Source organism: Battus philenor, unplaced genomic scaffold, assembly GCF_028537555.1.
Source record: "Battus philenor isolate CCGP_79_NKW_IND1 unplaced genomic scaffold, ilBatPhil1.0.hap1 SCAF_6, whole genome shotgun sequence".
Lineage (NCBI taxonomy): Eukaryota > Metazoa > Arthropoda > Insecta > Lepidoptera > Papilionidae > Battus > Battus philenor.
Window position 1 is genome coordinate 12,512,556 of NW_027181726.1, and position 72,089 is coordinate 12,584,644.

Genomic DNA, 72,089 nt, shown 5'->3' on the forward strand with positions numbered 1-72,089 from the left:
AGATAACAAAGTCTATTTATAACTAACAAGATCCTTAAATATTCTTTGTAAAGGTCAAATAAATAATTGACAAGTAACTAACATTAATTCACGATAAAAAATAGCGTAACGTCAGTTATTTCTTAAGCAGAGCTACACGTCTCCTTGAAAAAAGCTTTTACGTTGATTGCCCAAACAATAAATGTTCATAAAGCTGGAATGGAACAGCGTAGTTGCTTCGTTACTATAACGAAACCTACATACAAATCTCTACTTAACGTAAACAAAATTCTAATTTAGTTTTTTTTTTTAACTTCTACTAAATCATATATTAAAAAGTGCAACCGTTATGTTTTTGGCCAGCTCCTCTCAGCAGATCAGCCTTCCGAGCCGGTGGTAGTTTACTACTTAATGAACTACTTAAAAAAATTAACATAAACCAAAGTGCATTTCAATGCGTACGAATAAAGATATTTTGAATTTAAATTTGCAGTCTCTTCGTTTAAATTTGTAAAGTCATTGTACAATGCAGCCCTTACTGGGCTGCAAGCCCATATATGAACGTTATCATGTGCATTTGTCGTTGTGTTGTTAATTCATTCGTTTAATTTTTCTACATCTTTTATGAAATCATTATTATAAAAATGTTATTCTACTCTGAGCTGTGAATAAAGACTTTTAACGCTAAATTGGCATCACAGACTCCAGGTTGGAAAGAATAGGTTTATGCGCTATGGTAAGTACGCATGCTAAGACCTGCACATCGACCTGGACCATGTTCCAGGACATCGTCCCCAATAACCAAGCGTTTTCGTAGGAAACGAATCTGGATCATATATCACAGTGGACTCCAACCCTTGATCATCCCAGACAGAACCGTTGCTGGAGTTTCTTAAGGCACTTCTTCTCCCTGCGCTAACACTTTTCGAAGCGTAGCACACTACTGAGTGTGGTTAACCACGCAATAGCAACTAACCCAGGTCCATGTTCGGCCGTCTCTGACGCCCGTATGTCGGAATGCTAAGCGAGTGTTATCTAGTGTCAACTAAGGCGGGGTCTCCTCGCGGGATATCTTTAACAGGATCACTACACGTAACGTCCGACAAAGCGATCTAAGAGCTTGACGGCACTCGTGCTTCGCTACTTTAAAAGAGGTCTTAGGTTAGGCGCCCTCTGCGCCATAAACCCGCGTAATCTGCAAACACCATTTTGGCAGCAGTGTTCCGATCCAAAAAAAAGACTCAAGAAACTCATGTATCATAATCATATTCAGTCATATTTAAATCATGCTTTCTTAATTTATTTTGCTTTAGGATACATAATATTTAAATGGATAGATAAATATTAAGTCGATATATGTCTTGTTGTATAACGAACCGTCATAAATATTAGTTTCAGATGAAAGGTTAATCAAGTAAATGAATATTAGTATACGAATTTATATTCTAATATCTATGTGGTTTTCAATCTAAACTAAAGACGCAAATTATTTGATTTAATCTTCTCAATGTCATTAAACTTCTAAAAGCGTAAAGCAAAGGATAATGTATATAAATGAGTAACTAAGTAGAACACATACTACAAGCTTAAAGAACGAGCATCGTGTGTAACAATTATAAACGCAAACATAGTGCTGCGTTGACGTGAAACTTTTTTTTTAAATCAGAAATTGCGAAGTCGAGAACCTTATAAAAATAAACAACAAACGTATAGGTAACGTTTATTATACCAATGGGCCATAAACATGGATAACTGTAGACAATAGATTAGTAAATGAATTAACAGAAAATGTTATCTCAGTTCACCTGTCTAGTTTCTCAAGCTTAAATTGAATATATCAACAATCAACAAGATAGCAATTTATGGAATTGTACCTGTAGTTACAGAAGTTTTTACAATAGACACAATCTAGATCTGTCTATTGCGATGGTCGATAGTTTCAATACGTGACGTTTCCGATACAAGGACAAGCGTACTACTCACAGGCCGAGTGCGGAACGGCTCTTCTTTTCCGCACAAATATTATAAAAACAAGTTCTCGGACTTCTGTTTTTCTTATCCTAGGGCAATTGTTATGCAAAGATCTTGTAGAATACAAGCTACACAATTTCTTCTACAGCTTAATAATAATGGCGTTCTTGAAACCTAAATATAACAAATACTGATTTTTTTAACCAGAAAGATATAACTTTTTACTAGGTCTATCATTAATAAAAATCATTTATTTTTATCATCGTTTCAGCCCTAGGACGTCCACTATTTCACGTAAACCCTTCCCACAGGTTTCTAATAGAACCGGATGGTAGCAGCACAGCGTCTTTAGACGAATGCACTTTGAGGCACGACTACCACTGCATGTGCGGAAGTGGCTAAATATTGGTCCTTATCTTACTTAGGATGGACTTCTGCAAGGTAACGCCTGATTCAATTAAATATTTAATATTACTAATTAACTTTGTAGGGACATCCTTTACTGTGTTGCCGGTCGGTAGCTTTAACTTCAAAACCTTAAAACCCTAGCGACCACTATAATGCTCTATCTGGCCTGCCCAAAGCTATTACAACTGGTCAATTCGCAGGGCTATGTCCGTTTCTCTCATTCAGTTAAGTATCTCTTTATTCCCTTGTATAATTTCGTAAAAAAATCCAACCAAAATAAATTTCATGAATACACAGAGTTAAAGACAAAATTTGGCCCAATTTAAACGTTATTTTCATTGGATAGACGAAATTTGTAGCGTTGCAGATTTACTCCTGCCAAAATACACTGAACCGAGAACTGCTGATAAATGCTGATAACTACGTAACAGACTGGCCAAAACGAAATATCAACAAAGAGCGCAATCAAGACTCAATTCAAACGACTCTGATGGCAAATAAACTTTATGGTAGCGAATCTCATCTCTTTGTTCGACTTTGGGCGCATTTGCTTAAACTGTATTTGTTGTTACTTGCTGCATCATTCTGGACAAATCTGAATATTAGTTTAATAAACAAGACATGTAATACAATCACATTAATTCGCAATTTAGAAAAAATTTGTAAAAAAATAAATTTTGACGTTATTTCTTTTCTGCCTAATTTTTTTTTTCCATTGCTATAGTTTTATACACAAATTTGGCTATTATAAACATAATTTATAGACAAGGAGTCGGCGCATAATAAATTATTTCTCAGGTTATCTCAGTTACAGACTTCTGTCTATATCATCCGGTGGTGTATCATCGTGCTCTATTCACAAAAGATGTTCTTTTGTAAATAGAGCACTCTACTACAACCTTCCTTTAGTCGTTGTTAACATACTCAGCAGTTACCTTCTTCCTAGATTTTTCTTCGAAATAGTCTTTTAATATATCGAAAGCAATGTTGAGCACAGGTAACCTAAAACCGGATTTTACGAAATTATACCCCAAAAGGTTGAAAGCTACAGCTTTTATGCGGGGTACGGTATTTTAAAGGCAGAAAGGTATTAATTTATATGTGTGTGTGTATGTTCGATTCTCTTAAGACATTGTTGCGCTATTATTTATATATTTATAATTTTTATACTTCGTACAATGGCGAACTTAATGCTTTAAATGAATTTTCTTCAAATCATCCTGTGGTGATGCAGATATAACAAGAAAGGTTCTCCGAAACTGTGTAGCATTGGAAATTTGTTTTAATCCTTAAAATTATGTAAGTGGCGTCGACTAAACTGACATCACATTTAACTTTTTCTCTGACATATAATTTTCACGATAGCAATATAGCGAACATTGAGTCTAACGAAATTTCATAACCATGTTAAACGCTCAACTCGGCCATACTGTATTGAATAACGCTGCCAACAATTTCTGCTGCTGATGCAAGAGGTATGTTAAACATTCTTGGGCTTTCAAATGCTATTTCATCCGACTGATAATTGTTAACAAATATCAAGCATACTCCTGCTTAAAGTTGGAAACTTCACTGCATTACTACATTCATTCAATATCGGAAATATTCGAATGGTAAGCATTGGAATTCAATCTATTATATTTCAATATATATATTTATATACATTGAAATATATATTTATAATTAATTGACTCTCGGTTATCTTATATAAATAATAAATAAAATAAAAAATAAAAATGTCAATTTTTATAATTTTAATGTTTCGGGAGGAAGAATAAGTTAGGCAGTGAAGTAATGATGATGGTGATATTATATTACAGATAAATAGAGTCAAATAACACTGCTTTTACATGTATAAAGAGTGTTATTTATCAATAAATATTTATAAAAGCTTTTTCTTAAAATAGTGTCACTGTATAAAACTGTTCATTAGCAGATGCCACAGTATATTGATACCTAATCATTTAAAGAGTAAATATCCTAATAAAGAATGCCTTAAACAAAAGTGTATATCTAACCATATAATTATATTGCCCGAATAGAACAGGTCATTGATATATCAGCAGACAGCAGGGCTTTAGGGAATTTTGTTACTTTGGGGCGACTCCGAAATCTGTTTGTATCTAGTACATACGAAAATGTGAAATAAATAATGCAGTGATTAACCCATAGATGAATTTGCAATATTTATTCCTTCATATTAATATGTTGCTTCAGACAATTGTAGAGGTTTATGGTATTCGCGAGTGTTTGTTACATTTTAAGTCGCATCTCTCCTTATTTATGCATCAATTATAATAAATATTATGAACAAATACAACGACTAAGTCGACCAAATTAGTAGGAATAAATTCATTGCGAATTTGTATGCGGTAGAGATATGAGGGAGAGCTATAACAGCGAAGCCTAGTAGTATGCTGAAGGATTTAAGCTTATCTAAAGCGAACATCAGCTCATTTCTGAAAAGAGCTTACAAAGCAGCATTATGGTAATTTAAAATTTGGTTAAGTAGCGAGAGGAATCAGAATTTATGGTATATACACCAAATATTCTTACATTTCATTTAAAAAGAGCAACTGTTGATTTTATAAGAGATGAGCATTCAGACCCGGTGGTAGTTTATTACCTATATTGTTAGCAATATAGATAATAAACTAAAATAATTGATGTTTAAAAAGTGTGTGTAAATATCAATTTAAATAAAGATTGATATCAAATCAGAAAGTTCGGTACGACATACTTAAAGCTAGTGACGGAACGCAAAATCATGCGGAAGATCTTGGGACCAGCGAGAAATCAAGACGGATCTTGGAGGCTCCGAAAGAATGCCGAAATTGAGTCTTTTGTAGCACAGCCAAATATCATTGGTGAATATAAAGCTCAACGAATCCGCTGGCTTGGTCACTTGGAGCGAATGGGATCGGATCGGAGCGTGAAGGTAGCGTACCTAGAAAAACCGAGGGGTCGAAGACCAGTGGGTAGACCCAGGTATCGCTGGATCGATCACGTTGAGGTAGACTTGCGCGAATTGAATGTCAACCAATGGCAGACGATAGCGCAAGATAGAGGAAAGTGGAAGTCTCTCGCTGCGGAGGCCAAGACCCACTTTGGGTCACTGAGCCAGCGGAGTAAGTAAGTAAGTATTAAATCAGAAATGAGGGAATGTTCAGAAGAACCAAGATCACCCGACGTAGCTCAAAGAATTGCTAGTCAGAAATGGCAGTGGGCAAGACACATTGCTCGTGCAACCGATGTCCGTTAGAGCCGAAAGGTTCTCGGGTAGCTACCAAGAGCCGGTAAATGCGACGTGAGTCGCGGGAAGTCGCTAAACGCGGGCAACGCGGGACCTGGCATCGTTGCGACCTTTCGGGGAGATCTATGGCTTGCAGTGTGCGTCCATCAACTGAAAAGAACAAGAGGAAAAAGAAATTTCAATTTGAATACTATAATTATTTTCAAATAACTTACTTGAGAATCGACATTGATTCTGTGTGAAGTGCAAAGTGTTAGATGTTAATAGTAATTTATAGTGAGTATATTATTTTACAACAAATGTAAAAGGTACTTGAAACTTGTCATCAAAATCCAAGTCCCAATCTCCAAAATACGATAAATCTAAAATCTACGTATTTGCTGTATAACTCCTATGATCCTGGTAACATTTCTCGTCGAAAGGGGACTGTGTCATCAAGTGAGAATATATATCTATATATTCTCTTCTTATATTTTTAAAAACAATTGTTAATTTTACTCACATTTTCTGAAATCTTGTTTTTTTTTTAACATGGTTTCTCACAATTAAACACTGATAATTACGTACAATACAATGACTTTAGTTACTTGTTTCTTTCTCAGGACTACTTACAAGACATTTCCGCCTTTTATAATAAAATTTAGGTAGAATTTGTAAACAAACGTTAAACAATGTACGATCAATGTACATGCAACTATTTAAGTATGTCGCCAATAATTTCGTGCTATGTAACCTTGACTGAAACGTGACTAGAAAGCAAATTGGAGTAATGGACATTATTGTTAAAACAATTTGTATACATAAACTCAACGTATAATTTAACTAGTACCAGACCGAGACATCGTCTTTGTTAAATATGCTATTGAATAAAAAACTTGTGTTTTTTCGTCATTAAAAAAGTAATTTTTTTTAAGTCAACTTCAAAAAGAGTTGATTTAATTTTAGTACTTTTTTTCATCTATGTCACAAAATTTCTAGAATTACAGAACAATTAATATCGCAAAGTTACTGCTGTACAAGTAGAAAATTACTTGAAAATGAATATTAAATTATTTTAGCACATTATAGTAACAAAAGTATAGAATAAGAAAAAAAAACTAGATTTACGACTTTTCAGAAGTGAACTTGTCATGGAATATAAAATAATTTTAAAATCAAACATTTCCAGTGAAAGTAATTATTCCTAGATTATTTAAAATAACTATTTTAAGCGTATTGTAAAGTTTACACATACGTCCCATCGTCGAGTGGTGTCTAGAATTGGTTCGCCGTGCAGGCAAGGTAAGAATCGCTTTGCTATTCAGGCGGCTATTAGAACGAGATACTATTACTGTTACCCTTAACTAATATTTGCATAAAATCATAGTCGTCGTCTACTATTTAGAGCAGTATTTTCCTTCATGTTTCATACCCCACCTCTTAGCCTTACTGTAATTGTTATGTAAAATATATGTTTTTTTATCATTAAGTGAAAGGGTTAAACTCGTGTGGAGTCCAATTTTGCCCCCTTTAACAATCGAATTGCCCCCGAGTGTGGCATGGGCCTCGTTGAGAAACACTGGTTAAGAACATTTATTTTGAAATGGACAAATATATTCGTAGCTATGCAGACAGTGGCAGAGATTATTCACGTACCTCAAATAATATAGAAACTGTTTCTGAATTCTCATCAATCTTTTAATATGAGCTGCATATGATGGATTCCGGAGAGCATAGATATATTCCAGATCGTATAAAGCAGCTACAAAGACGACCGAGTTCTCGTGATCCCTAAGCAATAACGTTTGTCGATATACAAAATGTAGATACATACATTTGATGTTTTCCATATAACGTCATCAATAACTTCGTGAAAACTTTAAGTCGATAATAAAACCAAAGAGATTATAATACTAAAGATTCTATTTAAGGAAATTTCGCAGAAATGCTATGCGTAGGACGTAAGAAAAAATCGTAACGTATAAATATCACGGAGTGTACAGAATACACCTACGTCAAATCAAATAATACGCAAAGTGTGAAGTATATATAAGATTATATTCCAAGAATAGAATCCGTGACCTACGATTGTAAGTCTCAGTTCTATACCGCTAAGCAAAGATACCACTGCTCATTTACAATAATCAGCCAAATACAAAGAGATATTACTCGTTTTGCGACTCTCGTATTCAAAACTTTTTACTACTTCTCTCCAAAACTTTTGATACAATTTTGCACAATAGCTCCGCCAACAAGTATTTCAAAAGCTTTAAATATTATGAGAAAGTATACCGGCGAAGGAGGGAAGACGATAATAAATAATTCCTCGATTTACAACCTTTAAGTAAATGTCTTCTACTTTATCAAAGTATTCCTACTTTATAAAAGTGCAGTACTTTATTATAGTAATATTATAGTAATTATATCAGTGTTCGTTATATTTTTTATTTACAACGCAACAAAAACATCGTTCTTAAGATAATAAACAGGTTGATTGATTATAGGAGTCAAAGCTATAAAGGAGGTGAATATATAGTTTATTACAATAGATAGTTTATTACAATAGATAATATAATGTATATTACGTGACTGAAAACACACCCGGTCCAAAAATAAATCATTTCAGAAGTAATAAATAACGTAATTACAATATAGAAAAAAAAGCGTTTGCCAAATGCAGATTAATACTTGACTAATTACTGTTGGACTCACGCTGAGATATATTCAACATGTAATATATCTTAGAAAAAGAACGGCGATATGTCTAAGTTAATGTATAAGTTTTCTTAGTAAATATATTGTGATAATTCCTGCGATTGTTAGTTTTTCTTCACAACATCAAATCATGACCGAATAACAATTATATTATAATTTTATCACATATAATTACATTGCACAAATGTAAAAAAATAAAAATATAAAATTATTCAAAAATTCAGAAACTCGTGGAACTTGGCAGGTCCGACAGGGCTTAATTAGACTAGACTATTCAATTACGTGAAAATTAGTGTTTAACCGATGTACGCATTTGTACAGTTTTAAATATGACATTTAAAAAATTAATAAGTTGACGTTTTTAAAAATGCTTAATTGCAACAAAAACATACAACTATGCCCATACGTACTATATTACTTGAATTCACATGTTTCAAGGAGACTGATTACATTAGATGTGTTCACAACATCTTACTAATGAGAAAGTCAAAAGACATCGCTTAACAGGAGCCGAAGTCTACGGCTTGAGATGTAACGTGTTATAAAGAAATATTACAAAACAATTTTATATCAAATTTTGACAAAGCAGCATCAATATACCTACTAAAAATATTTATACGCATTGATTGCTAGTGTACATATGTCTCACAGTCACATTTAAGACTGAAATATCTTTAATCAAACCTAACTTAAAAAATATTAAGGATTGCGTCATAACGATAAAAATTGTTTATTTTCGATTGAAATACCCAAAAAGGGTTTTTATAACATTTATGTCCTGAATTCGATTAAATAAAACTTTAAACAAAATTGGGTGTTCAGTTTCAAACAAATCTTTTCTCAAAGGATAAAGAACATTGTTTAACCCTGAAGGGCCTGTCTGAATCAGTAAACTTTTACATCGACATTTATAAACATTTCTCTATTTCTTTTGAATATTATTGAAACATTTTTATTTCCATATTTTGTACTAAATAAAAGTATTATTTATATATATTTATTTAAATTTTTTCGGATAATTTACAGCTAGGTTAAATATTTATAATGAAATATAAATATGAGAACGTAAACAAAAGAACACAAAAGTTTAGGGTCTGTATTACTATTTATATACTGTATATATTTATACATCGTTATTGTTATGTACATATTTGAAAGTAATTTAATAGCGCTGATTTGCTGATCATAAAAAAACTAAAATGTCGATTGAATAAATAAATATAAAACTCTGTTAAATTTCAATCAAGCCTTATATTGCTAACATTATAAATATTTAATTGTTATCAAAAAACTTTTATGGTGCCTCTTAAAAAAAAATTGCTATGATAACATAATTTTCCGTGTGCGAACATACACATTAATACAAATGAAGATTAAAGTCTGTTCTTTCTCTAAATGTTTAAATATACCATAGTCATCATCAAAAACAAAGGCTTCTTTCATAGATTTCCAAAAGGACCCTCTGAAGGTGGCCTTTCGCTTCCGACATCCCTTACAAGGTAGTGTGTCTTTCTTATGGGAGGATTTCCTTCGCTGCACTTGCAACTGCACTTAATTAAAAATTAAAAAAAATAATGTTAATGAAAATAGAGAAATAAAAATTAATCAAAAGTACTATAGATAAAGTAACGAAATTGTGTACATTGATTTCGAATTGTATCTTATCTAGGAGATAACGCGCTCAATACATCTAATATCGGTTATTGCGTCCAAAAACATATATGTAGCATTTAGTTTACACATAGATTTATCACGATCAATATGTTTTATATATAATTATTATTAATTTCCTTTAAAATACGCCAAAAGTATTTTAATAAACAATGGCGAAAATCTCCAGTTTTGAAGAGAGTGTTGTTATAGTGACGGGCGGTGCTACAGGCATAGGAGCTGGATTGGTTCGCGACATACTATCTCAAAATGCTAGAGTAAGTATTTACCTTAATGTAGGTAAATATATGTAAATACGTTTGTTATTTATATATTTATTACTTTACTCTACATTTTATGAACATAACAAAAACAAATTTCAAGCACAGTAGGCGATCTTATCGCATTCCGCAACTTCTTTTTGGATAGATTAAATAATAATTTTATTTTTATACGAAAAAATATATAACATACAAAGTACAAAGATTTTTATGTATTAATGTAAAATAACTTGGGAGTATATAACATAATTAATTAAAAATACAATAGACAAATATTTCATCAGCGTCATCATTTTAGCCATAAGACGACTGCTAGACATAAGCCTGCCTTATAGATTTTTAATGGGATGGGTTGAAAAGGGCTTTTAGCATCAAAAGAGCAGACAAATATTTAATTGAAATTCAATTTGTAATAACGTAAAAAATTAGATATCATAACACATAAAACATAAAAAAGTATATTGGTAGTAAACGAAAAAGTCAAATAAAATTATATTGTTGACAAACAATGCAGCTTTATAAAACTTTTAAAAGTTCAAAAAGCTCTTCGTATCAACACAGGAAATTCATTCAACAGACGAGCAACATGAATTTTATTATATTATTCTTGATCAATATATAAGTACACCATAGCAAATTAGAAAGCCGAGTTCACATTAACCAGATGAAGAAAATTCTTTAGAAATTACCAAAGAGCTGTTTGAGAAATTTTAAAATTGCTAAGTGACATCTTTCTGTTACAGCATGTTACATTCCTGGATGTGGCAGAAAGAGAAGGCGAAGTTCTCGAAACTGAACTAATGAATAAATTTGGTACACTCAAAGTGATGTTTATAAAATGTGATGTTGCTGATGAAAAACAAATCGGTGCAGCATTTAAAAAAGTAGTCAATAAGTTTCATAGACTAGATATAGTGATAAACAGTGCAGCGATTCTTAGTACTGATGAGACATTATTCAAAAGAATGGTCGAAGTTAATTTTGTAAGTTCCGAATACGTATTTAATTTCTATGCATCGATATAAAATATTGTAACTACTATTTCTCTCTTTTTTATATTATTTTTTATCTTTTATGATATTAACTTGTTTTACATACCTTTATTAATTTGGCTCTGCACCGCTTGACGGTGGTAGAGAATTTTTTACAAAGTTGTATAAAAAAACACTAATTCAATTTGTAACCAAGGCCAATTTTATGTAATAAAATTGTATCAAAAAACGTACCCAATTTTAGCATTAAATAGCAAAAAAGTGTTATGTAACGAGAACATTTTCTATTAATCAATGTTGGTCCGTTTTATCAAAAAAAAAATAAAGGTTTTAAAGATAATAAATAACGTAATGATGGAGATAGGTTACAGTACAGTATAGTTACAGTACTTATAATAACTTCTGCAAAGTTTAGGCTGACAGAAAAAAAAAACTTAAAATAACATTTTTGTGAGTTATCAATTTGTACGGGTTAGTTGTAAATGTGTCTAAAATCTTTAAAGCTTTTTGTTGACGTATGATCTATATTATATGTATTTATTGTAGTTGTATAATAGACAATCTTAATATTAATTATGCATAATACCTGATGTTCAAGTATTAAGTCATGTTTTCAGATAGCGGTAATTTGCAGTACCCTAAATGCGCTGGATATAATGGCGGCGGATAAAGGAGGTGCAGGTGGAACCATAATTAATATCTCATCATTGTTGGCTCTGAAACCTAGTCCACATCTACCGGTATACTCTGCAACTAAATCAGCTGTACTACAGTTTACAAACAGTATTGCAGTGAGTTTTTTATAGATTTTAAATCCTTTGTTTTGTTGCGTTCCTTTGTATATCCAATTTTGCTCTGTGCTCCAAGACCTCTTCAGAGTTTCGCAATGCATGAGCTTTAAATTCACATGGATAAGACGAAACTAAAACTATGCCATTATTCTCTTCGGTATTAAATAAAAAATAAGGTGTCAATGGAAGATGAATTCAACTATCTGATGTAAGCCAGCGCATTGGCAAGTTAGTGGCAATAGGTATGTCACATAGCACGGAAAACGGGCAGCTACCGGGTCCCGCAGATTCCGAAAGCGAAGGCCACTGGCAATGAGGACCTTGGTAAGGTCGTCAGAAGATGCTGGATGCCGGCCGCATCCTGCAGTTCCTATTGGACATTTAGGAGAATCTAGCAGTAGACTTCTTACAGCTTAAATAATGACAATTTATAAGAGCAGCCTTGTATATTTGAAACGACTAAACAAAAAATTAAACATTTCTTAGGCTTTCCAGATGCATGAAAGTTGTGCTTAATTTCCAAAATAAATTTTAATAACAATGACAGACATAATTTAATACTAGGAGCAATAATGCCTTCCTAGTCGTCGTCGTTTCAGCCCATAAAAACTCAATGCATAATCGCGACGTTTTAAGGCCATTTCGAAACCAAATCTTTGAGGAATCTATCAAACAAACCGCCGCTTAAAAATACTTGAAATTATTACAGTAATAACCGAAAAAAGTAAAAGCTGATTTTTTTTTTCAGACTAACAAATGTTATTCAAAATCGCAAGTTCGGATCTTGACTGTTTGCCTTGGGCCTACTGATACTGCAATTCTACACAAACACAATTCAAATTCATTCGATAAAAGTTGCGATGATTGTTTGACGTCACGTGTTTCAGATAGACAAAGGTAATCTGCACTTATATGAATACATAGAGTTTAAGCGCCCTCAGCGTCCTCCCAATCTGCCGAAACTGTTCAATATTCAATTAAAATACAATTCTTCTTCCGTAGTTTGTCGTCTGAGCCCATAGACGCCCTCTGCAATGCCCTATGCATCTCATATATATTTATGGAGAGATATACAATAATCGCCACATTTGGCAGACAGATTTGCGATCGCAGTGTGGTATTATGGTACGCATAGGTCGCTGCTGCCCATCTTCTGGAAACTAATTTGAGAACAGTAGCAATCCTATATAACTATCGCACAAAGTGTGAACTATATAAAATTGTATCCCGGGAGTCGAATCCGCGACTTGTAATCTAGTACAATACGTAGATTGGCTATGCAAAAATATTTTGTAATTATAAAAAAAAAAAATCTTACATTTCAATTTATGTCCTGCCATTGTTATATAAATATTTACAGTATTTGCTTAATTTTATGCTAATCGATATTAAAAAATTTTGTGATATTAAAATGGAGTGGCGTGATAAAGAGAATTGATAAAAATAATAGCACAGTTTAAAGCACGAAACCAAATGTAATATTTGAGTGCTTGTGTACCAAGCAATCGATTCATACAATCTCTGTCTGTGACAACAAATCTAACCTTTCGAAAAGTATTCTTAAAAAAATGGCGACCAAAGCAGATAAGGACAAAGTTCTGTTATATTTTATGTGTATTTAATCAGGAGGTCATAAGAATGAGACTTTTAAGGTCTTGGACTTGTAATGATGTATCTGATATTTCCGAAACTCCAAAAAAAATCAGTTTATGAAACTCTTCTTTTAAATATACCTTAGACAGTTTATTTTATTTAAGGTTTCATGGTGAACTTTGACATTATTATGCTTTAACGCTGCACTGCTGTTAATAAAATAAAATAAAAATAATCTGATTATATTTCCTTTATATTGCTTATTGGATCAATTAACTTACTTCGTAGTTTGTATGGTAAACGAAATGGTATATTTTATCTTTTTCAACAATTTTTTTATTTTTCTTTTCTTAATCATGCTTTAAAAATTTTGAAAAAAAATTCCCTCATATGTTTTAAGCTTATCCAACTAGTTACTCGTGTGACGATCAATTTTTACTGATGAGGATACTTGTTGATTCTACTTTAAAATTTTTAATTCTTATTTTAAACAAAAGCTTAAGGCTTGAAGTTTAAGTATAAGAGATAACTTTTCCAAAAGAGTTTCCAAGTTAATATATTATAATTTCCAGGGTGGAGTCAGCTGTTAAAGGTATAATTGATGTAATAAAGAAAGCAGGTAATAGCACGACGTGGATAATAGCTAGTAATAACCCTCCTTTCGACATAACCGAGCGTATTAGAGAAGGTTTATATATTTCGTGTTATGAAAACGAAGTTTCGTAGTGTATTAAAATTTATTACGCTTATAAAATAACTTCTGTTTTATTGACGTCAAACTGTACCATATTATCTTAAGACTTTTGAAATATATATTTTTATGGCCTAAAACTAATTAAATGACACGACACGACACTCATATTCCTGAGAAACCAGGCCACATAACCCTCAGGTAGGATGGCCGCAAGCGGTCCTTTTGGAAGTCTGTGGGGGAGACCAATGCCCAGTATTAGAGCTCTTGCACCCGAAATGACGATCGTAATGATTGTGAATTCTTAAGAAGTTCTGACATGCGTCCCGATAGAATGCCGGTTTTGCACATAGCTCACTCTCAGCTGGGATCGAAAGGATTATCTCCTATTCTAGGCAATTAAATATTGTAACGATGGCGATGTCAGCCTAAGCTCCCAAGTGCCGTGGTTTGCTACTATGAAATGTTCTAAGGTAAGCATCTGCATTGCTCTGCTAGATAGCATCTTAAACCCTAAAGTAGTGAAAAGCTTTACATTCTCAAAACAGATTATCAGTACCAAAACCATTTAATTAATCTACTCCTTAACCCTAGAAAGATAACCTACGTCGCAGAGGCGCCTGCGAAATAAACATATTTCTATATCTTTTTATTAGGCGCGCTTATTAACTTGTCCTTCTCAGTCAACTCAGTCTTCGGTCTACCCTGTCGCGGGACGGTTGTGTCTATGCTATAAGTATCATTGTTCAGCGGCTATGACAAGTTGATACGCTCGCGAGGCGTATGGTTATTTAGTTATATTATGGTTTTATGGTTATTTTTTATTTTTCCTTTTAGTTTTATATTATGGTTTTATGGTTATTTTTTATTTTTCCTCTCCTCTCCTCCTCTCGCGACCTCTCGCGAAATCACTTCTTCAGGCACCGTACAATCTGACCCTTGTTGGCACTATAAGATCTAATAAACGTGAGATCCCTGAAGAGTTGAAAAACACCCGATCTCGATCAATAGACACATCAATGTTCTGTTTCGATGAATGTTTGATACTAGTGTCATACAAGCCAAAGCCCTCGAAGATGGTTTATCTGTTATCATCGTGTGATGAAGAAGGTGTCATCAACCCAACAACCGGCAAGCCTGAAATAATAATGTATTACAATCAGACAAGGGCAGCATTGACACATTTGATTAAATGTGCTCAACATCGTCCTGTTCGAGAAAAACGAATAGATGGCCAATGACCATGTTTTATGGCATACTAAATATAGCATTTATCAATTCAAATGTCATTTACTGTCACAATGTTCTAACAAAACGTGATAAGCCTTTGAATCGAAGAGAATTCATGAAAAAACTCAGTACTCAACTGACTGCACCGTGGATGACGCAAAGACTGAAAGCGCCCACTTTGCCAAGACATGTGCGAAGCAACATTGAAAGTATTCTTCCATAATCTGCTGTACAGGCTTCCACAGATGATAAAGAAGAACCCTCAGCCAAAAAAAAGGCGTCATTGTAGTCTTTGCAGGTCTAAAAAGAAAAGAATGTCAAAGATGACCTGTGCTAAATGCAAAAAGACAGTTTGTGGTGAACACAAAAAAGACGTTTGTCATGACTGTCTCTAAAGAATTTTTTAATAATATTATAATTTTTTTACACTGATTACATTATAGTCTACTAGTTTGTAAGGATAAAACATTATTTTTTGTGATATTTTACGGGATTTGCTCCCATAAACCGAAGACTTGATTTTTGTTAATTTTTCATAGAGGTCTAGTGATTTAAGTTTAAAATTACTTAAAATATAAAAAAATATAATACAAATGCATTTTCTTTTTTACAACAAGGCCAGACCTTTAAAATTACTAGATTAACTTAAATAAATATCCATTGTTAGTATAAAATTGATGCCTTAGAAAAGCATTCGCCTCTGAAGCGTATGGTTATCTTTTACGTACGTTGTCATATGGTTATCTTTCTAGGGTTAAATGTGAGATTTTGTTTAAATATAAATATGTTAAAATGTAACTGAATAAAAATAAGAAGTCAGAAGCGTATTTTTTAAAATTATTATTACGTTTTCCAGAAAATTCCTCGGAATCAAGACATCGGTGAAATTTAATATATCTGAATTTAATTATAGTCATAATTTTATAATTATAACAAGAAACGAATGAAAAAGGCTGCTCAACAATACGTTATTGTATTAATATACAATGGCACAATTCAATCTGTTGAAGAAATTACAGCCTTTTTATTACGCTGATAAAACAAAGGAACATTTTAAATATTTTGTTATTCACGTATGAATTAAAAACGTGCAATGGTAATAATTTCATAAAATCTTATTTATGCTTTTAATAATATGATATACTAATAATAAAACTTGCCTTGGCTCGAGTTAGTCAGTGATTTACATCAAAAGATCACGTTAGAGATGTTTCCCCGTAACGGCCATTTCGTTCACATTCTCTGGCGTCTTAAGCTTCTTCTTCTAAAGGTTTATACGCAATAAGCGGGTGGTGCTGAGAAGTACCTGTCCATGCATCGACGGCGAGGAAAAGAAAAGCCAGCAACATTACAGGGGCAATGGACTCTTTTACCCGAGTCCGTTAACCAGGAGCCCAAAGAGCAAGCATAAACCTTTCTTATCGTTCTTTGACAAAATTGCTCTTTATATCCACTACCAACTATAATTCTACCGTGAAGGATGTTTATCACATTCAGTCTTACCGTCGCCGCTTACGTGTATGTTTAGCCAAGAACAGAAGGAAAGGCTGCGCTTCTCTCTTACCTCTTTTTACAACTAGAACTACGTTTCCACAAAAGAAGACGCCTACAACTTTGCTCCGCTCCACATCTGCACACCTTCAAAACAGAACACATATCCAATTCAAGCCGCTACGAGCTGTCCTGTAGTTTAATTCCTTAGCTTTACCGTGGGTAATCAGACCATGGGTATTAAACAAGTCCCGCCACTACAAAGCGGTAACCATTTAGTATGAAGGAAGAATAATAGTGTACCCTACCTTAGTGTAACACATTTTACTATTCTATCCAAAGAAAAGACGGATGCTCTCAACTCTTCTCCTAAGATACAAGGTTACCGAACTCATGCAGAGCTACCATGAGTAATCAGGCCAAGGCTACTGCACCTCTTTGCCAAGACAAAGCAAACACTAACCAGTTCATAGTGATTTTTAAAACATCCACGTCATAATAAAACACAAGTTTTGTGGAAATTAATACACATTCTTATGCATATCAGGCATGTATTTTTACATCTCATTATTGTTATGGTACATCTCATTATAGTTATAACACACGCGTTTTGAGTTTAGTGTGAATCGAGGATTCTAAAAATTTCGCTTCAAAGATTAGAAAAGCGGGCAAAGTTATATTATTTTATTATTAAAGAAGTAATGCCATGTATTTATAACCATCTAAATGCCAATTTATTGGTTTATATACTCGTATTATTTATAGAGACATTCCATTCCTGAATCAAAGGGGTAATTTTTTTTTAAAATATGGTTTCCATAATTTTCCTTTAAGTGAACATCAAAATGATCTATTTATTATTTACAATGGGGCACTGTTTCTTATGTAAGCAAGAACCAAAAAACAAGAGAAATAAACTTACGAACTATACATGGTGCGTTGAAATGGCAGATGACTTAAATTTTTATCAAAAAGTAATGAAGGTTGAAATAATTAGTGGAAAAATGGTTTAAATTTCAAAGTTTTTAATTCACTTTAAAGCGATTTTCTACGGCGAGCGCCTTATTTAAGAATCCCTTGCTGGCATGCCACGATTTGCTGTAGAGTTCACATCGCACGTGTAATATTAAACAATCATTAATAAATTTACTACAAGCCTATTATTTATAGGTTATATCATTAATGACATAACGCGACGTGGCATTCCGTTGCGCATCGCAGGATGTCTTCGTAGGCCGCTGGAATGTTGTATCTAAGCGACTAATGTACACTGACCGGTAGCAAAATCCTCTGATATTATGCCCTAGTATACGCAAACCTTGAAAACAGTGCAGATCTTCACGTTTAGACATAAAAATATGAGCATAATATATTAAATGATATACATGGTTATTGATTATAGCTGTAAAAAATATATAATATGATGAACCTCTATGTATAAGCAAATACGTCAGATAATAACTTCTTGCGGTACAGTCTGCAGCGACAGATAGTAAACAATAATCAATATTAATAATATTCTATATAGTAATCCGAGTTGTTAAAACACTTTTTAATATATTATCTTTATTTGTTATTGAATCTAATTCATTTATTTTTGTAAACAACATACATTATTAGAGCTATACATTCCTCTTAAAGGTTTTATACCCAAAACCAAATATCTTGTATCGGCTTTAATACTTTGTAAAATAGCTTGTTGATTTATAAAAGTTTCGTGTAGATAACATCTCAAAGAGAAAAAGGAAGACGTAAAGTTCTCATCGTATGCGCAATGTAATGAATCTTCAAAACTGCTAACTAGAGTCACCTCCGAAGCTATTTTAAGCCATCAGCAGTGAGATATAATTCGCATTCCAAATCCACCTATCCCAATCTACTTCAGATATATATTATATATCTATACCCGAGTTTACTATAATAATCTAGGCTGGACACTGTGAACACATATCCTCGCGAACTAAAACGTAAAAATTAGGAAAGAAGAAAGGAGAATAAAGAATTGTGATATGTAAAACCATAGAAAAAAAATAAGAAATACAAAATTCGGGAGGTTTATTTGTAATTTGAGTACAGAGTACAGACAAACAAACGAAATAAACAAAAATTGTAATATTAAGTATTCGGGAGATAAAGCGAGAGGAGAGAGCCACTAATTTGAAAGGTAAATAAACTTGGAAAGGAATGCAATAGAATGTGGTTGATAATAGGGAAATGAATGGAAGATATTGAGATTGGTTGAAGAAGAGTGTGAAAAAAATAGTATTAGGATAAAACAATGTGCCTGTCCAGAAATGATTAGGGAGTACAAGAGGCCCCATTACCAAGGCTACACAGAAAAGCTCACTTCTTGCCCTACCAACGTATGCAGGAAGACTACTTTAACTAATTCTAAAGTAATCTTCAAAACTGTGTTTTTATGGAAATTTATTGTAACCAAATGAGATATTAGTGATAACGGTAAAGCTGATATCACTCTTTAAAAAAAATAAAACACTACGCAAGTTACTATTCCAACGTTTATTTAAAACCATAATAAAACTTACAATCCAAATAAATTTTTTATATTTTAGCACTTATAACCGATGGCTATTAAAACAAATCTTCGGACATTATATCGTACGCTTTCTTAATTCTCTCCGTTATGTTGCGTGCAGGTTTATTATTATGAATTAACCAGGTGTCTCCACTGTCGGCAACTTCAAATACCTCAGCCAAACCACGCGCTGCGTTATCGACGCTGTAAAGTTAATATTTTTGTAACAATCTCTACATTTGTTTTAAAATGCCAACAACTAGTCATTGGGTACAGCGCAAAACACAATGTTTACCTGTTTGTGAGATACGTAAACGAGCGTTGCATACTAGTTACTACTTCGTAAACATCACTTAACATATGTCTTAAATTCAGCAGTATTAAATATGTAAACGATATAAAGCTTATTTAAGGAACAAGTCTAAAGGTACCTCCAACTGTGATATATAAATTTTCAACATCCTTTTCGTCCTTCACTACTAAGTGCACTACTGGAAAGCACTCGAAACGTAGGGAACATAAAAAAAAAACTATTAAACGATATTACTTCAGCAAATACGAAGGACCTATGGGTCATAAATATCTAACCAGACTGGTAAAACAAGAAAATCATGTAACACCGTCCGTTAAAAACTATTATGCTAAGAATTCAAATTAATTTAACTTCGTTAATATTTAACCAGAATTAGCTTCCTAATAAATATAAACAAATATCTATACAGTACGCCCATTGTACTTTTAAATGCTATAATAACTAAGTTTTATTTTTGATATTTCGTGTACAATAAAGAGAACACAAAACACAAAATTAAACACGATGGCTTAAGAAATCGTAGTCTTAACGTACCTTTGCAAAGGTAATGATTTTAAAGTATTATTCATTTCTTCCTCGGCCTCTTTGTCAAAACTTTTCATTTCATAAAACATAGCAGTATCTGTACAACCGAAGCATATTGTAATTACTCGAACACCTGTGCGAGAGTAGTAATTCTGCTTCTGAAATAATGCATTTACACTAAAATCATTTTATCATTTCGTCATCATCAATTAAATTTTAGAACGTCCACTTCTGGATATAGGCTTTTCCCCCAGATCTCTAATAACACCAGTAACCCTAACAAAGACGCTATCTATCCACATTATATGTGGACGCCTTAGCTGCGTATACTTATAATCAAAAAGATATTATTGCAAACCTTATAGATAAAATCACAAAATGGCGTCTACAGTTCAATACTAGATTTTCCAGGGTTAATACTAAAAAAATCACATCATGTTTCATTGTTTACTAAACAAAAATAAAAAAACTAAATTGTCAAGGATATATTTACATGCATTTTTGACTGCTCGACTGCAGATGCGTTCTCATAATTTTTTGATTTATTATTTCAGTTTACTGTAACGTTTGGTCTTTTTAGCATGTTCAATCTTTGGTCGCTCAATCAACTATGAAGGGAATAGCTCGTAATTATAATATAAAATAATAATAATAGAAAACAGATACCCATGGGTATAGTTCTGTAGACTACAGAATAGCAAGCGCAATGTTGATTATTCTCCCACAATCTAGATAGATGATCTATTTGAAATCAAAGAGTAACCTTAACTAGTTCGAAAGCAATGTACTTTTGATTTGAAATAGTATGTTATATATATATAATTATATCAAATATGACACCTAATTAAAAATTAGTTTTTGTCTGACTTGAGATATTTTTTATACAGATAAATAAACATGGTTTAATGCCATTTGCGTCAAAGCAGCCACTGCTGGAATTGACTTACCCCAATGCAATTGCTAAATTGTAAAACAGCACTTTTAGTACCGAAGTACACAAAAAAGATCGGAGCCAATTGACATAACGCTGCGATTGACGAAACATTTATTATTGTTCCGCCTTTACCACCTCGATCCTTTCTCATGTACTCCATACCCTTAATGGTGCTCGTAACTACAGCTTTCTGAAATAGCATCAAATTTCCTACAATCATATTATTATGTGACATTAGAAACTATTTAAGTACTTACTTAAATTTTTTATTACATTTTTATCATAACAGATAATACTTTTATATGGTATTAATGCAAGCATATGCACTACATTTGTTTACCCAGACAAAATGCCAAAGGTTGTCACTCTAATCACAGCTATCGTTAAAGTGGAACACACAAACATAATACAACAATTGAAATACTGCAGAAGCAGGCACTGCGGTGATAACATTATTAAAATAAATTTTATAATTACATTAAACAAACAAAAAAATAAAAACATAGCTTGAAAAATGTAACGTCTTACTAATTCTTTTCAAGATATGATAAAAAAATGAACAAAAGACATTAAATTACTTACATAATTAATGTTAATTAAATTTTTATAGTTGTCACTCTGTTCTGGAAGTCCAGCGTTATTTATTATAACATCTATGTATCCATTAGCATTAATAACACTGTCGAAGGCACCAAACAATTGATCATCGTCTCCCACATCGCACTCTATAAACTTAGCTTTATTGTTCCCGAAACATTCCGCTAATTCATTTTCAAGTTTCATTCCACCATTTTTGTCGATATCCAAAAATGCTATATGCTGTAATAAAAATAGATAAAAACCTTTAATAGATTATTTACATTAACATACATTGATAATTTTTACATTATTTTATTTAATGTTATTTACCTTAGCTCCCCTTTGAAGAAATTCCTTTATAATAGCTGTTCCTATTCCATTCGCGCCGCCAGTCAGAAACACTACCTTATTATTCACTTCAATCATTTTTGCAGCTTTACGAAAAATACACTATCAAATCGGATATACTGATTATTATAAATTCGATACACGAGTGTCCACATCGACTGTAACATGCAAACTAACATGTAAGGAGTACAACATATACTATTGTTATCTTTTTCATGTTCCTCAACGAGATTTTAACTTAATATGTAATTTATATTTTACTTCCAATTAATTTTATTATTATCATTATTGTGATCAATATTTAAAAAATTATAGAACGATTTTTTAAATGTTCTGGTTTTGTTTAACCATAAAAAATTGAAGGTCAACGATATTACTATCAAAGCAGCCAATTTGTATTATCAGTTGTATAAAAAATGCAAATTGTTATGTCGAATTAGGAACAACGCTGGCTTATTGGAGTCGTTTTCTACTTTAAATTGATTATAGTTGTAATAAAATTGCAAAAAAACGGTATGATATTTATAGAAAATAAAATGTGCACTTAGTAAAATAAACTGTTGCAAACTAGCATTTACCGAGACCAGCAAGTTTTCAAATACGATGAGTAGATAGATGATTTATTCATTTAAAAAAAACTGATATTTTTTCGCATAGGTTTTGTTAACTTTAACTATTTTACCTCTATTTAATTTATGTAAAGTTATATCGTTATTAATTATTAATTTATATAACTAATACGATTATTTCCGTATTTTAACTTAAGTTTCAGCAGAAACACACTCCTAATTTTCTGCTTTGTGATTCTTTCTTGTGATTGACTGTAAGAGATCTCTCTCAGCGATAAGACTGCCTTATGTTACACAAAAGATATGTAATTGTGCATTTTAATGTTAAGTCGGAGTCCATTGTATTTGTGTTATAAAAATATAATTTTATCTATTTGGTGAAATTTTTTTTCAATCATTGCAATCTATATATATATATATATATATATATATATATATATATATATATATATATATATATATATAGGGCCTGATGTTGGTGCCCCGTATGTCGGACTCGATCTAGATCAATACCGACTAAAAACAATCCTCTCTCTTCGGTATCCCTGGTCCACACGGCATGGCCGTTAGGCATTACTTCGCGGGGGGGATTTAGCCGCAGCTTTCTCTGATAGAGTGGCTGTTCAGGCCAACTTCCTCCGCTCTTGCTCTATTTTACGCAACTCCTTCAGCACCGTCGTACAGTACGCGCTCGTAAGTTCCCAGGCCGAAGGCGAGGATAGCATTGTAGCTATCAGAGTTTCAGGATAGATTTTTTTATATATGTGTATTTTTTTTATATGTGTGTGTGTGTGTGTGTATATAAGGTTTAAGTCACTATATCTGACCAAATAAAGCATACTCACTGTTATTTCAATTTCAATGCTAATAAATTAAAACATTTACTGTCGACTTAAGTCACCTTTGCTTCGTAAAGCAAATAATAGACTTTACCATAATAATAACATATCATATCGACACTGCTGCTATTTTATTCGTTTTTCATTCATTTTCACTAATTGTAAGCTGTATAACATCCCGCGGGAAATTTACAACGCCGCGCTGTCTTAAGGCTGAGATACGTTATCGAGTCTCCAGCCACGACAAAACAACAGAACAGCCTACCTATAAAACAATTCACAAAAATTCGTTAAATAAACGCCTTTAATTTTAATATCGTTGCCAGAGTATCTAACGCCGCTTCTTCTTTTTAAGAACTTTCAAAAGTGGTAGCAATGTCAGTCAGGAGCAACCGACCAAGCTGAGGTTCGTCTCTCTCTGGCGCCCTTATGTTGCTATGATATATTCGTTTTAAGTTAGCCTTAGCCGAATTCTACTCATGGAGCCTTACGAAAGATCTCTCTATCCAGCGCCCACTAAAATAATCCAAGAGCTCGGTGAACAACCAATCTGGTAACAATACCACTATTGTCGTATTATTGGTATTATATACCATTCTTGATTCATGAACGTAAAAAGATATATTATTTTATTTTTAATTATATTTATGTGAAATGTATTTAATAAATTCCAATGTATTGATTTGAATAAAATCTCATTTCATTTATTAAATTAAGGTTGTGTTTTTGAATATAAAAGCGACGGCACATTGACTTTTCTTAACGAAAATATTAAATGTCGGGAACGCCGGAGAATTATTATGGATCTTTCATCGTTGCAGTAAATATTAATCTTACGTCGCAAATAACCATCTGTGAAAAAAATTTTAGGCAGAAATATTTTAGAATTTCATAATAAACGTCTATCTCGATTTTAATAATTTAAAAATTATAAAATATCTATGATAAATCTATAAACAGAGGTTTTCGTGCAATAATAGCTTACCTATTGTGGATATTTTTGCGTTATTCTATAATAAATATAAACGCTTTTACTTTTTTTATTTATGTTTATTTAGCTTATGTTCTTTGCTTTATATTTTGTGTGCATAATTCTTTGCTTTTAATAAAACATGAAATATGCCGCACTTCTTTAAGAAATAAAGTAGAATGTATTTTTTATACCAGTATGCATAACTCTTAAGTGGAAAATGACTCAACTGATAGCATCGTCTCTATTTATGAATATACAGATATCAACAAGGTATACCCGGCATTTGATATAGTATGTCATAGTAATATTTCGTCGGAACTGTTAATCTATTATAAACAGTCGATTTTCACCAATCCATGTAAATACCGTTATATTTACATATAAAAACGTATCTATTCAACTTCATTTAAATTACTGTAATTCATGTATGTACTCAAATGCTATGTGAGCAGCGGTAATAACTAAAACTTACAAGTAGGTCGCGGGTCTGATTTCCGGAATACAGTCTTATGTTATTCACAATTAGTTCATTAATTAATTGCAACTGCTTACAAATAAGTTTTCAGAGTATGGCAGTAAGGTCCTCTGCATACCATAATACTAAACCGCGATCGCCAACCCGCCTGACAAGTGTGGCGATTAAGTTATATCCTCCATAGATCTTTGGGGCTGACCTATGACTGGCAGGGCGTGACTATGGGTTGAAACGATGATTCAAACGCCAGGTACTAGAGTTTTTATTCATAAAAAAATTGTAAAAGTGTAGTTTCAGAATGAAATTATAATTATTTAAATATATTTAAATTCTCCTAATATATATGTCTTTGAATATGGAACAGGTTTTAATTCTTATAAATGAATACAAGAATTCACATATAAATTATTTAGTGTATTTATTTACATGACTATTAATATTTATTGTGAGTTACAACGATAATAAAAAAACGCCTTAATATTTAGGATAATGCTAAACACTATCTTTTATAAATGCATTGAACTCATTATCGCTTCGAACAAAACACTCTCAATAAGACAAATAAAAATCAATTTTAATAATTATATTCCCTAAAGTTTTAAGCAGTGAAGTGGTAAAAATAAATTAAAATACGTTATGGGTATAGTATGAGGGGGAAACGCACGTCCAGGTCAACAAAGACAAACTGAAACTTGCAGCGCAGAAACACTGCGTCGTAGTTTTAGAAATTAAATAACAAAGCGCTTTTGTGCCGCGTAGCAGTCAAACTCAGAAGTTTTAAAATATATACACAAATCATGAGTTCATAGATATACATATTTATTCCCTTAGCTTTATAAAATTGGTAACTTTTGAGCAACTGTGTACGATACTACAACACGCTACCATATATTGTCTCGAAATTGTCTAGTAATATATTAAAAAAATTCATTAAACAAAAAAGTGCAAAAAATCCTAACATAGTATGTAGGATTTTCGAAGGAATAACAAAGCTTGGCAGGAAAATGATCTTTTTATTTAATTATGTTAAGGATTTTATAAATGTGACCACAGCAAAAGCCGAATTGAAGGAAGCTTTTATAGGAGAGATCAATCTGATTCTAGTTTCTGTTAAATTGGTGACTTCTGCCTTTCTGCTCTTAACGAACTCAATTCTTTACTATAAATGATTTTAAATGGGTAACCATATGAATAAATTAATATTATATTATTACAAAAATCTTTATCCGCTGGTATAATTATATACAATTATATTCCGTATGTTTCGGGACGTTGTAGCCCGATGGTTAGTTAAGCAAATCTTCAGACATTATCTCATACGCTTTCTTAATTTTCTCCGTTATGTTGCGTGCAGGTTTATCGTTGTTTACAAGCCAGGTGTCCCCGCTCTCGCCAAGTTCAAAGGCAGTTAATAAGCCCCGTGCTGCAGATTCCAAGCTGTAAAGTAAATACTTAAATGTTAGCAAAAATCTAGAAAATCCGTATTGAAAAAATATATAATGGTGTGAACAAATTATCGCGTATAATTTATTCAAAACCGTTTTAATTACTTTGTTTTACAGAGGCATTGACGCTCGTATATATATATAATACATAAAAGATATCAGAATTATGTTTAAACTACAAACCATTTAATCATAGATTTATTTCTGTTTCTTCTTGTTTCCACATTAAAAGCTGTATATATTTTGAAAATTTAGACTAATAATTAATATAAAAAACATTAAAACTTTTTGATTGGACAATTTCTAAAGAAACTCGAACTATAGTTGGAAACAATACCAGATAAAGTTTAGTAAAACAAAACACAGGTGATGTAGTAACAGTCGCAGTTCAGTGGTAAATGAAGAGTTGCGATCGTAGGTCGTGGGTTCGATTCCCGGGATACAATTTTATATAATTCACACTTTGTGCATTAATTATATACTATTGCCACTGCTCACTAACAAGTTTCAGGAGGAGGCACAGCAGCGTCCTGTGCGTACTACAATACCATACTACGATAGCGAACCTGGCTGCTAAGCGTAGCGATTATGATATGAGCTTCTATGGGCTGAAACTACGACGGCGAAAATGTAAAACTTTTTCTAAGGATTAGAGTTCCCAGTTTCCTCAAATACTTATTTTATTTATTTATTTAACAGTTTATTGTACACAATAAAAACACTAAAGTAACAATACAAATATAACTGACACAACAGGCACTACTTATTTCTAACCAGAAATTTCTTCCAGTAGGCCTACGGAAGGAGATTCATAAAAAGTAAGGCAGACACAACGTGCACATTAATTAAATTGAAATATTTACAATAGATACGACTTTTGTTGTTTGTTTGTTTGTTTTGACCATAATTACATACTTAACATGAACATAAATGTATACTTACATATTATATACTTACAAAAATAAGCATAATAAATAATATATATACATAATTTAAGCATAAATACATATATAACATATATAACTAAAAATATTATATATACTAGACAACTAGCGATAAATAGTGCTCTTTGACTCGCTTGTTAAATACAGGTAATGATGGACAATCACGTACTTCGTAGGGGAGAGCGTTCCATAATGTTGCGGCATGGACAGTGAAGGAATAGGAAAAGAAATCAGAGTGATGGGTGGGGATGGCCAGTGACGTCCTTACGTTCGAACGACAAGGTTTGTCCTGGGCCCGGGAGAAGTGGAAGAGGTTACGGAGATAAGAAGGAGCAGAGGGATTGTATAGGATGTTATAGAGAGTAGAAAGAACATGAGCGTTCCTGCGGTGACGAATTGGAAGCCACTTGAGTTGCGATCGGAACTGGGAAATATGATCGTACTTACGTAAACCGAAAATAAATCTAATACATACATTTTGGAGACGCTCTAGTTTGTTTAGAAGCTCCTCAGTGGCATCCAGGTAGCACGCGTCAGCGTAGTCAAGAATGGGGAAAAGGAGAGTCTGTACGAGGGAGATCTTGGTTTTCAGAGGTAAAAAGTTCTGGAGGCATTTGAGCGAGTGAAGTGAAAAATGTAACTTTTTGCTGACCTCATTGACGTGCTGGAGACAAGACAGATTGGAATCGATGATTACCCCAAGATTCTTTACAGATTTGCTAAAAGGTATAATAACGCCATCGTAAAGCAATGGACGGATAGCAGTGACAGCGCCAAGACGCTTATACATATATGCGCTCCCAATAAGCAAAGCCTGTGACTTTTTCGGGTTTACTACTAGTCCGAATGACTTAGCCCAAGTAGAGATCCGCTCCAGATCGGCATTGATAAGAGCAATAGCATCATCAAGATCAGAGATTTTAAAATGCCGATAGATCTGCAAGTCGTCTGCATAAAGATGGAAGTTAGACAAAATTACAGTGGTGACTGTGTTTATAAAAACGAAAAACAGGAGTGTTGACAGTACACCACCCTGCGGCACACCCGCACCGAGATCGCACCAGTCTGAGGAGACATCATCAGAGTGGATCCGCTGAGAACGACCACGAAGGAAAGACTCAAACCACGCCAAAGCAAGAGGAGAGACGTTAAGAGAGCGAAGAATAGCGAGAAGGACATCAAAGTCTACAGAATTGAAAGCGCTGCTAAAGTCGAGTAGTGTTAATATCGTCAGAGACTTGTCCTCCGTCGCAAGACGTATATCATCTGTGACCTTTAGCAGCGCTGTCACAGTACTGTGACCTGACCGGAAACCTGACTGGAAGGGAGAAAGTAGACTATTTGATGTAAGATAAGAAGACAGCTGATTGTGGACAATGTGTTCGAGGACTTTGGAAAGGTAAGGCAATAAAGATATGGGACGAAAATTGGAAAAGGACGTAGAATTGGAGACTTTTGGAAGAGGAATAATATTTGCACGCTTCCAGGCTGATGGAAAACAATTATTTACTAAGGAGTAATTAAAGATGATGAAAGACTTAAGTACAAGAAGAAAAATTTTAAGGCCTATTTTTATAAAATACCTAATTTTACCAATTTTATATAATAGCGTAATAAACATTATAGATGGCTCCCACTATTACATCGCCTCCTATTGTATTTAATCCACCGCTGCCTCATGAGAAATTCATTTTCACTCGAAACAGTAACACTCTTATCATACAAGGTGATTGGTTAAAGATTTGAGAGCTTTGAAGAGCTGAATTGAAAACAATTCTATCAATTAACATATGGTACATCATATTGTTATGAATATGTTTTCCAAATAAATATGGTTTTAGCTTATAGCATTATCAAACATATTGCAAAATTGTTTTTTGGCAATGTTGTTTTACAATGGTTTTAGACAGTGGCGTAGCTATGGTATTTGGGGCCTGGGGCAGATTGGGGCTTCGTGCTCCCCCCCCCCCCCCCCCTAAAGAGTCTAAATAATTTCAAAATTCAGAACAAAATGTAGTTAATATATATTTTTTTGGTTCAAAATAATAATAAATATATATATATATATATAACATTGGATCTTAATAAAATTTTATTGGGAAAATTTAAAAACGAACATTCCTCGCTTTTTGGTCTGCAAAGTCATTAATCACATTTTCAAAATCAACAGTGTCGACTAGTTCATGTTCTATTGACATTATTGCAAGATAATTTAATCTGTTTATCATTAAATAATCTTGCAATAATGTAATAATTTATTATTTTGTCATTTAGGGCCCTTTTAAAAAACACTTTATGAGTTTTGTGAATGAAAAGGCTTAAACACTGTGTATATTATAATATGTAACTGTTTATTTTTTTAATGTTCATATTATTTAACAACTTTTTTAGCATAAAAATAGTAAAATTCGATATTCTTTTCATGTTATTTACTTTAATTTATGGTTTTCGTTTTTCTTTTAAAATTTCATTATTCATCATTCAAAAAAAAAATCAAAAAAATTATTTTCAACTTTGGTGCCCCCCCTACTTGTGGTGCCTGGTGCGGCCGCCCCGCTCGCCACCCCTAGCTACGCCACTGGTTTTAGAGATAATAAATAACTAAATTCGATTATAGTAAGAAAGGTGTTTATAAAATTCGCATCATTCAAATTCAAATTAATTGTTTATGCTACTTTTTATGCAGACTGCCAGAATTTATTGGCCTGGTGTATTCCATTACAAAAATAAATTATTGTAACGTAATGTTAAATCATAAAAGATGATTGAAAATAATTGTAAAAACTAGTAATTTTTTTCGAGATAAATGAGCTACGTCATATTTTTTTATTTTAAAACTTATTTTCGTAACCTTTGTACGGGGTAGATGGACACAATTCTTCTGATTTCGTCCTCTGCCTCTGGATCAAAACTCTTCATCAGTCCCAGAATTTCTGTGTCCGTAGAACCGAGGCATACTGTCACCACTCGAACTCCTGTACGCGAGTAGTAATTCTGCATCTAAAATGAAAACAGACAAAAAGTTCAATTTTCTGTCTTTTTACTTACAATTACTTCTATTTTTTTTTAATTAACTTCAATTAGCAATACTTGTTACAATTAAGAAATACCACCTTTGACTTATTTGAATAATTGTTCTCGTTTTGTTATAGATGACCACTGCACCTTTCAAAGATCTCCATGAACAGTAAGTATTTTGTTTCCAATATAATTATTTATTAGAGATATCGATGTATAATAAAAGTTTAAACATTCAATTTAATATGGTGACTAAATTAGTGTGGTTATGTTGAGTAACTATGATGGATACAGAAGGTGCTTGGAACTATTTTGAATGTTAAAATAAGTTTTGCTAATAGCGCTGAATGTGGCGAGCGTAAAAGAAAAAAAAAACAGTTGGTCAGAAGGGTAAATGAAAAAGAAAGATAAGCCACCTAAACCAATGCTGTTATTGATCCGCGAATCTACTTGAATGCATATACTTTTAGTTAATTTCGTTCGTAGTATTTGTGTAGTATAATAGTATGTATTTAGTATATGATGTGATTGATATTTTGCTGCTAGCCGACTTTGGTTTTGTGTAGCTTCATCGATATTGAGGCTAAAAAAGTGATTGCATCCCAGTTACATCGCAGACGTATGCACGAAGAGGGACTATACCTGTGTAAGTGTATAGTGTAGTGTAGTGTAAGTTTTGCGAAGCGAGGACTACTTGGCGGTCGAGAACGATACGGGCCTCTCTCGCCGGCAGACGCTTAAACACGGGTTTGACGGACAGGACCGCTGGTGTCTTGGGTATTTGTGTGATGCGTGTTCAGTACATCGCGGCCGATAGGAGCTAGATGTTTTAGTATAATAGTTAGCAGCTAACAATGTATGCAGACGAACTAAAATATCAAGCATAACCCAGTGGATTAGCCAGTTGGAGTGACGGTGGTCAGGCCACAGGAAGCATAGAATAAGCTGCTTTAAGGTCAGGGATTGAGGACTTCAGACAAGTAAGCGCAGAACAGGAAGTACATCTACGAGATGGACAGATGATCTTAAGTGTTTCGGAAGACGCTGGACATATTGAAAATTTCAAATTTCATAAATATCCATCCTTTCTACCAGATTACATAACATGCACTAAGAAACGTTCATCTTCGTACGTCGTAAAATGAGGAAAAACCTTCCGTTCGCGGGTTCTTAATTTGCTTTACTGGAATAAGTGTTAGGTAATATTTTCCAAATAGCAGCATTTCATAGGTGCAACCTATTTGGTACCTTGCCTTCCAACGCCATTATACGTAAAACCTCATGGTTGCTATGGCTTCTAATATAGTCGGAAGATTTCACTTAGAAACTTTCAAATGTTCACAAGCTCTTTGGATTGAATAAATATCGACTTACTCCGATGCAATTGCTAAATTGTTGTACAGCGCTTTTAGTTGCGAAATACACAAAATAACTTGGAGACAACTGACATAGCGCTGCAGTTGATGAAACGTTTATTATTGTACCGCCTTTGCCACCTCGATCCACCCTCATGTGCTCCAAACCCTTTATGGTGCTCGTAATCAACGCTCTCTGAAATTATAAACCTTGTGTTATATAATCAGTGACTGCACGTGCACGCACACAAGCGTGCTAATATCTTAATAGATGGAATACTGCTTAGCATAGTACCACCATTATATGTTAATGTAACTGTATTCACAGAGACGACGGGAAATAAAAATTATAATGGCAACGTTTTTCACTTCCGAGACTTTAAAAAAAAGTAATTATCAGCACACCCAAATGAATTAATGAGTAAAATAATAAATTACTCACAATTGAATAATTGTGTTAACAGCCATTACATTTTGATATAGATGAATTTTATTTATTTTTATATAATAACAGACAAACATTTTACATATCATTAATAAGCATACGCGTATAATAAATAGCTCTTTTATCATACCCAAAAAGAATGCAAAGAATAACTAATCCAAGTAATATTATAACACTAATATAAACAATCGTTGCTACTGTAACACACGAGAACAATGCTAGCAATGATAGGACACAGAAATAGACATCGCAATGATAGGATTATTAAAATAAATGTAGTGATTACACTAATGAAACCATTAATTAAAACATCGTTCTTTTACGAAACCTTTAAATGGTATGAATAATAATAAAACATCAAAAAAAATTAATACATAGATGTAAAAACAAAAAAAAAATACTTACAATATTAATGTTAATTATATTCTTATAGTTATCATTATTCTGTTCTCCTACTCCAGCGTTATTAATAACAACATCAATGTATCCATTATCAGCGATAACACTGTTGTAGGCACCAAACAACTGTTCATCATCACCGACATCGCATTCTATAAACTTCACTTTATTTTTCCCATAACATTCCGCTAATTCATTTTCAAATTTCAATCCGCCATTTTTGTCGATATCCAAAAATGCGACATGCTATTAACAAAATATGTTTACCATGTTATATTATCATTAGAAGTATAACATTTCAATTTGATAGAATCTAGAATCAAATTAAGCTGCTCAGTAACAGTAACATTTTGAACTTAGACCTACGATGGTTCTTGAGGAATGCCCGGATTTAGAAGAATTCAATCGAAAAATTTTTTTTGTATTACTTTCGCAATGTCCTTTATACGGTACTGAAATTCATTATCAAGCTTTACAAATCTTTATTGAAAGTCTTTTTAATGTACATTATAATTCTAAAATAATTGTGTAACCGTATACATAAGAAATTAACTAGTTTTATGAATCGTACAGACATTTATAACAAGTGTAATTTTGTTTCTTTATTAATTCGTTATTTACCTTAGCACCTCTTTGAAGAAACTCTTTAACAACAGCTGCGCCTATTCCCTTAGCACCACCAGTCAGAAATACTACTTTATCATTCACATCAATCATTTTTGTAGTTTTATCAATAATTTATACCTCAATAATATGAATTAATGTTAACACAAGTGCTTGTGTCGACTTTTGCTTGCGTACTGAAATGTTAGGATAGCAACATGCATAAGTTCTCTCTTTAATATGTATACTTATGTTTCAAGTTTATTGTACTGCAAAAACCGTTATCAGAAAAAATGTCGTCACATTACATATATATATTACATATATATCATTATTATATACATATAGACTAGTAACTCTTTATGGTATCAAGTCTGTATGCACAGGTAATAAACAATAATCAATTTTATTGTAAAATGTAATGATCCGTTGCTTAATATTTCTGTAACCGCTAATTTTAAATAAGATTCACCAAATACTATTTGACAGCAAATGAGGATTTTTGAGATATTTACTCGTTTTAAACTTTTACACCTATAATCAATCGCCCTGTATATGTATTTAATTGCATCATAAACTATTAAGTTTCAGAGTAGTCATATCATTCATGTCATAACTATTTGACATAAACTAGATTGAGAACAGCTATCTGTCATCTCAATAACTTCAAATTACAATTATTTATGAGAATTCCAAGATCCCTACAGCGTTTGAAAATCTACGAATATATTTGGTGGCATTTCCGTTTCATATACTTCCATCATTTATTACGAAATAAATATAAAAACTTGAAAAAGTGTTCAAAAAGAAAATGATTGCAAAATCGTCATGAGTTGAAATTTTATAACACATGCTGATTCTGTTTTGATCCGTCCAGTGTCCATTTTATGAATATTTCTGTCATATATGTATTTGTAACGCTAATAATCCAGTAACAGAAAATATTTTTTTTTCGGACCTTCAAATGAATTTAAAATATTTTAAAAGTGCGTCACGCCGAGACGAAAAGGTTTAAAGACAGAACCTCTATTTTTATTTAATTTGACAATACTTCTACGAATAGTCGATTGATTTATCACATTTAGTTTATCAAGTTCATTAACCCCTAAAGATATTATCATTCCATTTAAATATGAAGATTGTAGAGCCGTTTTCTCCGTTGCTCCTTCCAGCAGTAACCAATGCTTTGTCTAGACCTAAATTATTAGTGTCTGAATATGTGGTTTGAAAATTCAGATTGCGAGCTCAGCGCTTGGAGCGTTCGGACGTGTCTCCCGACTTTCCCGCCTCCCGTAATGTTGACTTGCAATAAGATTCGCTGCCTTGCACCCCGGTGCAAGGAATTTCTGAGCACAGCGTTATGAAGTGTGGATATGACCTCGGACTTTCCCGCCTCCCTTTCAACTGATGTTGCCCGTTAAATCCTGTGCCTGTGCGCACGGATTCGCTACGCTCCGCGTTTGAAGTGTCGGAAGTGTCTTCAGACTTCCCCACCTCCCGTAGTAGCTGACGCAACTTTCTGTTTCTAACTGTAGAAAACGTCTAAGATCGTCCCTGCGAACCAGCAGTGATCGTATGTTCAGTTTGTTAACGGACGCAGACTGCGCTGTTCCTGCCGCTTCGGTCCGGATGGCTCCTTCGTCGTGCCAAGTTCACAAGCAAACCGCACCCGAGCTACGTGCTCGGTCAACATCCGCCGGCCTGCTCGCTTCTTGCGTATTCGCTTGCCAGTCGCGCATTGTCGCCGTTACTCCCCGCCCCGAGGTGGGGCCGCGGTCCGCGTGTGACTTGGCACTGATTCCCCAACGGCTCCCCCGCGTGGATTGCTTAGGGAATTAGGTAGGTAAGGCTAGGGCTGTTAGGCGCGTTTTACGGACGTCGGGTGACTCTGCGTCCGTACGAACGTTTAGGGTTCAGTCTTCGCCGAGCTTAGACAGATTTGCTGATGCGTGGTGACACTTAGTAACGCAAGTTTACCTCCTGCCGGACACCGCTGTCTGGTATAGGAGTACCCAGAGTGCCCACCTAGGTCACTTCATTTAGACTTCCGCGAACCCGCGCTCTCCATCGTTCCGTGCTCGCATTGTCTTCCCCCCCCCCCTGCCGTTCAGCAGGGAGGTACAGAGTAGACCGACCGCACCCTCACTACTCCATCCAACAATGGCGCAATCCTGGCGTCATTACACGGGTCCCCCCATCGGCAGGAATCCGGTGGTCACTTTCGACCGTAAGATGGCCATAAAATACCCGGAGGAGTACAAGGCAGATGCCAAGAACCTTCCCACCCGCTTCCTGAGTGACTTCTCGCAGTCACCAGACACCTCCGTCCACTACGAAAACCGAAAGCCCCTCCCCATCGAGGACCTGCACCTCAGCGACGGCTCGTCGGATTACACCTCCGGATCCGAGTACTTAGGCTCAGATTCGAAGATGGAAATCGACGGACCGAAGCCAGCTCTCGGTATCGACGACGAAATCACCCTCTTTGCCGGAAAGAGGAAGAGGCAGCTCCGTGCTGCACTTTCCGACCTACCTCCAAGGCTTCTTCCCCATCGGCTAGCCCGGCTAAAAAAGCCGTACGCTTGCCCTCCCCAACGGTAGCTCCCATGAAACCGACCGCCCAACCCCAACCAGTGACCTCCCAAGGCCCTCCCGAAAACGGGACCAAACCTCCCCCGCGCATCTTCCTCCACGATAAACAATCGTGGAAATCCGTCCGCACGTGGCTTCTCAACAACGAGATGGGTAAATCAAGGGCGAAGAATACCTTGTGTCAAATGCTTAGGGGATCACGGGACTGCAGAATAATATAATAATCCCGCGGTCATAGAGACACCACCCGCGTGTGTCCTCTGCAAGACCGAAGGTCACCTCGCCAACTACAGGGGCTACGTCAAGCGCATGCCGCCCCCCGACCTTCCGCCCTCCCAAAGTCGCCGCCCGACCAAACCCCTCCGCTCCCGCAGTGAAAGTTTCGAAGCCCACTTCGAAACCTCTTCTCCCACCAAGCCCCCGGCCACTGCAGTTTGGACGAAGCCACTCTACCCGAGAAGTAAGCCCGACATCCTCCCCTGCTCCCCCTCAGTTGCTCACGAGCAACCGAAACCCTCAAAACCCCAAACCGAGTCCCCTTCGCCTGCCGAGGAGCTCAAAGCCCACACGCGTTACCTCGCCAATGTGGACTTCGACGAGGTCTGCATATTAGCCGCTAAACTCCGCTAAGCGCCCGGTCCCTCGGAGCCCTATCGTCTTCGTTGTAACTGGGGTACGATCGCCAGCGTTAAATTTTTTAGTCCGTGGACCTCTGTTTCCATGGGCTCAAATTCGATGAAGCTGTACAAAGCCTAGATCGGCTAGCAGCATAACTTCAAATACATCACATGCATATATATATATATATATATATATATATATATATATATATATATATATATATGTGTGTGTGTATATTTATATATTAATATAACTATTTCTATAATCATAATTTTAGAAATAAATAAATGATTTACATTTAATATTGATAATTTCAGTAGCTCAAAAAGAAATATAATTAATATATGAAAGTATAATAGTACATAGGTAAATTAAATAACAATTAATTCGAAATAGTTATCGACGGGATCTGTCAATTCATGCATATTTCTCTCAACTTACAACCAAACCAACTTACAACAAATTTAACAATAGCTTGTCTTGTAAGAACGTCAAATCGCAGATAAATATCGAGATTGTTTTTTTTTTTCATTTTTGTAAATCTAAATATTCTCGTGTGCGGAATGTAAAGGAAAAGTATGGTGTAACGACGCAACCAACAAACAAAATTAAATTTGAATTTAATTTCTTAATAAACAACGATAACTTGCTAAGATAAGTTTTCTATTTCGCGCACAACAAAAATACGATGATGATAATAAATAAATTATCATCATCATAATAATTTCAACAGTAGAACGTCCACTACTAGACATAGGACTCACCAATACCAATAGGACCGGTTAGAAGCGACCTGTATAATAAATTTTAATAATAAATTGATTACAAGTTCATTGTTATGCTATACTGATAGCTTCTTGCGATAACTTCGCATACATGTCGCGCGAGTACGCGAGTTATCGCAATATTCTTTTTTATTGCTATTATTTGACGTCAAATATTTATCGACTAAATACTGGTGTTTTAATTTACCATATTATATATATTAAGAAGAAAAAAGCTGACATGCTGCAAAACTTAGTCAGCCATTTCTTCTCTTATCGTTAAAGTAATGCTAAACTAGTAATATTGACGACTTATAGCCTACAGAAGCGATGTAAGAGCGCGAAGGCCTCTCAATTTGTTGAAACTATAGAAAGAAAGGGAATCGTGGCTTCCCATGGAGCCTTCGAGCTTCGCAGCCGTAAGAGATTGAAGCTACGCACCGTCATTACCGTGTCCCCTCACACCCACGGAACCTAATAAAAAATTCTGGATAAAATTATAATAGCAATGACATATTTTATTTGCCATATATGTCAGTAGAATCAAAGACTTAATCGCGCAGTGCTAGGCAATGAAAACTTTTTAAGTATCCTAAACAAGACACATTTTAAAAGATTATTGTGAGTTTCTAATCCAATGTTCTTCGTATTTAAATATAAAAATATGCAATAATGGTTCAAAGAGAGTTATACTTAAGAGACAACAATAATAAATTTCATCATTTCAGTTAGGAGATTAACGTAGTAATGACCGCTTCATTGTTTATCATTTATTTAAAAAGCTGTCGCGTTCTACTTATCTTAATACTTAGAATGACAAAGCCATATTCAAGCCACAACAATCGTCATATAAATTTTATTATTCATGTTGTTTTGTTATGTATATCTACTACACAATTTCATGTATTTATGAAGATAAAAATAACTTAAGATTAACTTTTTTAATCTTAAGATATACCACACATCGCGATACATACAATGATTATATTTTATTTGTCTACTAAAAATAATGAATAAATATATTTCATTTCATGATGAACAAAACAAACCGTTATCTTTATATTTTCGTGACTTTTCGATACAAAAAAAATTAACTTAGTTACACAAAAAAATGTCAGTATTAAGGTCACCAGATATTGTAGGTGTAGAATACATTAATATATCGATATATTCTATAATCTGCACAGTTGTGTGCACTAAATAACCATCTTAATAATTTTTACACCGGGATTGATAAATAATTTGTGTATTATCTACTGAGGTATGACGTAATGTAATTCTGTGTTGTGACCGATTAGGTATTGTTCCTTTAAATGGATCGAAATCGCCTCAAGGTTACAGAGTGGAGACCACAGTCTTGCAAGCGCATCATATAAGTCCACCCTCAAACGACTCTGTTAAACTCGAAGACTGGTCCGAGCTTTCAACTAGCTTTACTGGAAACTTATTATTTTTAAAGGTTTTACTAACTACTAATTGCCACGCCTGGCAAGCCGGTTGACGATCGCAGTGTGGCATTATGGAACGCAAAATACGCTGCTGCGCATCCTCTGGAAACTTGTGAGCAGTGGCAATCCTATAAGCACAACGTGTGAATTATATAATAACATTGCATCTCGAGAATCAGGCCCGCTACTTACGATCGCAAGTCTCAGTCATCATTCGCTGGGTTAAAATGCATAATCGGCCAATTAACAGCTATGGGAATTAGTGTGGTTGAAAAATATAGTTTGCAATAAATTAATTGTTCCGATAATTGTAATAAACAGTGCCGTCTATTTCTAGCCAAAGTAGTATTTTTGTTAACAGATCGCTTGTAAAACCCTTAAAACCATAGCTATAAACAGTTTAACCAAAATTATCAAATTAGTTAAAGATAAAATTTCGGAAATATTTATTCTGATAACATTGTTTTTACAGAATGATATATATTATTCGAAAACCGGCGTTCGTTTCTATAAATGTGTTTTGGAGCTACCGACACCGCGTTACTCTCTAAAAAATTTCGATGTTTAGACACATTTATGTAGAAACAAAAATATGTCAAAAAATAACACGCAAATTATAAAAAAGTACAGCAAATTTAGCGGAAATTCACATTTTCTTATAATTCGGAAAATTATTGTAAGTGTAAGCTTGCATTGAAAGGATGTTACATGAGCGTAGAGCTGGGATATCAGTTGATTTTTGCCTTGAAGCCGTGTGTTCAAGACATTCAAATGATTTGTAATGTCAACTAAAAAAGCCAAATCACACAACCAATCAGGATTTTAAGGTTATCGAGACATCCCTTTGCTTTTCCGCCAGAAAAATTCCAATTTTTTCTATTAAATTTAGAAATCGTTCCAGTGTCAATCCACGACTTAGCCACCTTACTTCTGTATAATACAGTAAATCTCCGTATTCGCTTTTGATGTCATTTAGGAATCGTTTGAACTGTCTGTGATTAATTCCTCGTGATTTTATGAAATTTACAGTCGAAACTACCACTTTCATGACATTTTGAAATCAACTTTTTTAAGAACAGGGGTCTTTTTGGTGTATAGTGAAACTGCATGAGATCTTCAGCGTTTATGTTTTTTTCTTGCAGATGCTTTTTTAGCAAAGTAACTAGCCCGGAATTGACACCAATCATCGAAGGAGCACCGTCAGTCGCAACTTCCGATAATTTTGATAAGTCCAAATCAGTTTTTGAACAGTCATTGAGTATATCAAGTCCTTTGGTTTGACCTTTCAATGAACACATTACTAATAACTCTTCTAATACGTCAAAATCTAGAGTAACACCTCGTATGAATATGAGAAGTTGAGCTGTGGAACTAATATCAGTGGATTCGTCGAGAGCTAATGAATAAAATTCAATGATATTAATTTTTTCAATTAATTCTTCCGCAATATTACCTGACAAAGACATATTTCTCAGGGACGACCTTAGACGTTCTCTAACAGTTAGAAACAATAATCTGCGTCAGCTACTAAGGGAGGCGGGGAAGTCCGAATACACTTCCGATACTACAAACGCTGATTGCAGGGTTTTCTTGCATTGAAGTACAAGAAGGCGGACACTATGTCGGCAACTACGGGACGCGAGAAAGTCCGAAGACACTTCCGACACTTCAAATGCCGAGTGTAACGAATCCGTGCGCAGGGACACAGAATTTGACTGGCAGCAACAGCAGAGAGGGCGGCGGGAAAGTCCGAGGACAATTTCGCACTTCCAAACGCTGTGCGCAAGAATTGCTTGTCCCGGGATGCAAGACAGCGAACCTAATTGCAAGTCAGCAATACGGTGTCGGTCGCTGCGGTTAGCGCGGCTTTTATACCGCGCATACGACTCTGGAAGCTTCATATATCTACCTACGCGAGCAATCGGGGATGCGGGACTATTACTATCTCGCTTGCTCACACCGCGCTAGAAAATTCTTGATTTCTCTACTATTGTGAACTTTATATAAAGGCGGCAAGCGATGTTACTTGACTTAGCATTTTTGGGCGCTAGATTTAAATAGCGCGCGCGCGAGATTCAAATTACTTTTCGAAAATATTTTCTTTTGGTTTTATTCTGGAATAGAAATCAATATTTTTCGAATGTACGAGAGTATTATTTTTGCTGTCGGCGGGCCACCAGTATTCGACCGGCGGGCCGCATACGGCCCGCGGGCCGTGGTCTGTGCATCCATGCATTAAGCCGTCGGGCCATTCATCGTACTAAAGTTATTGAAATATATTTTGGCGAGAGATAACGAGTGAAATAACCTTTAAATCAAAGTTTTTTTTGCCTTAAGTAATATAAATTAAGTGTAGACCACCTTTAATTCTTTTCACATTTCCTTCTTTTGAGAATTTAGAGTCCTGTTGTAGCCCGTCACCTTCATGATATCATCCCTCTATTGTATTTATGAAGTACTTACGTCTGGTCTTTATTATATGGTCTCTATTCTATTTTTCTGGCAATATATCCGGCCCATTTTAATTTGATTTCTGAAACTCTAGGGCTACCTGAGACCACGCTATAATTTCACAGCCTTTATAAAAACTTGCCCACTTAAATTTGTAAATAAAGTCATTTTCGTACAACGTGTTCAATTCGCGTGTCTTAAACAACTTTCCTTCCCTTTCGCTGACACCAGGCGAGGTCCATCCGGCTAACTGCGCAACGGGTACACTTCCCTATTGCTATCCCAGCGCGGAAAATATTGTTTAAACTTTAACGACGTCGAATTTGTATTAAATCTCTATCCATTTTTATTTTTAACGGCGTATAATATTTATGATACTTGTCTACCACAATCATGGATTCTCTTTAGATTTACTTACCAAAAAGTTTTTATTACAAAGTCTGCTCTATCGAAATTATTTAATATTTTTTTCAAATTTTAGATTTATAGAGTATGATTAGTACTAGGTGAAAAGACTTTAAAGGGGAGAGTGTATAAATCATTCAGCAAAAAGCTTTAAAGATATTTCCAATCAACCTGTATAAAGTAATCACTCGGAAATTTGTTTATTTAATTGTTTTTATCTATAGGAATGCGATAGGCCAATAACCTCCGTCACTACAGGTTTGGTAGTGAAAAGATAAATAGTAAAAAATAATAAATTTCAATATGTAGTAATCCGAATGTTGAACGCTTTTTTACTGTGCTATCACTTTGTTATTATTCGTTATTTTTGAAATCATTGATTTTTAAAAAATGATGTACCATACGTTGATTAATAACGACACTTATAAAGACTGCACCGATTTTCAATCAAGCTGAACAATCTTTTTTCTTTTTTTTTCAAATTACAGACTTCGCGGATATCTAAGCGGAAATTACCATAAATCTCTTTATATTTTAATCGTTAAGAATTTAAAGAAGAAGAATTTTAAGAAATTTAAAAATTTCTTTAAAATATGTAACAACAATGAACAAACCAACAGATACAAATAATACAGTATGAGAGGTTAATGTTTGATAATTATTTCACTGAAATCTTTATACAAACATTTTATTGCATTCCGATAGTCTTTTTTTCTTTTTTTTATCGCAAATTATGTTCTATGCTTTCTGTAATAAGAGTCTACTACTAAATATTCCATTCTATAAACGCAAACAAAAGTTTGTTAGATAAAAGTCTAGGTGATATAATAATACCTTGTTTTTATACATTCATGTTGCATACATAAATAAAGGATTGGCCAACAATGAACTAGCGATCAGTTGTTGAAACCATGTTATACAATTTGAATGATAAGGTTGTGTTAATAACCGGGGCCGCCACTGGCATCGGTGCTAGGATAGTTAGGCTCGCTTTAGATGAAGGAGCTAAGGTAATTATCATTTTTCTATTTTAAAAACATAACGTTTTATGTACGTTACTAAGTAATGTTAAAACTTACACCACACTTCATAATCAAACGTAACAGTTTTAATAAACTTATTGAATTGGTAAAATCATATTAACACGGTATTAACCTCGTAATTAGCAAAAAATATTGATGTCATCAATGATTTTTATACACAAAAATAAAGAAATGAGACATTTTTCATTACGATAATTTCAGAAATAAATACATGATTTACAATTAATAATAACTAATTCAGTAGTTCTATAATAAATATAATTTTACTTTAAAAGTATAATAATACATAAATAAATAACATTTAATTTTAAAAAACTTAATGGAATGCACATATCTTTCATCAAGTTCTTTTAATAAATACATCTTCCGAGCTTGAACTGCAAGAACTTTAAGTGGCAGGCAAATACTGAAAATCGTTTTCTTTTATATATATATATATATATATATATATATATATATATATATATATATATATATATATATATATATATATATAAATATAAAAGACATATATATATAATATATACATATATATAATATATACATATATATAATATATATATATATAAATATATATGTGTGTGTGTGTGTATATATATATATGTATTAACATAAATAAATCCTAAACATTCTCGCGAGACGAGGACTGTCAAATAAAAAAGTAAAGCGTTACTGCGTAGACAATAAACAACATTAAGTTTGTATTTAATTTCTTAATAAATAACAATAACTAGCAATAATAAATTTCGTCTATTTCGGTTACGAGATTATCATAGTAATAACACCCTCATTATTTATTATTTATTCTAAAAGCTGTCGTGTTCTATGTATCTTAATACTCAGAATGACAAAGCTATACTCGGGGCACAACAACCGTCATATACATCGTATTTTTCATGACATTGTTGTTTTTATTTATACTACATATTTTTTTTTGTATTCACGATGACAAAGAGAGCTGTAATAATTATCAGATTAACTTTCGTAATCTAAATCTCATAATAATTTTAATAAATATTCTTGCAACGATTATCTTTCATTTGTGTTTAAAAAATAATAAATGAAAATATTTCATTTTATTATGAATAAAACCGTTATCTTTAAATTTTCGTGATGTCTACCACAATGTGACTTTTCTATACAAAAAAATAATTAACAAAGATGCACAAAAAGAGTGACAGTGTTAAGGTCACCGCCAGGTATTTTAGAACACCTCAGAATACCCACAAACGCTATTATATGCACAGGTGTGGAAAAGAGCAAGACTGATACCGCAATTGTGAACGCACCAACCTATATTTAAACCAACCATATTGTAACTTTAACAACCAACCTATATTGAAAACTTTAACAGCGGAATTAATGATATTTTATTTTGTTACCTCTTAGCCATTATTGTTTTAAATAGATCTAAACAGCCTTAAGGTTCTGAAATAGAGACCACAAACTTGCAAGCGCAGCATAAGAAGTTCACCAACAAATGACGTTGTAAAAGTCTCCGGAGGCTCGATGTAAACTAATTCCAACTGGCCTTTCTGAAAGTTTAGGAGTAAGACCTAACCCCGACAGTAGACGTTCTACTGCTGATATTATCAAGATACTAATTAAATATCTTATAGTTAATAATATTTTCAATTGAATATTAGCACTATTACAAACAACTTCTTTTAAAATAAATCCATTGCATAAAAATATAATTATTAAATTTCATCAAAAAGGGCGCCAGACGATATTGAAATCATTTTGTAGCGCCTTTCAAATATATACGCAATACTTGTTAATATAGTAGTCCAGCGATAGAGGACTAAGATTTGCACTTGTAGGTAGCTGGGTTCGACCACCGAAATTAAATCTTACATAATCACTACTTATGCTTTAATATAATAAGTTTTTAGAAGATGGCAGGAAATGAATAGGTATACCTATTCATTTCAGAATAATATTTATCGGATTTCATATATTATTTGTTAAAAAGCAATGTAATAACTGAGGTAAGTAAAAATATAACTAGTATTTTTTTACTTGATAGTACCGGTTTTAATACCGATAACGCAATATTTCAAATGTCAAATACCATACATATTGTAAACCGTTGTATGTAAGTGGTTTCCCAAAGACAAAACTACCCAAAGAACCCATAGATAGTCACACTGCTAATGAAAATATCGCCACACATGCCTTTTTATTCGCCACACGAGCTGTCCAAGCTATAAACGTTACAAGCATCGAACAATACCGAGTATTGAGTACTCCATTGAAGTATTCCGTATCTAGCACACATCCTTGCTTTAGTCCAAATCTTAATTATTAATGACTATATTGTACAAAAACAAAATTAGTCTCTTTAATTCTATATATAATAAATTTTCAATCATTCAATATAATCACTAGGAAAATAGTTTATTTAAATGGTCTTTATCTATAGGAATGCTACAGACCAATAACTTCTAAGATAGTAAACAATAATTAATTTCAATATATAGTAATCGGAATAGTGAACGCTTTTTTATTATTTTTAGAAACTTTTTGATTTTGGAATAGAATGTACTATACATTTATTGATAAAAAATGAGTTTTAAAAATGTTACACCTTTTTCAAATTACACCGGATAACATTTTTCTGAGACACAGACTTCGCAGATATCAAAGCGAAAATCACTATAAATCTCTTTATTTTTTTATCGTTATGAATTTCAAACATGTCTTTAAAATATAAGGGGGACTAGAAAGTAACGTTGTTTCTATAGATATATTTTACAGAAAAACTGATTAACTTTTACCGCTCCGTCATTGAAAATTTGTGTACTAGATGGCAAAAGAATGTTGACAACGAAGTATATTATATTTATAAGTATATTGTTGATTAGAAAAAATATCTGGTTAAAAATGTAGTCATGTGAATTTAACTTAAGAAAGCGACGTTACTTTCCGGTCCCCGTAATAAAAAATATGGCAATGAAAAAACCAACAGATACCCGCATTGCAGTATGAGAGATTAATATTTTGATAAATTTTTTCACTAAAATCTCTAGACAAACATTATATTGTATTTCGATCGTCATGTTTTATTTTTTTATCGCAATATATGTTTTCTGCTTTATGTAATAAGAGTGTACTAGTAAATATTACCTTCTATAGACGTATGTAAAACTTTGTAAGATAAAAGTGACGAAGATAAATATATATCTGGTTTTTACACAATCATGTTGCATATATAAATAAATGATTGCACACAAATAAACTAGCGATCAGTTGTTGAAACCATGTTATACAATTTGAATGACAAAGTTGTGTTAATAACCGGGGCCGCCACTGGCATCGGTGCCAGGGTGGTTAGGCTAGCGTTGGATGAAGGAGCTAAGGTATTTATTGGCAGATATTTTATCAGAACAAACCTTTAGAGGTTTTATACCTAATTATAGTCTTGTAAAACCCACTGAAATTTGTTATTTTAGTCCAAGAAATTTTGGCTAAAAATAATTCATTTTTATATGTAGATGGTAATACGAATTTTGAAAACACTTTTACTTGTAATATTAACATTACATAATATTTGTATAATACATCAATCGAAAGCAAATGAGCTATATTTTACCCCTCCAAAGCTTTTAACCTGTATTACCAAACATCATGAATATATGTTAAAAATTAAAACTAGCATTTAACTACGTATTTTTCATAAACACATGATATTAAATAATATTTATATATTATATGTGTTTTAACGTAAGAATTTAATTAACTTGGAGTCGCCGAAAAATACAGTTTAATTTAATTTTTATAATTAGCTGGGAATACAATATATATCGTGTATATTAAGTTATTACTTATTTTATAATAAAAATAAATAATTGTTCAGAACTAATAGTTTATCATTTTGAACAATATTTATAAATAAAGTATATCATATTAATAATCTGAATAATGAACTTTAGGTTACCCAAAAACACCGATTGATATTAATTTGTTTTTATATTGCTGGATACATTTATTATGAATATTAAGTTTTTATTTATTTTGTTAATAGTAAACAATAAGTACTGCAGTATACACTGCAAATCTTTAATAATAATGTCACTATATTTTCATTGTAATGCTTTTTCGTGCACATACGTTTCGTGATTTACACGAAACACGAGGCTTAGGCTTCATCAGAGACATATCTTTATTTACTACTTTTTACAGAAAAAATCTGAAAAAGGTATAAGGTAAACTATAGTAGGATTTACTGAAATTTTGTCTATAGTACACGCTACTAGAATCTCTTTCCACCAAAATAGTTTTGTATAATTTATTAGTGTATAATTATTCCCTTTAATAATATCCATCTCGATCTGTCAAGAATATATGCTTTAACTTCTGAATGTGAAATAAGCCAAACATTTTGAGTAGATATCGGAAATTCCAAGCCCCACGTATAACGTAATTTATTATTTAACATAGACGATAACATGCGATAGGAATAGAATTAAGAGACAACAATAATAGATTTTGTTTTTTTTGACTACAAGATTATCGTAGTAATGACCGGTTTGTGTAATATTTATTCCACGGGTACGACATTTTCATGTTAATTGTCGTATAAATAGCATTTTTCATTATTCATTTCGTTTAGTTATGTTTAGTGCACAATCAAGAATGAGATTTGTAGAAGAAAGAAAGTAATCTATATAGACTAATAGATTGGCAAGTTTAAATAGCAGTGGACAGTTCACATAGCGCGGAAACAGATGGATGCTGGTACTGTAAGGTTCTGTAGATACCACGGACCTGTAAGCGCAGCGAAAGACGACCCACAAAAGACAAATGATCTTATTCAAGTCGTTGGGAAACGATGCATGCTATTGGAATCTTATGAAGGCCTATAGTTGTCGTCTTATGACTGAGATGATCATGATATTATAATATAATATTATTTTAATAATAATTATGACGTGTTCACTTGAGATTAAAAAATAACTTTTATAATACCAAATTCGACGTCACATCTCGATTATGATTTAATTTCAATACATATTCATTTAAATTATCCTTCATTTTAAAAATACTTTTCGTTTTATGGTTAACAAAACCAACGGTTATTTTATTTTTTGTGATATCTGCTGCAATGCGATGCTTTTTTACGTTATGGGAGCTATTTTAAACAAAATACAAACAGGAAAATTGCATTAAAACATTTAAAGGTCATTTTATGAACGTACGATAACTGCTTACGTCATAAATGCACGAAAAATATGGATTTAGATTGTCATGGCAAAGATAAATTTATCAAGAATATTGATAGATTATGTAAACTATCTATCTTATCAAAAAAATAATAACTTTATACATTTTATTTTCCAGCACGTTGCCGTTTTAGATATAGCAGAGGAAGCTGGAATTGCGTTACAAAATGAACTTAACTCTAAACATGGGAACAACAAAGCTTCTTTCATTAAATGCGACGTATCGAATGCGGAACAACTGCTAGCAGCTTTCGACAAAGTCAAAAACAAGTTTGGTTACATAGATGTCGTCGTTAATAATGCTGGCATATTGAACGATAATCATAAAATGTACGTGAAGCAGATCGACGTCAATGTGGTAAGTACCTTAAAGAGTTGAGACTTTAGCAGTAATGAGAGATTACCAATCCTGAATGAAATGAAAGACCGTTGAATGAAGTAAACCACGTGACAGTTCCTTACGTATCGACATTAGAGAGATTATTTGTCAAAATTACATGGCTATTTATACCCGCAACTAACCTATCCGCAAAAGTTTTTACTAAAATCATTGTTAACTTATATAATAACACTATTTAATACCATTTTTTTAAAGAAATATTAACTGAACATTAATAGAATTCATTACTTTTCTGTATAATTTATTGCCTTTTTTATAGCACTGCTTAGATCACTAAGCGCGGTAAACGTTGAAACAAAGAACAAAAATAAATAAGAAACGGACGAATATTTAGAGTGCACTCTGTGTTTGGCACTAATCGGTGTAACATAACTCCTGAAGATGCCCCGTGGAGGGGTGAAACACATCTTGAGTGATTTAACGGTGGTAGTTGTGTAATTTGCATTGTTTGTCGCATGCGCAGTTATCAGCGGGCTGGCGGGCGGTGCACTTTGTTGCACGACTACCACTGCATGTGTGGAAGTGGCTAAATATTGGCCCGTTTCTTACTTAGGATGGACTTCCGCAAAATAACGCCTAATTCCATTAAATAATAAAAATAAATAAAAACAGTATATGTATTCAAAACATTTAGTCTTTTACTTGTGTTCTCATTTTCATGAAAATAAATCATAAGAAAATAATAAGAGCCTAATTTTAGAATAATTTTGGATTATTTATAAAAAATACTTCTTTAATAGTCATAAACTATGTACAAAGTACAAACAAACAAAAAATATACAAAGTCTTCTTTATTTTATTTTGATCAATTTTAATTCAATTAGTTTCGATCAATTGTAGCTAATGTTATTATCAAGAAGTCGTTTTATTATATTTTTTATAATTAATTTATAGTGGTTAAGCCACAGTCCAATGCTGTGTTTAAAATAATATCCAAGGCTATGTACGCCTTCAAAGATCTTTATCAGCATTTCAACAGGCTGTCCACAACTGGACACAGTCATCTCCCTTGATTTTCAAAACAAGCGTTTGCAAGCGGCATTCATCGTTTTCAGACGATCTTAAGAAGGTCGTCGTTCTATGTTCATATCACAGGTCTTACGCTGCTCTGGTTGATCAGTGCTCTCCACTCCAAAACTATTAGGCCCCATCCAAAACTATTAGGTCTCATCTGTCCGCAGTTTGTGGCATTACTACTGCAACTTCCACTTGGTAATTCATTGGCCTATACCATTTATATTCATTCATCTACGGATATTCTAGTTCCTGGTTCAAATTCGTAGAGAAATTCTAATACATGCGGACACAGCCCTCTCCATGGCTGGTTAAATCAATAGCTTTCCGATGAGGCCCAAGCTTGAGACATCTAGCCTTACATGAACCTACAATAGGCGAATATATTTCAAACTATATAATATTGATAAAGGATAAAGTTATGTCTGGTAAAGATTACCTCGAGTGATAAGACCACCTCTTGTACAATATGATTTGTTTATTTTTATTTCTCGACTATTTATTGTCTATGGCGTACAAAAAAGTGTTAATAATAAATAAATATTGTTTGTTGGTGTTCCTAGTTTAAATAACTTACGAATTTAAATGTGGTTTCTATCGCAGTCGTCTTTCACTACTTTTATCTCAACAGTGTTTTGTTGTCAAAATATTTAAATTATTAATGTGTTGTAGACAGCGCTTGTAACCAGCTCGTTAAAAGCATTTGAACTGATGCGCAAAGATCAAGGCGGCAAAGGTGGTACAATTATCAACATTGCGTCGGTAGCCGCAATATGTGTCGTACCAGTCACACCAATCTACAGTGCTACTAAAGCAGCAGTATTAAAGTTCACCACCGCTATGGGGGTATGTACACATTTTATAATTTTTATATCATTGTTTCAAATGTCCCTTGTTGAAACCACTTGTCAATGATGACTTTATCTTTGGAAAACAATTTGCATAAATTTTGCGAAAATTTGTATAAATTTTAATAATTAAGATATTTTTAAAATTACCATACTAATAAAAATTGTTCTTACAGACTGATATCTATTATTCGAGAACAGAAGTACGTTTTATATCAATTTGTTTCGGAGCAACCGACACAGCCCTGCTCTCGAAAGAAAAAATGGGAAGTTTTGACACTCATGTGGAAACCGTAATATTAAACTCTTTAGCTTCACTAAAATGGCAAAGGTAACTAATAAGAAGATATTTTTGTTTTATCTTAAGTCCATGACCAATGAACAAAATAAAGAATGAAGAATTATTACTTCTGCTGCAATAGTACTATACAATAATCCGACAGACACTTAAACATTATATCTCATTTTACAATTAACGTATTTATTATATTATTATCCGTAGGCCGGAATCAGCGGCACAAGGCGTTATCGACGCATACAAGAAAGGAACAAGTGGCAGTGTATGGGTTGTAGCTGGCGACAAGCCAGCCTCTGACGTGACGGACTTGTACAACAAGAGTTTCGAAGTATTCGACGAATATGTATATAATTAAATCCAAAAGTGTTCTAATAAAAGAATTATAACATCTCAAACATCAACATCTAAATCTAATATTATTTAAATTAAAACAGCAACTGAAACTAAACAGCCGTACTGCGACAACATTTTTAAGACTTCTTGCTTTTGACGACTACACTGCTATTTGCGATCTTAAATAACGGTCGTTATAACGATGAACTTCATATAATGTAAATATTAATATTTTTTAGTTGAATCATCAACTGGACAATTGCTGCCACCACATTATTTTTAAAGATTTTATCTCCTTAAATTTGTAATTAAAATCAGAATATTGTGTCGGCAATCATGATTTTTCACAGCAACAAAACTCACATCGACTAAGAATTGTAATAAATAAAGTATCACTAAATTGAATATAAAAAAAAATAATACCAAAACAAAAAAAGTAAATCGAAAATATAAAATTGCAAGATGTGTAGCGAAGGATGGGAGGCGATGGGAAAATGAAATGTAAACATTATATTTTTATTTTATCATTCGCCGTAACCATCTAAGAGTTCGGCTGTCTTCTTATCTGGTTAAATAGTAGTTTGTAGTGGTCCCAAGTGTTCCCCTTCAAGCTCTCATGTTTTGCTACTTCTTTTGTTTTCTACTACATTGAAAGAAGTTTTAGGCTTGGCGCCCTCTGCGTCTTGTCACTGCAGATGTCATTTGGACAGCAGTGAGAGAAAAACCTGGCAATCGTCTATTATTAGATAACGTCAACAACGAATTGGTTTAAGCTTATACTGCGAAGCATAGTTTTAAGCTCGTGAAGCAAGTGAAACTTTTCAAAAAATATTTTTTTACGAAGTCAGCATATACACAGTGCCAACGAAGCTAGTAAGACCATATTAGCTCGAATTTCTGCCTCTGAAAGCCACAAAGTTCAAAAGTGACTGAAATTTACATACACACCTTAGATAATACACTATTAAGCTTCGGTCCAGGAACAGGCATACTAAAAACCGACTAAGTAAACCCTGGAGTACACAATAAGATCGAATTAGTAGAAATATTTCTCCCTGCCATCCTATCAGGAAGGGGACTATGCGGACACACCTCGAAATAATACCGAGACTCCCTTCGGAGCCCCGTAAGAACATCCTCACAGTTTTAGAAGTAGAACGTTTACAGCTGGACATAGACCTCTCTGATATATTTCCAATACAACCGGTATGAAAAGACTTAAATCTAGCTTCTTCCGAGGACCTTTTCTAAGTCTTCTGTTGAACTCAAAGCAAACTAAAATTGCGGATCAATTTAACGCCTTACCATTCCCAAATACAAACTGCTCTGACGACCTACCATGTCGCCGTTAACATTATGGCTTTTTTTTTACTTAATGGCTCCCGTTATTGGGAGCCTCTCGTACCCCCTATCTGATGTGGGACAGGGACTTTTTGTTTACATTTATTTTATTTTTTCATATACTTTTTTTATTATTTTCTTTCTCTTCTTTCATACTTCATATTATCTGTCGTTCATTTCTTCCTTTCCACAATTCCACAATCTTTCTCTTTCTCTCTGTATTGCCTTTCATTCATTCCTCATTACTTTTACATTTTCTTATATTCTACATCACATTTTTTACTTATATTCTATTTTTATTCTATATCACATTACTTTATTTTGCTTTTATTTTATATTTTTGTTATTTGTTTACAATTTTTTACTTTTTTAGTCATTATTTTTATCTATTGCTTTTCCTATAATTTTTTTACAGAGGTGAATGAACTCTTTTTTAGTTTTTTCGTCGCATATCAGGGAGGCTATGGTTTCCTCCCTGTTTTTTACGCCAGAACATTATGGCTTATAATATATGCCAATGCTGAGAGCTTTAAACTTGCATGTAAAGTATAAAATATTTATCTTAAATATTACATTCTAACAGGTAATGCAATAGCCGATAAACACACATATACAAATTTGTAGTGCTGTATATATTAAAATGTTTCATAATTTCGTGCTGAATGCTCTATACAAATCTTTTATTACTCAAATGGGTTGTTTTTTTTTTAAGTGAAACCAAAATGTGCTTTCTGTCCTAACTGATAAGAGTCGTTTACTAAATTTTGCTTTCTCGCCATGCATATAAAAATTTGTAAAAAATAATGAAAGAAGATAAAATTTTTATCTAATATTTTACGCGATCAGTTTGTACATATATATATATCTAAATGCTAGCACACGAATGTATTGCCGATCAGTTGTTAAACCATGTTATACGATTTGAGTGATAAGGTTGTGTTAATAACGGGGGCTGCCACAGGCATCGGTGCTAGGGTGGTTAGGCTCGCGTTAGATGAAGGAGCTAAGGTAAATGTTTTTTTTTTCTAGTTTAAAAATAGAACTTTTTACATACGTGTTATCAAATAATGTTAAACATTAAACCACACGTTTTTAATTGAAAAATCTATGGCGTACCGCGAATTTTGTGGTTTTGGTTAATAAAGTTTTATTTAAGAATAAAATGGCGTATGAACTGCGTAAAATTAAGTAAGATTTAACCAATAATTAACTATATTCATTTAAATTTTTCATTTGAAACCAAAAAATAGCTTAAAATATCGCACACCGCTAAACTTTAATAATAATGTGATTATATTTTCATTGTGATGCTTTCCCGTACACAATTTTTTTTTGTTTGATTTCATCAAAACACGCTTTGTTTTAGGTTTTTTAACGTGAAATATTTGTCTGGGAAATAGTAAACTATTGTAGAAATATCTAAAATCTGCAATACTTGTCAGCTGATTCTTTATTCACAAAATAGTTTTATTTTCTTTTTATTATAGCAATTTGTATATGATTTGTTTGTCAAAGACATAAGGGCCTACACTACATACTATAACACAACAATAACCTATTAGTTAATTAATATAAATTTCAGGATATTTTAAATCAGCTAATCAGAACATTTTAAATATTCGGGAATCCCAAACCCAGTGTACGTTGTAATTAAATATATAATACACCATAATGGCTGACAAGGAAAATACAATTAAGGGATACGCTTTATTTAATATTTATTCGATAGATTATTGTGTTCTGTGTTCCTATTTAGGAATTTAATTATTTGCACAGAATGATAAAGGTATTCCTTGAACACGGCTGTCACATAAGTCGTGTTATTTATGATATTTATTATCGATATTATCGACGATGATAAAAAACGGCATATTTTACTAAATATGCCTTTATTATAATCTCAACATCATCACATTTAACGTATCAATATTCGCACATCACGATTACGCCATATCTTACGATAAATGTTCATACAAGAATTATCCTTTAGGTCTTTAAAAAATAATTAATAAACACATGACACATATTATTAATTTCAATGTAAAATAAACTTTGGCCTTTAAATTTACATAATATCCGCTGCTAACGGACTTTATACAAGATATATGAACAATTTCAAACAAAGAGCTCACGCTAAAAATGCTTTTGGATATAACTTAAAGGTAGAAATTACATATACACAAAACCTATAGATACAAGTTCTCTTCAGCTCCAAAGGGTTTCTTCCAATTACATTGTGCCCACAGAGGCCCACTGCAGCTCTTAAGCCTTCCCTAAGACATCTATAAGGGGATGTACCATAATCGCCACGCTTATCACTAAGGTGAACACAGGACGCTATTGCCCATCCTCTGAAAACTTATTTGTGAGCGGTAGCAACCCTGTATAATTAATGCACAGAATGTGAATCACATAAGATTGTATCCCGGGAATAGAACCCGCGACATATGATCGTAAGTCTCCGTCTTCTACTAATGGCCAACCACTGCTCAACTCAACAAGCTCACAACTTTATTACTTACTAAAAATTTCCGTTTTATAATCCAACCTGAGGAAGATGTTTTGCGACCAATATATGTTACTAGCGATATCTTACGACACTGAAATGCTTTGTTACACCAAGTCTCATTGATAATCACAGTCTCTATGGGCATGTGGTGATCTCTGCTCGAGATTTCTACACGAGATCAAATCTAGGACAATGGGATCAAACAATATCTATTAAATTAAGTCAAGTCTATTTTCCAAAAAAAAAAAAAACGTAATCAATGTCTTCAGACACGTGACGAGGAATTAACCCAGTTATTTTACTGTTCGTGGCGTCCTTTAAGTATAAAGGCCAAAAGGTATACGAATTATTTGTAGCTAGCAGGAACAAGCTCTCAAAGAAAGGAAAAGGCTCTCAGACTCATAAAAAAGACACCATAGACAACAAAGTCGAAATAACAATGTAAATTATATATATAATCAAACAATACTAACTTTATACATTTAATTGAGCAGTGGTCCAGTCAAACTACCATTGCTAACAAGTTAGTTTCCAGAGAATGGGCTGCAGCGGCCTCTGCATACCATAATACCATACTGCAATCGCCAACCTGCCTGTCAAACGAGGCGATTATAGTATATCCTCCCGTAGATATCTTTGGAAGTGGCCGTAGGCTTACAGTAGGCGTCTTTAGGCGGTAATAACGACTTTTTGTTTTCCAGCACGTTGCTGTTTTGGATATAGCAGACGAAGCTGGAATTGCGTTACAAGACGAACTTAACTCGAAACACGGCAACAACAAAGTTTCTTTCATTAAATGCGATGTATCGAATACGGAACAATTGCTTTCAGCTTTTGACAAAGTCAAAAACGAGTTTGGTTACATAGACGTCGTCGTAAATAATGCTGGCATATTGAACGATGACCTAAAAATTTACGCTAAACAGATCCAGATTAATGTAGTAAGTACCTATACTGAAATATTCGTAAAATAATTTTTTAAAAAATCTAAAGTTAATAGATTTTTATGTAACGTTTTCTAATCTTTTTGCATTTTTTGTCTCTTTTTTAACAAAACTACATTATACTTGGATACCAATGAAACCGGTTTTTTATTCTCAAATATATTTTACTATAAGACTTCTACTTTCGTTGTATTTTCTTGAATAACAGTTTTAAAATAAATTTTTATCACTTAATTTTGTGATTAATATTTGGTGATCCGCCGAGTAAAACTGAAGTATTGAAAAGTATATATGTATTTAAAAAATACGTTTTTAAATACTAATAAATAATATTATTTATTCTTAATTATCATTAATTCCACTGTAAAGTAATGTAAATGTATATGTAAGTGAACAATGTAAGATACGTTTTATTGCAGTGTCTAGTTAAAATTTAATTTAAATCTTTTTTATTGTTAGGATTGCCGTTTCATTATTAATTTTTGCTACTCAATCACAGTATGTAGCCATATTTTAATGCTGTATTACACATAATTATGACAAATACTGTGTGCCTTTCTATAGACACACTTTATTAATATTATACGAGATCATATAGAGATTATTAATAAAACATTATGACAATCTGTCGGCGTGCCTAAATAAAAAAGAAATTAAAAAAAGGTTTCTCCACCTTTTCACGCAACTGTCTTTCATTTCTAATATCTCTACAATATGTTTTGATCGCCAAAATATTTCAATGACTAATTTGTTGTAGACTCAACTTGTACTTATGTTATTTTTCGATCATCAAATCAATGTGAAAACAAAACTTTCAATTGTTATTTTTTGTAGACCGCACTTGTGACCAGTTCGTTAAAAGCATTAGAACTGATGCGCAAAGATCAAGGCGGCAAAGGAGGTACAGTTATCAACGTAGCATCGGTAGCCGCTATTATAACAATACCTTTTCATCCAATCTACAGTGCTACTAAGTCAGCTGTAATAAAGTTCAGCACTGCTATGGGGGTGGGTACATATTTTATATCAATCTTTTACTTTCACTTTAGTGGACATGTATATCGTTTTACTTTGTTTTACAAGAGTAAACAAGAAAAATTAAATAAAAACTTTTTTGTTTTGGACAAATGTTGTTTTTCGGTAGGCACATCGACCGGACCCAGCCGCTTTAGTGTTTCGGTGATTAAGACGCTTAGACTAAACCTCTATACAGTAACTAAATATAAGTCGACACTCTTCTAATCATGAGAACAAGATATGCCCTCGCGTGGGAGTATGAGACAAGCCACTTATAAAATTATTCGCAGCCAGTTAAAACTTCCATTCATAGCGCACTGTTACTCCCAATTATTGTAGACGTCACTATTACTCCCAGCGTTAACGCTTTCCTAAGAGGTAGTTAAAATAGGCATGCAATAGCTGCTGAGCAAGTCAAGGCTCGGCCCTCTCAGGCGTACTTATGCCGGAATGCTAAACCCTGTAGTGCTACTGAGTGACTACCCAAGCTCATGAAGCGTTCATCCAAGCGATCTAAGAGCTCGGCACCCTATTGAACCGGTACTGAAAATAATATTATGCGGAGGTCCGAGGAGGCCTACTATCTTTGCTTAAAACGATGTTTAGACAAAGCGTCCTCTACCCTCATAACCTCTAAATCTACAAGATGATTGGAAAAGATGTAAAAGCTTTAAATGGGGGGCAATAAGTTCATTTGATCTCACTGAACCGTGGTTGTAATTTAAAAATCATATCAGAGATATTAGATTGTAGTTATTAAAATAAAAAAAAAGTATTAACGATAAATGAAAAATAATACCAAACAGATGCCCACTATTACTAACGCAAAAACGACGTTTATTGTTTTGACCAAATTCTCACGTGTTTTTAGTTCTATAGCTGCATCTATTCATGTGTTTCTGTATAGAGATGTTAATTTGTGTGATCGCTCAATTAACAGCTGAATTTCGTGAAATTATAAGAGTGGAAAATATGTTTTGCAATACATTGATTTTACCCATAAATGTAATGTGTGAAATCATTGCAAGTGATAAATCCTTGAAAATCAATTAGTACTTGTCCAAAAATCTCATGTATAATGTAAAAAGGGGAAATATAAATAAAAATGGAAATTTTAAAATAATTAAATTATATAAAATTACTTTTACAGTCTGATGTATATTATTCAAGAACAGGCGTACGTTTTATTTCAATTTGTTTCGGACCAACCGACACACCGCTGATGTCCACAGAAAAAATGGGAAGTTTTGACACTCAAGTACAAAATGAACTACTTGCGTTATTAGCTGCACCCACTAGTTGGCAAAGGTAAAATATGGCAATATTATTTTTTTACTTCTTAAGTATATTGTAAATGAATTTTAATACAGATTTGGCGGTAATAGATTGTACAATAATAACGTCTCCGAAAACATTTTGGCAACGGATAATAGATTTTAATAAGCAAAAGTTTATTCGTAAGTTTTCGGTACAAACATTGAAATTTTTTTAAAAGATATTGATCTCTCGTTTCTCACCCATTTCCCCTTTTTGGGCAAAAAGGCTCCAATAGCTGTCTGTCACCTTCATAATGTCTTCATGGAGAACCTGACCTTCCCTGTGCGTTTTCTGGTTCCGTAGTCTTCATTCAAGAAGGTGCATGCACCAGGAATCTTTATTCTATCTAAAAAAATTACGGCCATGCGAGCAGCCAAACCCCATTTGCATCATGCATCTCTAAAAGCCATGCCTTAAAATGGTAAGATTCAGATACCGATCTGTGAATTTATTCTGATTTCAGAGCCACTAATTTGTCTTTTGATCCTTTATACACCTGTTTCCTCTTCATAACCCTTTGACCCACCCTGAGTTTATTTATGACTGATCCTTTGGTGAAAACCCAAGTTTTAGTTCTATATGATAGGACGACTTTTATAAATAATTACTTCCTTTTTAAATTTTATCACACATCACCAATTCTCCTTTTATTTTTAAATAGAGTTTAGTTTTATAATAAACAAAACCCCCTTTCTTTATTTACAAAGGGGATTACTTGCGCATACTCGCCATACGGGCAAAGAGATGTTAAAATGACTTGCACCGACTCCAACCCCTAAGATATACCACCATCATCGCAATATGAAAAACTTTCCACACATTCACAGTCTCTGCCTTACAAAGGACAAAACAAACTTCTTTTCTTCTCCCAAGCAAGCATGTCGAAACCTAGAGAACCTTATTACATAGTCTCATCTCCTAAAGAGGCAAAGAGGACTTCGATAACGAGCGCTTACAAGAAAAAGAGCTTGTTCATGTTCTGCGGCAGATACGGACTTTTAGGCTCCGCTAGCAAACTTTATACGCATGTGGAGAATTACTTGAAATAATAAGAATATTTATTAAAAATATCAAAAATATATTCATCTTTAATCAGAAAGAATATAAAAAATATATATAACAAATTACGTTTTACTCAAATCAATATAACGCATATAAACAATTTTAAAACATTTAGTTCTACAAAAGACCAATTAATTAAATTACCACAACAATAATTAATCTCTAGTTTCGGATAATACTTCAATTCACATTATTATTTACAGACCTGAAACAGCAGCAATAGGCGTTATTGAAGCTTTCAAGAAAGGTACAAGCGGCAGTATGTGGATTGTAAATGGTGGCAATCCAGCCGCCGACGTGACGGACTTGTACAACAAGAGTTTCGAAGTGTACGACCCATATTTACGTAACTAAATATAACAGATTTATAATAAACTTATTACAATATACAAATTTATTGTTTAATTGGAAACAGCAGCTGAAAATTATTAATCAAATACTGAACAGGAGTATGGCATGAACATATATCAGTTCTCCTTATTGCGATTTTCATGATAAAGATTCAACTGCATAAACTCTCTGTAATGTAAATATTAGTATCCTTTTGGTACAATCCACAACTAGATATTTACCACAGTGACAGTTCCTAAAAATTTTCATCTATTTCATTTTGTAATTTAAGATGAGAATGGTAATTATTTTACGGCCTACTTTTGAATTCAAATAATTATTATATTACCATCTAGTGTAATAAGAAGTAACTAACTCATACCCATGAGACAACTACAAGCATAAGTTTGCGAAATTGATACACATACTTTAGAATTTCAATTTAAAAACACGTTATCATGCTCAATTTATGTAGTATTAGATGATCCAGTAACTTTAGTATCGTTTACTTATACCATAGAGGAACTATACTAGCTTACACTAGTAAAAAAATTATATTCATTACTCAATATACTTTATCAGTTTTTGATGTACTTTATTTTTTACCCTTTTTGTGATGCATAAATATGTATAGTTGATGGTTTTTAGACTCTGAATTGCGTGAACTATAGCTGCCTATAAACGAGTAACGTTCGCGCTACGTATAGATGGCCACTACAGCCATAATATCGATTTGAATTCGAACGCCATCAGTATGTGGTCGCTGCCGTTTTGCCTCCGATCCTTGCTACCTAAAATGAGTTTAAGCGCCCTCTGTATTGTGCTCCCTCAAGTTCGCTGAACCTGTATACAGTTACTGTAGGCAATAATTGAAAGGCTATTATTAAAAATATAATATTATTGCAGATAACCCTACGTGTATTGACGCGACATAAGTGTTACCAAATAAAAACTTTAAAGCTTCCAGAAAGAATATTCTGACAACTTTGTGATTTTTCACTTTTACTTAGTTATAATATTAGTACTAAGAATATTTTGCATTTTTATCAATACGTCAAATAAAAATTACAATAAAAGATTGCATTTTGTAAATAAGTTATAGAACAAATTTGACATTTTTATAATTTTAGCGTTCTAATATTCACTTGAATAAAATCTGGTCACACATGTGGCATAAAGTCAGTTTGTTCGCGTCAGTTCAGCATAAATAGGCTGTCGTATATTGAAGACGGTTCGTTGGCATTGGATTATTATAACACAGTGGTCATTCACTTTTTGTTTTACGAAACAACCTTTTTATCAACGCGTGTGTGTTCTGTGATTTTATCTTTTGGAATTAAATAAAGTCAATATATAAAATGAATCCCTATCAACAAGTAAGTAGAAAACTAGTGCATACAGTTAACCTTGTTTTGTTTATCACAAAACCTTACATTGAATTAAGCAAATAAGATTTTATTGATCCTCGTTTTGGTTTGGTTTTAAGGGCCAATCAGGATATTCGCAACCGCCATACCTACATAATATTGGATTTAGCAACACCGCCCCACAATCGTTCGGGAATCCAATGCCGATGCCAGGTTTTCCCACGATGGGATATCCAGCTCCGCAGCCTGGTTATCCTGCCGCATCAGGATATCCTCAGCCTGGTCAGGGTTACCCACGTCAAAATATTGGATATCCTAACAGTGCTCAAGGGTATCCTCAAGCTTCACAAGGATACCCACAATCTGCTCAAGGCTATTCACAGCCCTCTCAAGGTTATCCACAGCCTGCTCAAGGATACCCGCAAGCTCAAACAGGGTACCCCCAGGTCAGTCCAGGGTACCCACAGGCTAATCAATACCAGGGTTACCCATCTCATAATGAGTCTCCTACACATAGCCAACAAGCATACAGTATTTCTTCAAACCCAATGGCAAACATTCCTAAGGTATGTGACAATTATTGCTTTACATTTCTCATATATTATGCTAATTAAATCTATAATTGTGATAAGCAAAACATGGGCTTAACTTATGATTTTGTTTGCTTTTGCTTGTAAAATTCTGAAACCTGTAACTGTTTTGATTTAGCCTCATTTTAACACCATTAATCATCTATTTTTGTCATGATTATATGTTTTGATTATTATTAGAGTAAGCTAATTAATGGTTAAACAATTAAAAGTATATTTGCAGTACCTATATCTATACAAATATATGTTCCGGGAAGTACAATTACCATTAAAATTATTACATTAACAAAAAATTCAATTTCTAGTTGAAGGATATTTTATAATATTCCTATTTCTGCTTTGCTAGATGCAGGGAGGGATATTACCAACAGGCTTATTTCTTTATTAGCAAAATGTTGTTAATGTATTGTTTCATATTTTTTTATACAAGGATGCATTTATTAAGGCTTATTTACTAAATTATTTACTTCCAACCATTATACGGTCAATGAATTAGTAAGATTTTTCACTATGGCATTGGCATAAAAATCATTATCATAATTTCAGATGTGGGATGTTCACTGCTGTACACATGCTGTACCCCATAGATTTCCAATATGTCCAGTTAGAACTGCCTGCATCCAGCATCTCCCAAATGCCTTATAAATGTTGTCTGAAACCTATGAATAAATAATAGTAGCTAACATTGTACTATTTTTATGGTGCAATGTAACAATGACTCAGAGTACACAGTCATCAGATAAGATTCCCACAGTGTTTACACATGAAACAGTTATCAGTTTATGTTGTACAGGCCTATAGCTAAAAAAATATGTTATACACTTAGTCAACAATGTACATTAAAAAAAGCAAAGGAAAAAGTGTTTAGAAAAAACCCAAGACCAAAACATTTGTTCCCAAGGCTAGATATTGATAACATTGTTTGTCTGACTTGGCAACAGGCCAACAAGGCAATTCCCTATTGATTTTAGGCATGAACCAGTGCCTAATTTATCATTTTGTATATGTACAATTATACAAAATGTTTTACATTTATATAAGCACATTACTGTTATGTAATAAATAATAATTTATTAAAATTTACATAATTAGAATTTATGTGTTACATATAAATGATTGCACTTTAGTAATTAATGTTTACAATTTTTTTGAAAACAAAAGCTATGGTATCATATAAACTAAATTATGACATGCCAAATTATTAATGTTTTTATCACAAGCGATATGTAAAATTAAAAATGTTCCATTTCCACCAACATTTTTTTTTATTTTTGTGCTCAGGTAATTATTGGCAAAATAATTTTATATAAATATTAATAATTATTATTTTATGCCCACGTTTTCCTCCTAATTTGTCTGTAAACTCTCTTCACAAAAAATTTCTTATGCTATATGTCTTCCAAAAAGAGTCAAAATGTTTCTAATACATATGTTTCTTTTATTTTATAAATACTCTTTCTCCCATCTTGTTTTTGGAATAGGGATATAAACCCTTCTTCTTTCACCTTCCCTCTCTCACCTTTAACAATTTCTCTCTTTATTCCCTCTTTCATGCATCATATATTCATTCAGCATCCATTCAACATACAGTATTCACACACATTACATTTAAGCATTATCTCCCATTCCTCACCACACTTCCTGTTACATGGTTTTGGTATGCCTAATTATGTCACCCACTACCCTGCAACAAAACCGCAAGAAAGTGTGGCGGCTCTCCTCTTTTAAAAAGCAACAGATGTTGCTATAAGATATGCTTATTTAATATGTTAAGATTTGTTATGATCTATTTTTTTGTTGTTGTTTGATTGCAGTTTATTTATTGTTTACATTATTATTTTCAAATGTTTTCTGTGAGAAGTTTCCTTATTTATAATCCAATTACGTCACGTTCTCCCACGAGTTTTAGTAACGATTATCTCAAGCAGACAGAGAAAAGCTTTGATTCATTTCCAGCGTCAATTTTTACGTCAGACGCTTTGAACGCCTGTCATGTGATGAGTCATTATTTTTTGTGAATATAATCTGTTGTATTTACGAAACTGATGACGAGTGTGGAGTGTTTAACGGGTTAAATAAATGAAAATGATAGTGGTGATTTAATTATAATTTTACAAAACTAAGTAACAGTAAATTCATACGTAACAAAAGACTTGCAAAACAAACGTACATACAAAAAGTGAATCGCGACACAACTGTCTATATAAAAAGTATAAAAAACAGTAATAATAAAAAAAGATTATAAATGACCCAGTCAGTCGCCAGTAGAAACAATCTTTGATAATTTCTGTAGTTTGATATAGTTATTTTTTTTTAACATACTATTATAATTTTTTTTAAATTTTATATTAGTAGTTGTTTCAATCTATTTAGCTATGATTGGTTATAGATGTAAAAGCTTTAAAATTATTAAATGTGCAGATCGATTGCTGTCAATTGATTTATAGTACAACTTTTCAATTATTTTTCTTTCAGTAGTGTTTACAAAATTAGTAAATTTTGTAAAATAATTTACTAATTTAATTTAATTAACTTAATAAATTTTAATTTATTTATCTATATTTATTATATACTTAACTATATATTAAAATTATTTTCTATTATTTAATAATTGTTTTCTATCTGTACTTGTAGATTTTGTACACTACAAGTTTTTGGCTTGTATTGGAATACCCAATAGAAAAAATTAATGTAACATATTTCAGAGTCATTAATTTATACAGGTGATTTAAAATAGGTGTAAAAGTTATAAAGCTTTTGGCTGAGAAATGAGCTTTGCATTCCTTTGACAATCTTCTATATTTACAACCAATCATCTCATCAAGAGTATTAGTATGTTCATTTTTTAGTAAATAAAAAAAAACTGTTGAATGAATGTAACACGCAGGTGTACCATATAGGGAGACACAAGTCACTAACTTGCTCTGCCGCTATACCTACACTCTGGTTCTATTCAAGGAACATTTTGCTGCAATTATATTGTTATGCTCACTTCGTCTCTCCGCGTACATTTATCACAATGACCCACGGCTCAGTCTTGACTTTGGTCTTCAATACAATGGGTGTTGTGTGTTCAAAAATATTTCGGTTCATGTTTGGATAGCTCTCGGTGTTGTGGTGTTATGTGACGTCATAGTGTTGCATGGAATCTAAACTGTGTTCTACTGTATTATTGTCCTGTCCAATCAATATGTCCTCTGTTACGTCCAATTCAAGTATGCGCAGCGCTTATAGAGCCACAATTGGTTTACGGCGCGGTTTCAAGTCGTTTCGTTTCACGGTATATATACATACATATATTTGTGATTTTTTCCTGTTCGCTATATTCACATATCAATAGAATCTTTTCATTTTATCAAAGAATAGTTCAAAAGATATTGCGAGACAATAACAAGAAAAGAAATGTTCTTTCCTGTTTTATTGCGTTATATTCGAAACTAAACCATATCCTAACACGGAGATTCTCAGAAGGAAAATTATTACTTATTTTGAACCAAACCACAAATCTTAACAATAATTATAATTAAGAGATTATATAATGAGCAACAAAGTTTATAAACTGTTAATTTTAGCAGTCCAATGAAGTTATAATAGCTATTTGTTTATAGCATCGAACATAGCACACGTTATATCATTATTATTATATGTTTTGTCCATACAATACACACAAAAATAAAAGTAAAAAAATGTAGATGAAACTGAAGTACTTATTAAATAATTGAACTAGACGAAGTAGTTGCAATTATAATAATTAAATAAATCAAAGTAGACAAAACTAGGCTGTTAAGAAATATATATACTAATTAAAAAAAGAATTAAAGTAAACATTCCTTAGTTGTTCCGGACGGAATAGCATACGTGTGTATTTTGTGAATTTTAAAGCAATGCACTCATGAAATGCCGATTAATCGATTTTATTTCGTAGTCCAAGCCGACGGTGGTGCCCGCGAATCCGTTTGACCCCCGCGATGATGCCGCGGTGCTCCGCAAGGCGATGAAAGGCTTCGGAACGGATGAGAAAGCAATAATCCAAGTTCTAACACGTCGTAGCAACGAGCAGCGCCTGCGCATCGCTTTTGAGTTTAAGACTCTATATGGAAAGGTAAGATCTAATGGTAATAACCCTTAATTTAACACATATCGTCATAATGTCAGCAGATAGACGCCGAATTACAGGTATGGACCTGTAAAGATTGCCTCGATGACCAATCTTGCTGCTAATATAACAAATTAAAACAGCTAGTTGTCCCCCATTTCGCCTCGCGAAAATTATCAGTCCAAATAAAAAAAACTGCACTTAGCTGACCTCTAGCCGGCGAAAGGAATATTCCTACAAAATTTCAAGTTAGTATTTATGAAAGATAGGTTAAAATAGTTAAAACAATAAATTATTTAAGTGATAATAAACCTTCACTATTATTTGATCTACAACTGTTATTAGTGTTGTAAAAGTGACCATATAAACGCGACGGAGTTTGCGGGCTCTTCTCAGATCATGGAGGATCCTCAGTTCTTTACGTTGAAGCCATACATTCGTACATACATACCATTACACTATAGTGGAGCTTCGTCTAATTCTAGTTTCAATCAAATTGCGCAGAATAAAGGAATGAATCGTAAGACAAAATTTATAAGCGCCTTACATAGTTTGTATATAGTATTGCCAGTTAATAATTTGAATAATCGCCTCAGAATGATGGTGCTTTATAACACGTACTATTATTATCTGTGCTTGAAATTGATCTGTCATTATTTGACATCTAATTCAGTCATGATTTTTCTGCCCTAATTCTATGATATAAATAAAGCTTTAGAAATATTGATTTTATAGTAATTTTTATGGATTATAAAAACAATATTTATGTTTTTAAGTATTTATATAATTTATAACTACGATATTATTTTTATTGGTAGCATTAATAACTTAATTGTCATAAAACCGCCACACCTTTGCTAGCTGACCTCGCAACGGCGTGGCTCAAAGCAATTTTGCAAATTGTCTACAAAATTGACGTATACAAAAATATATTACAGAAATATCTGGATTAGACCTATACCTGTCATATTAAATGAAAATGTATAGTCATTTTATATTATGTACAATGATTGTTATTTAGATGCCGGAGTGAACTAGTGAACGTAAAAAAGGTAGTAACACTTTCGATAAATGATGATAATTTGCCACGAAATTAGACATTATATAACTAAAAGTACATGATTTAGTGCCGGAGCGGTTTGTTTACGTCCAAGACGTTTTGGATATGTTATAATCGACTAACATTGCTGGAGCCATCTGTTAATAAACGAGAAGCGTCTAAGTATCAATACAGGAAAACTGTTTAAAATTGTTGGGGGAATTACCGCAGAGAAAATAATGTCCTAAGCGATCATGCTTTATTTCATTTACATTTTGATAATTGTTAGCTATAACCAATAATGTATAATGTTAAATGGTACATGTATACAATGTTATGTTTGAATAATAATGTACATGTGCAATTTCCCCAAGGAATCTTTTAATAACGAGTCGCTTAATGTAATTAAAGTTCCATTAAACCTATTGCTCAAGAGCCGGTCATTTCGAAGCAATTAATTATTAAAGATCCAGCGAAGGGTTGTAATTATCAAAAAAATGTGGCTACTGATACTGATATATCTTATAATATCTGTTAAAGCGCTGTGATACTTTCAGCATTTATAAAATAGAAGACATTCGTTTACGGGCTTTTAGATTATGTGCAAAATTCTCTTTAAAATTTAAAAAAAAAGAACTGCGTGAGAATTAAACAAGGTTAACCGATGAAGCATGAGTAATCAAATGTATGTTGTTGGATTTTAAACAGGTTTATAACGTGGCATTTCTGACATTGACATTTAGGAGTAAGAAAGATACTTCTCGAAAAGAATAATATTTTCTTTTTGTGTAGTAAATGAACATCTTATTCAAATCATAATAAACATAAGACCACTGTCAATATATGCACTGATGCACTAAAAAAGTATTTTTTTATTATCTTTTTTTCTTGGTGGCTTATATAAATAATACCTTATCCAAATATTTGAAGCATTTCGCGGAACATAGAACTTTACAACTCATACCAAAACTTACGAAAGAAATATGTGTTTTTTCCTCATTTCGCACTGGATACGCCCTTATGACCTAACAAAATTGTATTTCAAGTATGGAACTTCACAAATCTGACGGATTAATTTTACACATCGTGAAGTCCATCACTAAATCTATCAGTAAATCCATCATTCTAAATAGTGTTGGAATTGTGCCAAACTTGTGACTAAGCATGACTGTTTTTAAAGCCATATTAGGCATTATAGATTACTAATACGATTAAATTCAAAAACGTGTTGTCAATCTTTTTAAGTTTTTATATTTTAAATTCCCAGGATAAAATGTCATGAGTTATTTTATTTTTTAATTAATCGTATTTGTGTTCCATAATGCGATGTTTAAAATTTGATTTACTATTCGAGGCACGGATACAGTGAAAGTAGAAGTAACCTTTGCGGGCGAACTTTTACAAGAACGGAATGCTTTATTTAAAGACTTTCACAATTTTTATTCAAAACAATAATAAAATGATGGAGTGAAATACTGTGTGTTCTCTTAAGCCCGGCAGTTATAATCTGTTGGACTAAGTACGTACATACGGAAGATAAAATAAAAAAGAACTCTAGGTTTGAACCTTTATTCTTACACATAAATATCTTTACAAAAATAAAATTACACAGAAACCTAATAAAAAGCGATAACTAAACTGTTTGTTTGACTGTTCATTTTGAATAACGCGTGTTTGACAGCTCAATCGCAGCAAGTTTGAATTTTCGTTTAATAGACGTATTGGTCAGTATTTTATTATAAGATCACAAAATTAATTTATTTCAAATTTACTCACTGATTCTTTTTTTTTTTTTTTGGAATGCAGCCGGCCAATAACTTTTAGAAGTATAAACTTTGCAGGGACAGATAATAAATAATTAATAATTTTAATGTGTAGTAATCAGAATTTTAATAACGCTTTATGTGTGATTGAAAATAGGTGAAAAGCTTTAAAGCTTTTATGCACCTATTACCAAATAGCCTGTATCATAATTAACAAAGAGTAAATTTATGAATGGAATCTTCAATAGTAATTAATTTAATCAATAAAAAAACTATAATCGTTAAGTAACGTTAATTTTCATTATTTATTTCCCTAGGATTTGGTATCAGATCTGAAGAGTGAAACCAGCGGCAAATTCGAGGACCTGCTTGTGGCTCTCATGACGCCTCTGCCCCAGTTCTACGCTAAGGAGTTGCACGACGCCACCGCCGGAATCGGCACTGATGAGGATGTTCTTATTGAAGTCATGTGTACCATGTCCAACCATGAGATTCATGTCATTAAACAGGCGTATACTGCAAGTAAGCTAATTACCCCTACTGTCCTAATCTGATTACCTTATATCGTATAATCGTATTAATTTTTACCCGAAGTAATTTAGTTAAAAAGCCATAAAGGCGGCTTCAACGAATCACTAAAAGGATTCACAAAAATAGCTGAATTTGTATTCTTTAACTGGGTTTAAGGTGCTGTTTATCTTCTCAATCACACAGCCAGATGTAGTTATTCGTCTCACTCGCTCATTAGCAAAATTATTTTCAAATATGCTTGCTTAAAACGTTAATAATTTTATCTTTGGTTGCATTTTACAGCTTTAACAAATTCAGTCATATGAAATGTGATATATAGAGTGAATTAATGCTATTGTTGATTTTTAATTTAACATTAGCTGATCCGATGAACTTTATTCCGCCTAACAGACAATGAATGAATAGATATCGCATTTATAAAAAAATAATTATTAATGTTTTTTTAATGTTAATATTTTTAAATGTCATTTATAATACCTATTATCCTAATCCGTATGAAGACAAATCCAAAACAACGAAAACCATTAAAATTGGTCCAGCCATGGACTTATAAATGGTGTAACTAACACGCCTTTGTTTTACATATAAAGATTAGTTATGCCCGCGACTTCATTCGCATGAATTTTAACAAAAAATATTTGGTTTATTAATTTTTTTCGTGTAACATTTTTTGTAAAATGAAAGTAGGCTAAGGTATATTACTTATTACATCAGCTACCGCTCAGTAAAATTACTGTCAAAATCGATCTAGCTACTTCAGTGATTAGCAGAAACAAACAGACGGACAAATAAAAAAATTTTGTTTTGGTATATGTACCATATTTCATATGTACATTCATATGGATGTTCTAAGAAGCGGTTATTTTAATGTAATAAACGTTACTCCAATGTTATTTATTTGTATAGATTGGGGGCTTTTTGGATTCGTTTTCAATATTTTACGTCTATTGTTTAGTATCCCCTATCAACTCTTCCGAGCGTATGAGTCACCGACTGTTTCGATTTCTTAGCTGTTACGTCGATTGCAATACAATGTAACCCATATAATGCCGTTGTAACTAGTTCCACTAACCCACTTCGATGATTAAGAAGGTTACCGAACGAAATCTGTTATTTGTTTGATGCTAGATTCTTGTCTCTAAGAATCTAGACCTTGTAGAAAAAACCTTTATTATAATTGTCGTTACGTTTATCATTTAACTATCACTCGTAAATATATATTGTGTTAGGAGGAGCGGAAACTAATGTCGCTTTCTTAAGTTAAATTCACACGACTACATTTTAAAAAAGTATTTATTTCTAATCAACAATATATTCACCTTCGTTATCAACAACCTTTTGCCATCTGGTATACAAATTGTCAATGCCGGAGCGGTAAAAATCAATCGTTTTTTCTGTAAAGACAGTGTCGACAGATACGTTATTACTTTCCGGTCTTCTTAATATATCATTAATAAAATAAAAAGATAACGGAGATAAAGTCGTTAAATTTTTGCACTTGAACCTATTTAAAAAAAAGAATTTTTTTTGTTGAAATTTTGTTTCAAAAAAAGATACAATGTTTTTAAAGGTTAAACCATATATACTAATTTCCAGTGGTATTGTAATTAACATTTTAAAATCTTTAAATGAGTGAATGTATAGATCATTAGTTGAGATTTTATACCTAATTCCACTCACCAAGTAAAAGTGATCACTATGAAATACGTTACATTAATTTTTTTTTAATATTGAAATGAAAAAATTACTACTGACAGAAGTATCAAAGTATGCAGGTATAGATAGAAAAAAAAAATATTTAGAAATCCGAATTTTGCAAACGCTTTTTCGTCCTATATTAACGTTAGGTTAATAATAATTTCTGAAACCAAACATTTTTGGAAGCAAATGAGTTGTACATTAACCCCTTTAAACATTTTTCACGTATATAATCACCTTTATAGATGAAGATTTTGAATCAAATATTCACCGACAACTGTTTCGCTTTGTAAATCAGAAAACGCGTTAAGCATGTTTCGAACTAGAAACGTGTATTTATGAATATGACGTAGCATTTATGTACGTAGTTCGTCGGTGTGAGTAATAATACGACGGTTTATGTGTGAGTAATGTGTGACGTTGCTACTTAGTGTGGTCGGAAAACTCGCATTATGTGAATCAACTTCGAGCTAATGAATCATTTCCCTGTGTTAAAGTACGCTTGCTTTACAAAGATACCTTTAAGAACAAATCTTTGTTCTTCCATTCTTGCGGGTAAACATTTAGATTTCTTCTTATCTGTAATACTGTCTGTTGTTATATTTTCTATTGATGCTTTTAATTATAGGTAAATGATCGGTATATTACGTCATCGTATCTTAACACATCGGTCACGAGGTAACTCGTGTTCTTAAGGCCGAACGTCGCTGACCACGAGTAAACTTGTGATGGTTTTTTGTGCACCACTGTTAGCGACCATGTAGTGCAATTGTTCATCAGTATTATACAAGCTGTTTGTCTCGCTTATAAGATCCGCCAAATCTTTTGTTGCAAAAAATATTGATTAATATAAAAAAAAAAACGACGGAACGTTATGAAGAATCTTTCAATGAATTATACATTCTTTAACTGATTGTCCGAGGGATTTTGATTCAAATTATGGTTACTGTGAAAATGATACTGCATCAGAAGAGAGCGTCTGATATCAGGGCACCAAAATATCAAAGAATAATTATCATAGCATCAGATATTAATGACGATTTGAAAGAAGGGTAGAAGGGATATGGTGCAACTATTGAACTTGGTAACGCTCCGACTATCAGTAGAGAAACGGCTTTATTTTTTGATAGTGACGTTTTTGATTTAGTCGTTACACAGACCAATTTGTACCAATCTCAAATGAAAGAGTTACATAAAATTTCTGCAAAAACGATACCCGGCCGGTGACACGAGATAAATTATCAGTATAATTGCCGGTTAACACTGTGTTAATAATGAAATCGCTTAGAAACGTTATCTCTTTGGACATACATGTGTCGGAAATATCATAAATTGATAACAGTACTGAGTTGTGTAGGAATAATGCTGTAGTTTGTATACTAGAAAATTCAAGATGATTCTCCTTAGGATCGTGGAGAAAAAAGGTACAGTACGGACCGTGTTGTACGAAGAATAAGCGTCCGCCTAAGCGATCTAAGAGGCCTAATGCAGTGAAATTGTAGTGTATAGAGGCATGCGCTAAAGCTCACTAGGGAAGCCTTCAAGCTACGCTACCTTAAGAGGTTTTCTTGAACACGCGAAATCGGCTAATGTCACCTGGTAAGGTTTGTGCGGAAACGAAAATTTACACCTCACTTCGCTAAAAGTGAGTCCAGCTCGATTTGCGTACCATGATCGATACTTAGTTAACTAATATACCGCCATGAATCATTTGTATGT

The 72,089-nt window shown here is 33.0% G+C and overlaps 5 protein-coding genes across 9 annotated transcripts in view; 4 read left to right on the forward strand and 1 right to left on the reverse strand.

Moving 5' to 3' along the window:
* Positions 1–10,061: 10,061 nt before the first annotated feature.
* Positions 10,062–14,338, forward strand: LOC137930370 (15-hydroxyprostaglandin dehydrogenase [NAD(+)]-like). The gene is made up of 5 exons (XM_068773611.1): positions 10,062–10,233; positions 10,980–11,219; positions 11,846–12,019; positions 12,768–12,916; positions 14,185–14,338. Exons 1-5 carry the CDS (start codon positions 10,129–10,131, stop codon positions 14,336–14,338), a joined length of 822 nt encoding a protein of 273 aa, XP_068629712.1. The 5' UTR covers positions 10,062–10,128.
* Positions 14,339–19,587: 5,249 nt separating this feature from the next.
* On the reverse strand, positions 19,588–33,502 carry LOC137930248 (15-hydroxyprostaglandin dehydrogenase [NAD(+)]-like). Of its 3 annotated transcripts, none has more exons than XM_068773456.1 (5): positions 33,343–33,502; positions 32,728–32,967; positions 21,346–21,522; positions 20,408–20,556; positions 19,588–19,764 (listed from the first exon to the last, which is right to left on the reverse strand). In XM_068773456.1, the coding sequence occupies exons 1-5, from the start codon at positions 33,436–33,438 to the stop codon at positions 19,617–19,619; spliced, it is 810 nt and encodes a 269-aa protein (XP_068629557.1). In that variant the 5' UTR covers positions 33,439–33,502; the 3' UTR covers positions 19,588–19,616. The 3 variants fall into 3 exon arrangements, with proteins under 3 accessions (XP_068629557.1, XP_068629556.1, XP_068629555.1); XM_068773454.1 differs by lacking the exons at positions 19,588–19,764; positions 20,408–20,556; positions 21,346–21,522 and adding exons at positions 26,094–26,552; positions 30,356–30,504; positions 31,897–32,073; XM_068773455.1 differs by lacking the exons at positions 32,728–32,967; positions 33,343–33,502 and adding an exon at positions 21,915–22,147.
* A 12,383-nt stretch (positions 33,503–45,885) lies between these two features.
* LOC137930359 (15-hydroxyprostaglandin dehydrogenase [NAD(+)]-like) lies at positions 45,886–50,804 on the forward strand. The gene is made up of 5 exons (XM_068773600.1): positions 45,886–46,010; positions 47,992–48,231; positions 49,960–50,133; positions 50,312–50,466; positions 50,638–50,804. The coding sequence occupies exons 1-5, from the start codon at positions 45,912–45,914 to the stop codon at positions 50,786–50,788; spliced, it is 819 nt and encodes a 272-aa protein (XP_068629701.1). The 5' UTR covers positions 45,886–45,911; the 3' UTR covers positions 50,789–50,804.
* A 2,212-nt stretch (positions 50,805–53,016) lies between these two features.
* LOC137930582 (15-hydroxyprostaglandin dehydrogenase [NAD(+)]-like) lies at positions 53,017–59,310 on the forward strand. Its single transcript, XM_068773877.1, has 5 exons — positions 53,017–53,115; positions 55,318–55,557; positions 56,395–56,568; positions 57,728–57,885; positions 59,160–59,310. The coding sequence occupies exons 1-5, from the start codon at positions 53,017–53,019 to the stop codon at positions 59,308–59,310; spliced, it is 822 nt and encodes a 273-aa protein (XP_068629978.1).
* Positions 59,311–60,483: 1,173 nt separating this feature from the next.
* The window catches only part of LOC137930676 (annexin B9-like), a 16,687-nt gene continuing 5,081 nt past the window's right edge, over positions 60,484–72,089 (forward strand). The window contains exons 1-4 of one of the 3 annotated variants that reach the window (XM_068774016.1): positions 60,484–60,662; positions 60,773–61,219; positions 65,169–65,345; positions 68,459–68,663. In XM_068774016.1, coding sequence (XP_068630117.1) covers positions 60,645–60,662; positions 60,773–61,219; positions 65,169–65,345; positions 68,459–68,663 — 847 coding nt within the window. In that variant the 5' untranslated portion in view covers positions 60,484–60,644. Of the gene's footprint in view, positions 60,663–60,772; positions 61,220–64,280; positions 64,524–65,168; positions 65,346–68,458; positions 68,664–72,089 lie in introns of those variants that run through there. The other 2 variants (XM_068774018.1, XM_068774017.1) reach the window with 2 other exon arrangements.

What these genes read in the sequence shown, in the direction of transcription:
- LOC137930359 (XM_068773600.1), top strand. Translation starts at nt 45,912, where the DNA reads ATGTTATACAATTTGAATGACAAAGTTGTGTTAATAACCGGGGCCGCC. An exon ending in AGCAGATCGACGTCAATGTG is followed by an intron (nt 48,232 to 49,959) that starts GTAAGTACCTTA and finishes AATGTGTTGTAG; the next exon opens with ACAGCGCTTGTAACCAGCTC. An exon ending in GCTTCACTAAAATGGCAAAG is followed by an intron (nt 50,467 to 50,637) that starts GTAACTAATAAG and finishes TATTATCCGTAG; the next exon opens with GCCGGAATCAGCGGCACAAG.
- LOC137930582 (XM_068773877.1), top strand. Translation starts at nt 53,017, where the DNA reads ATGTTATACGATTTGAGTGATAAGGTTGTGTTAATAACGGGGGCTGCC. An exon ending in AGTTCAGCACTGCTATGGGG is followed by an intron (nt 56,569 to 57,727) that starts GTGGGTACATAT and finishes TTACTTTTACAG; the next exon opens with TCTGATGTATATTATTCAAG. An exon ending in GCACCCACTAGTTGGCAAAG is followed by an intron (nt 57,886 to 59,159) that starts GTAAAATATGGC and finishes TATTATTTACAG; the next exon opens with ACCTGAAACAGCAGCAATAG.
- LOC137930248 (XM_068773454.1), bottom strand. Translation starts at nt 33,438, where the DNA reads ATGATTGATGTGAATGATAAAGTAGTATTTCTGACTGGTGGTGCTAAG. An exon ending in ATATAATTAACATTAATATT is followed by an intron (nt 32,074 to 32,727) that starts GTAAGTATTTTT and finishes TTATAATTTCAG; the next exon opens with AGAGCGTTGATTACGAGCAC. An exon ending in AATTTAGCAATTGCATCGGA is followed by an intron (nt 30,505 to 31,896) that starts GTAAGTCGATAT and finishes TTTTCATTTTAG; the next exon opens with ATGCAGAATTACTACTCGCG.
- LOC137930370 (XM_068773611.1), top strand. Translation starts at nt 10,129, where the DNA reads ATGGCGAAAATCTCCAGTTTTGAAGAGAGTGTTGTTATAGTGACGGGC. An exon ending in TACTATCTCAAAATGCTAGA is followed by an intron (nt 10,234 to 10,979) that starts GTAAGTATTTAC and finishes TTTCTGTTACAG; the next exon opens with CATGTTACATTCCTGGATGT. An exon ending in GAATGGTCGAAGTTAATTTT is followed by an intron (nt 11,220 to 11,845) that starts GTAAGTTCCGAA and finishes TCATGTTTTCAG; the next exon opens with ATAGCGGTAATTTGCAGTAC.